Source organism: Spinacia oleracea, chromosome 3 (assembly GCF_020520425.1).
Source record: "Spinacia oleracea cultivar Varoflay chromosome 3, BTI_SOV_V1, whole genome shotgun sequence".
NCBI lineage: Eukaryota > Viridiplantae > Streptophyta > Magnoliopsida > Caryophyllales > Amaranthaceae > Spinacia > Spinacia oleracea.
In genome coordinates, this window is record NC_079489.1 from 126,005,903 (window position 1) to 126,077,991 (window position 72,089).

Here is a 72,089-nt window from a genome sequence, read left to right on the forward strand (position 1 = left end):
TCTAAAACTTTAAAACATTAAACAGGGTCATCAAAGCCATTCTCCAATATGCTTGATTCCCATAGCTGCAGTGTGCGAGTTGTGCTTCGCCTGCGGCAGAGGTTTAGTCAATGGATCTGATATGTTATCATCAGTTCCAATTTTGCTTATCTCGACTTCTTTTCTTTCAACGAACTCTCGTAGAAGGTGAAATCTACGAAGTACATGCTTGACTCTCTGGTGGTGTCTAGGCTCCTTCGCCTGTGCAATAGCTCCGTTATTATCACAATACAGGGCTATTGGTCCTTTAATGGAGGGGACTACACCAAGTTCACCTATGAACTTCCTTAGCCATATAGCTTCCTTTGCTGCTTCATGTGCAACAATGTACTCCGCTTCAGTTGTAGAATCCGCAATGGTGCTTTGCTTAGCACTTTTCCAGCTTACTGCTCCTCCGTTGAGGCAGAAGACAAACCCAGACTGTGATCTGAAATCATCTTTGTCGGTTTGGAAACTTGCGTCCGTATAGCCTTTAACAATTAATTCATCATCTCCACCATAGACCAGGAAGTCATCTTTGTGCCTTTTCAGGTACTTCAGAATATTCTTGGCAGCAGTCCAATGCGCCTCTCCTGGGTCTGACTGGTATCTGCTCGTAGCACTGAGTGCATACGCAACATCCGGGCGTGTACATATCATAGCATACATTATTGAACCAATCAATGATGCATATGGAATCCCATTCATTCGTCTACGCTCATCAAGTGTTTTTGGGCACTGATTCTTGCTTAGAGTCATTCCATGAGACATGGGTAGGTAGCCTCGCTTGGAGTCCGCCATCTTGAACCTATCAAGAACCTTATTGATATAAGTGCTTTGACTAAGTCCAATCATCCTTTTAGATCTATCTCTGTAAATCTTGATGCCCAATATGTACTGTGCTTCTCCTAGATCTTTCATCGAAAAACATTTCCCAAGCCAAATCTTGACAGAGTTCAACATAGGAATGTCATTTCCGATAAGTAATATGTCGTCGACATATAATACTAGGAAAGCAATTTTGCTCCCACTGACCTTCTTGTATACACAAGATTCGTCTGCGTTCTTGATGAAACCAAAGTCACGGACTGCTTCATCAAAACGTATATTCCAGCTCCTGGATGCCTGCTTCAATCCGTAGATTGACTTCTTTAGCTTGCATACCTTTTTAGCATTCTTTGGATCCTCAAAACCTTCAGGCTGTGTCATAAACACAGTTTCTGTTAAAACGCCGTTTAAGAAAGCAGTTTTGACATCCATATGCCATATTTCATAATCGTAATATGCAGCGATTGCTAACATTATCCGAATAGACTTTAGCATTGCAACTGGTGAAAAAGTTTCATCGTAATCCACACCGTGGACTTGTCTGTAACCTTTTGCAACCAATCTAGCTTTGAAAACTTCAAGTTTCCCATCCTTGTCCTTTTTCAGTTTGAAAACCCATTTGCTTCCAATGGCTTGGTAGCCATCTGGCAAATCGACCAAATCCCATACTTGGTTTTCAGACATGGAGTCTAATTCAGATTGCATGGCTTCTTGCCATTGCTTGGAGCTAGGGCTCGTCATAGCTTGTTTGTAAGTCGCAGGTTCATCACTTTCAAGTAATAGAACGTCATAGCTCTCGTTCGTCAAAATACCTAAGTACCTTTCCGGTTGAGATCTATATCTTTGCGATCTACGCGGGGTAACATTTCTAGATTGACCATGATTCTCACCAGATTCTTCTAAAGATCTCTGAGTTTCATCCTGAATGTCATCTTGAGCATTCTCTAGAGTTTGTTGTTCGACTCGAATTTCTTCGAGGTCTACTTTTCTCCCACTTGTCATTTTGGAAATGTGATCTTTCTCCAAAAAGACACCATCTCGAGCAACAAACACCTTGTTCTCAGATGTATTGTAGAAGTTATACCCCTTTGTTTCCTTTGGATAGCCCACAAGGATACATTTGTCAGATTTTGGATGAAGTTTGTCTGAAATTAATCGTTTGACGTATACTTCACATCCCCAAATCTTTAGAAAAGACACATTTGGAGGTTTTCCAAACCATAACTCATATGGAGTCTTTTCGACAGCTTTAGACGGAGCTCTATTTATAGTGAGTGCAGCTGTATTTAGTGCATGTCCCCAAAATTCTAATGGAAGTTTGGCCTGACCCATCATTGACCTGACCATGTCTAGCAAGGTTCTGTTCCTCCGTTCTGACACACCGTTCCATTGTGGTGTTCCTGGAGGAGTCAATTCTGATAGAATTCCACATTCTTTCGGATGGTCATCAAATTCATAGCTCAGATATTCACCGCCTCTATCGGACCGCAGTGCCTTAATCTTCTTGCCTAATTGATTCTCTACTTCACTCTGAAATTCCTTGAATTTGTCAAAGGATTCAAACTTATGCTTCATTATGTAGACATAACCATATCTACTGAAGTCATCAGTGAAAGTGATAAAGTAGCTGAAACCACCTCTAGCATTTGTACTCATTGGTCCACATACATCTGTATGGATTAAACCCAATAGTTCATTTGCTCTTTCTCCAACTTTAGAGAAAGGTTGCTTTGTCATTTTGCCAAGTAAACATGATTCGCATTTACCATAATCCTCTAAGTCAAATGGTTCTAGAATTCCTTCCTTTTGAAGTCTTTCTAAGCGTTTCAAGTTTATATGGCCTAATCGACAATGCCACAGATAGGTGAGATCTGAATCATCCTTTTTGGCCTTTTTGGTATTTATGTTATATACTTGTTTGTCGTGATCTAATAAATAAAGTCCATTGACTAATCTAGCAGATCCATAAAACATCTCTTTAAAATAAAACGAACAACTATTGTCTTTTATTAAAAAGGAAAATCCCTTAGCATCTAAGCAAGAAACTGAAATGATGTTTTTAGTAAGACTTGGAACATGGAAACATTCTTCCAGTTCCAAAACTAGCCCGGAGGGCAACGACAAATAGTAAGTTCCTACAGCTAATGCAGCAATCCGTGCTCCATTTCCCACTCGTAGGTCGACTTCACCCTTGCTTAACTTTCTACTTCTTCTTAGTCCCTGTGGATTGGAACATAAGTGTGAGCCACAACCTGTATCTAATACCCAAGAAGTTGAATTAGCAAGTATACAGTCTATAACGAAAATACCTGAAGATGGAACGACTGTTCCGTTCTTCTGGTCTTCCTTTAGCTTTGGACATTCTCTTTTGTAATGGCCTATTCCATCACAATAAAGACAGCTTGATGTGGACTTGTCCTGCTTTGATTTAGCATTGCCCTTGGACTTTCCACTTTTCTTGAACGGTCTCCTTCTAGCCTTGAGTAAATCTTTGGCTTCACAGTCCAGTATTATTTCAGCCTTTCTGACAAGGTGAACAAATTCTGCAACTGTTTCTTCTCTTGGTTCACTTAGGTATAGTTGCTTGAAGCGACCAAACCCACTGTGTAGTGAATTGAGCAAGATAGAGACTGCCATTCTTTCACTTATTGGTGTTCCTAGTAGACTTAGGCGATCAAAGTATGAACGCATAAGATCCACATGGAACCTTAGTGGGACGCCTACCCTCTGTTTAGTGCGAAGGAGCTGAACATGTGTTTCTTGGACCTCCATCCTATAACACCTGTTGGGAGAACTAACCTTTAGACCAGACATTGATTCAATCAACTCATGGACGTTCAGGTCCCTGTCCTCCGTGCTTCCACGACAGATACCCCTCAGATTCTTGATGAGCGTAAAAGGTTCATAGGCTACAAACCTTCTAGCCCAATCATCAGGGATATTGTTCAGCATGAGACTCATAACCTTTTTGAGATCCGCATCCCAGGCATAAAATCTTTCAGGGGTCATGTCTCTGGCATAGTAGCTTGGCATGGGATGTGACAGTACATACTCAAGTCCATTGAGTTTGACTATTTCAACTAGCTTAGCTTCCCATTCAAGAAAATTTGCCAGGTTCAGCTTGACCATAAGCTCAGAACCTATGATGATGTTTTGATTGTTGTTTGCCATATTAAAAACTACAATTGAAAAGAATAAACAAATAAATAACCATTCACAGTTTCTCTTAATAAACTTAAATTCTAGCATGCATGCATAATTCAATGTTTATTAAGCATTTTATTCAAGTTATGTGTTCCGGCAGGTGTGAATAAAATGATTCCAAGATCCTAAAATCATATGAAGAACTAAGCACAGTTTGTCGACTTAATCCTAAAACATCTTAGGTAAGCAAAAGCCTTTTGCTAATAGTCTAGAAACTATTCTTGGTTGATAGGTACGTCTAAGAACTTATTAGGTAAACCTATCGATTTTGCCACGACATAAAAGGACTCCTTACTTATATCGTTGAGTTTCACCAAAACTAACATGTACTCACAATTATTTGTGTACCTTGCCCCTTTAGGACCAATAAGTAACACCTCGCTGAGCGAAAACTATTACTAGATTGATGTAAAGGATATCCAAGCAAGTGTATATTTTGGCATGGCACCTTTTAACTCAATTTTTAAGTTTGGAACTTAAGGCTCTTACTATGTTGGTTAGATTTTAAGTGGACTAAAATCCTTAATCATGCAACATAATCAAGCTTTTGATCTCATGCATTTTAAGACATATTTAAAAGAAATAAATAACTTAAAACATGCATAAGATAAATGTGATCTAGTATGGCCCGACTTCATCTTGAAGCTTTAACTTCAAAGTCCGTCTTGAAAATCTCCGTGGGAGGCACCATTTTCTTCAAATAGGATAAGCTATAATTAAAACTAATTACAACTATTTGATGGTACGCAGACCATATTTGAATTGAAAAACAACTTTGGTACTTTAGACCAATTACATTCAAATTAATGGTACGCAGACCATATTTTCAATCCTATTTGGGCCATACTAGTCACTTCATAACCTGCAAAACAGTACATATACAATATATACCATTCACCCATTCATTATCATGAATGGCCCACATAGCTGGTTAGTAAAACACATTATGCATCACGTAAACATTTGCAGCAATTAATCAAGGGCACCAATAATCTACCAATTATTCAGTCCTTATTAATTCTAATCGAGTTGTTTTAACCTTAAGGATTTGTAGACCTAATCAAGAGTTTATGACTAAAAGGGCTCCCACTTAAACCAATAAATTCATATGCTTTACTAATTTTAAACATAAAAATGTATTTCTAGTCTAACCGGAAACATACAAATTTAATTAAAATTTAAAGCTCATATAAATTTATAATCGAATCCAAAAGGTTTAATTTAATTTCAGTCCTATTTAAATTAATTCATGATTTCAATTTTAGTAAAATAATTAGAATAAATAAAATTTATTATAATTACAATATTCAAAATTAAAATCCAAGAAAATAATTTAAATTATTAATTTTAAAATTAATTAAAATTACGTAAACTGAAAATTTCAAATTAAAATTTCAAAACGATCTAATCGCAACGCAAACACCCTACACAACGTACGCCCATGGGCCACACGCACACAGCCATCGCTGGCCATGTGCGCGTAGCCCATGTGCTGCGTCGCATCGCTGCTGCTGCTATCCTTCGCAAGGCTCCACGCGAGCTGGTGCTTGCTGCGCGCGCCAGCATTCGATGCACGTGAGCCATCGCTCGCTGCGCTCGCTCGCTAGCGCTCGCTATGCGCGCTCGCCAGCGCTTGCTGCATGCGAGCCAGCGCTCGCTGTGCGCGCTCGCCAGCGCTCGCTGCGCGAGGCATCGACGCTGGGCGGAGCACTCGTGGCACGCGAGCTTGCGCTCGCTGCGCGCGAGGCTCCGCGCGCTTGCGCGAGGCAGTGCGCGTTGTGGCGCAGCTCGCTTGCTGCCCACACGCGACTGTTGTGCCTTGCATTCGCCCTCGCCCATTCGTCCATTGCTCATAGCCCACGACACAAGGCAGGGCTGCTGCCTTGTGCTCGCGCACCATGGCCTTGCTCATTGCATTCGTGCCGCATGGGCGACGAGCTCCCTTGCTCGTCGTCACATGCCCGCACTATACAACACCCCTTAAGGGTAACACGTAGCGTCCATTGCTTTGTGCGTGCAAGTTATATGAATGAATCGCATAAAATTTAAAAAATTTATATTTAAAATTAATGACAAATTAATAAATAATATTAATTTCATAATTTTATGGCGAAAAATCGAAAATTTATTATTCAATTGATTTCCGATTAACATGGATTCAAGTCTAGGTCATAAAAATTTAAAATTTATCATAAATTTACAATTTTTATGGTGGTTTTTAATCATAGGTATCTAATTAAATTATAATTAATTATGAAAATCAAATTAATTCTAAATTATTCCAATTTTCAACAAATTAATCATAATTACAAATTAGATTGCATAATTAACAAGGCTAGGCATTCAAACTTGTTAAACATATACAGTAGGTCAATCAAAAATTCAAGATTTATCAACAAGAATCGCAAATATTTAATTTAACATCTTAAATTTACGAAATTTTGCATTCGAAAAACTAAAACCTCCGAAAAGTCATAGTTAGGCTTCGAATTTGAGAATTCTGGATTCGGCAGAAAATTACTATTTTTGTCAAAATTTTAGAATGCCTTTTACATGCGGAATTGACACAAAAATCACTCGATTTGGATGAGTAACGAAGAAACTGCCGAAAAACTGCGTACGTATAATTAAATAAACGCAATTTGCAATTAATTAACAATTACGAAAATTAATCACCCCTTTTAATTCTTGCAAATTTGTAATATTTAACCATGTTCATGCAATTTAGATTATGAAAATAATAAGGGGCTCGTGATACCACTGTTAGGTTATGATACATATGACAATTCATAAATCATGCGGAAACAACCATTAAGCCAGGAATACATATTATTTACACATAATCATTTAGCATAGTTTAGATGCATACTCTTTGTTGCGTGCCTTCCCTAGCTGCGCCCGAACCGAACAAGAACAAGTCTTTAGGACTCCAAGTGTCGTCCCTTCGTAGATAGTCCACAGCACGTCCGGATCCGCCTTAAGATTGACCAACTAGAATCGCCCTTAAGGTACTATTATTTTCGGCACTTTTGGGCAAATGTGTGACTGAATTTTTCTCTCAAAAACTCACTTTGAATACTTGAATAATCTATGTAAATATGTGACCCTAGGCACCTATTTATAGAGTTATGGAAAAGGTTTTGGAATCCTATTAGGATACTAATTTATTTAATTATAATCCTACTAGGACTCTAATTAAATAATCATTATCTAATAGTTTTAGGATTTAATCATATTTCGAATCCCGATTGCTTTAGGATTCCCGCACAAGCATTGCACGAGCACCGTACACCCGCGCAAGCCTTGCGGCCCACGCTAGGCGCACAGCACTCGGCCCACTGTTGTGCTCTCGCGCGCGCGCCCCAGGCCTTGGCTGGGCCTGGCCTTGCGCTGGGCCTAGTCGAGGCTTGGCATGCGATGGTGCGTGTTGGCTCGCTGGGCGATGGCCTGGCTTCGTGCTGGGCCTTCGTCTAGCGGGCCTCGTCCGATGCTAATTCGTACGATACGCTTCCGATTAAATTCCCGATTCCGGAATTCATTTCCGATACGAACAATATTTAATATTTCCGATTCCGGAATCAATTTCCGTTTCGAACAAATATTTAATATTTCCGTTTCCGGAATTATTTTCCGATTCCGATAATATTTCCGATTCTGACAATATTTCCGTTTCCGGCAATATTTCCGATTCCGGTAATATTTTCCGATACGTACCATGTTTCCGTTTCCGGCAACATCTACGACTTGGATAATATTTATATTTCCGATACGATCCATATTTCCGTTTCCGGTAATATCATCGTTTCCGGAGTATTCATTTCTTGCCTGTGACGATCTCAGCTCCCACTGAAACCAAGATCCGTCGATTCCGAATATCCATAGATGGAGTATTTAATGCCATTAAATACTTGATCCGTTTACGTACTATTTGTGTGACCCTACGGGTTCAGTCAAGAGTAAGCTGTGGATTAATATCATTAATTCCACTTGAACTGAAGCGGCCTCTAGCTAGGCATTCAGCTCACTTGATCTCACTGAATTATTAACTTGTTAATTAATACTGAACCGCATTTATTAGACTTATCATTGAATGCATACTTGGACCAAGGGCATTATTTCCTTCAGCATTTGCCTAAGCAAAAGTTGAATCTTGTTGTTAGGCAAACCACAAACAAACACGGGAAATTAGGCGTCGTGATTAAAAGGTGGTTACATAGGTTCTAAACCATATGTGATGCATGGGAAACTGAATCAATGATTAGTTTCCAAGTTCTCAGTTGAAAGATGTATCTCCCACATCTATGTGAACTGGTTGGAGCATTTCAAAAGGGAAGCATCATTTGAAATTCTACATAATTGAAATGAATTCATTGTTGCCTAAGAAGCAATAAAAGGGAATTGTTTTTAGTGGGAGTTCTTCAATGAACTCAGGTTGATCACAAGTCTGCTACCTGGATGATTTTCTATTTTAGATATGATTATCATCCTAAACAGCAACGAAAGACTAGATCATTCTAGAAACATATTCAAAGATCTTTTCATCTTACATCGAAAGGCTTTCGACAGAAAAGATTCTAAGGATAGCAAAGTATGATAAACTAAACCTCTGCATTGAATGATACACAACATTCATATGAAGATATGGAATCAAGTTTGAGTTCCATGAATGTTTTAAGTATTGGGTGAAAGGCCTATATCTGTAGAACATTAAATGCTTGATTTTGGGTTAGAGGCCCACAAATTGGTAAGCATTTGGTTTAAACATTTATCATTTATGAAATTATATTTCATATTCATTTAATTTTGGTTTAGTATTAAATGATAAGTCCATGTGATTCAAATCATTCAAATGGGATGTCAAGATGGATTCTTCGACAAAGAAACACCCATAAGTGAACTTGAATATTGAAGTCACAAAGGATCTCTAATCCAGGTTATTGAAAGGTGGACGACCAATGACTAATGAAGATTAGATTGCAAGTAGATTTCTTAGTTCTGTTTCTTGAACTAGAGTGACTGGATGTCAGAATCTTTTGCATAGATACTTATTGGATCTTGTATCGGATTGGCCATGAGAACAATTTAAGAGATTAAAGTCATGTCATAGGTAGTTATCATTAATGGTGATTAGAAACCGTTCCTCAGAACATGAGCGATTATGTCTGCTCGTTTGAGAATTAGTTCTCTTTTATGCTAGCTAAACATCGCACCGTAAAAGGAGGCTATAAAAGCAGTTATTGGGCGTACTATGAATCAAAGTGAGTGTTAATAGATTGGAAGAATGGATTGTCCTCCTATCTTTGATAGGATATGGTGTTGTTGTGTAACAAGGCCTCTCGGAGAGTTAGATACTGTAAAATGCATGGCCGTGCTCAGAATGGTTAAGGCTTAACCTTCTGCAAAAGTTTAACAGTTGAGCTCTGTAATCCGAGAAACACTTCTGGACCTAATAAGGATGGCTTGGATCTTACCTTATGTTCAGTAAGTAACACTAAGTGACAAAGGAATGTGAATGCACACTTGTCTGAATGACAAGTGGGAGACTGAAGGAAATATGTCCTTCACCCAAGGTGCATTAAGTCTAATACCAAGGTTCAGATTAATTGCGAACAATTTATTCAGTGAGATCAAGTGATCGGAACAGCTAGCTGGAGCAATGCTTCCGATCAGTGAGTTCTAATGAATATTAAGCTCACAACTTACTCTTGACTGAACCTACAAGGTCACACCAATGACACGTAACAGATCACCGGATTAAATGAATCGGAAATTCATTTAATAGCTTTTCGGGAATTAGTATTGGAAAACGTATTATACGATACGACCTTGCATCGGAACCGTATATCGTATCGCGAATATTCGTAAGCTAGGCGAAACCAATAAATCGTATCGTACGACGGTGATTCGTCGTATACGAAACGATAAATAATATCCGGAATGATATTAAGTCGCGAATACGAAGAGCGGCCCACGAGACGAGTGTACGAGGCACTCAAGGCCCATGGGCGCTCGGCACGCAAGCAAAGCAAACACGGCAGCGCTGGCCCATGGCCGAGCAACTGCGCATGTGTGCGCGCGGCCCACGGCCCAGCACGCTGCGTGCTCGTGTGTGTTGTGTGGGCTTGCTGGCCGGTCGTGGCCCTTGTGGCTTGGCCGGTTAGCATGGTTATTCTAATAACCTTCTAACCCATGTTTTCCATAATACAATTTAGTCATACTCAAACCCTAGAGACTCAAAGAACCCTAATTCTCTCTGTGCCTCCAAAGTGAGTTCTTCCCAAAAGCAAACACTCTTGATCGATTGTCTAAGCTACGATTTTCAAGACGGATCTGATCGTGTCGGTGAACCAAGTAGAGGAACGACAAGTGGAGTTCTAAGTTCGTGTTCGTTGACAGATTATTGAGGAAAACACGCTTCAAATGTAAGTATGTTTAATCTGTGCTTTATGCATGCTTCCTGGCTTTGGGGATTGTTTCCGCACATGTTATTATGTTTAACTGTATTCCCCTACAGCTTTCACCCCTTTCACAATCACTAGAGGAAAAAACATCATAAGTTGCCCTTAAAATAGGCTTATAAGTTTCCCTTCATAAGTGCCACCTATGGGGGGGTCACTTTTGTAAAATTATCAAAAGTTGCCCTTAACAAGGGAAACATATAAGCTTATAAGTTGCCCTTGTTTGCAACAAGGGCAACATATTCACATAAGTTTCCCTTGTTGCAAACAAGGGTAACTTATAAGCTTCACATAAGTTGCTCTTGTTTGCAACAAGGGCAACTTATAAGCTTCACATAAGTTGCTCTTGTTGCAAACAAGGGCAACTTTTGATATTTTTTTTTAAAAAAAAAAATCTGCAATATAATTTCTGATTTAGCAATATAATATTCTACATTATAATTTATAGAATACTGTTTCACCAAACATCAGCTTGACATTCCTCAAAAATGATATAAATTTCAAATTTCCAATAATATTACCGAATTAATTCAAATGTAATTAATTAAATCGATAAACAACAAAATAATGTAAGAGTCACGGATAACTACAATCTTGCTCTATTTATTACACTAAGGGTAGTTCACAATCGTTGAAGTAGCCCACTTGTCTCGAACTTCATCCAACTCCTCTTTGGTAAACGTCCCCTCCCTTGGAGTTTTGAAAACCTTTAAAAGAACGACGTACATGCAAATCAATAAATTAAATTAAGTTTCATATGCGAAAGCAAAAATTATATTGGTCGCGGAAATAACTTTCTGAGTGTACTAAGATTCATTTCAAGTTCTTTATGCACATCTAAAGCTCATTTGGCTCGATATAGATCATATTTGGCCAAAAATGGCATTTTCGATCCCAAATATCAACAAATGAACCTAAGGACACTTTCTAAATCTATTTCATGATTCATATGATTAGTTATAAGTTTCTAAGACTCATTTCAAGTTCGTTATTCACGCCTATGGGTCATTTGGGTCGACATAGGTCATTTATGGCCAAAAATGGCATTTTTAATCCCAACTACCAACAAACGAACCTATTTTCACATTCTAACCCTTTTTCATTATTCATATGATTAGTCATATGTTTATGAAACTCATTTCAAGTTCTTTATGCAAGCCCAAGGGTCATTTGGGTCGATATAGGCCATTTATGGCCAAAAATGGCATTTTCGATCCCATCTACCAACAAACGAACTTATATTAAAATTCTAAACCTTTTTAATGATTCATATGATTATTTATATGTTTATGAAACTCATTTCAAGTTCGTTATGCACACCTAAGGGTCATTTGGGTCGATATAGGTCATTTATGGCCAAAAATGGCATTTTCGATCCCAACTACCAACAAACGAACCTATTTCCATATTCTAAACGTTTTTCTTGATTCATATGATTAGTTATATGATTATAAGACTCATTTCATGTTCTTTATTAACGCCTATTGGTCATTTGGTCGATATAGGTCATTTATGGCCAAAAATGGCATTTTCGATCCCAACTACCAACAGACGAACCTATTTCCATATTCTAAATATTTTTCATGATTCATATGATTAGTTATATGTTTATGAAACTCATTTCAAGTTCGTTATGCACGCATATGGTTCATTTGGGTCGATATAGGTCATTTATGGCCAAAAATGGCATTCACTAGAGGAAAAAACTTGATAAGTTGCCCTTAAAAGTGGCTTATAAGTTGCCCTTCATAAGTGCCACCAATGGGGGGGTCACTTTTGCAAAATTATCAAAAGTTTCCCTTAACAAGGGCAACTTATAAGCTTCACATAAGTTGCCCTTGTTGCAAACAAGGGCACCTTATAAGCTGCACATAAGTTGCTCTTGTTGCAAACAAGGGCAACTATTGAGTTTTTTTTTTTTAAAAAAAAAAAAATTCTGCAATATAATTCCTAATATTCTGCAATATAATTTCTGATTTTGCAATATAAAATTCTGCATTATAATTTATAGAATACTGTTTCATCAAACATCAGCTTGACATTCTCAAAAATGATATAAATTTCAAATTTCCAATAATATTACCGAATTAATTCAAAAGTAATTAATTAAATCGATAAATAACAAAATAATGTAAGAGTCACGAATAACTACATGCCTGCTCTATTTATTACACTGAGGGTAGTTCACAATCGTTGAAGTAAATAGCCCACTTGTCTCGAACTTCATCCAACTCCTCTTTGGTAAAGAGCCCCTCCCTTGGAGTTTTGAAAACCTTTAAAAGAACACCGTACATGCAAACCAATAAATTAAATTAAGTTTCATATGCGAAAACAAAAATTATATTGGTCGCGAAAACAATTATATTGGCCAAAAATGACATTTTTGAACCCAACTACCAACAAAAGAACCTCTTTCCACATTCTAACCCTTTTTCATGATTTATATGATTAGTCAGATTAAGATTCATTTCAAGTTCGTTATGCACGCCTATTGGTCATTTGGGTCGATATAGGTCATTTATGGCCAAAAATGGCATTTTCGATCCCAACTACGAACAAACGAACTTATATCCACATTCTAAACCTTTTTCATGATTTAGATGATTAGTTATATGATTATAAGACTCATTTCAAGTTCGTTATGCACGCCTATGGTTCATTTGGGTCGATTATAGGTCATTTATGGCCAAAAATGGCATTTTCGATCCCAACTACCAACAAACGAACTTATATTCAAATTATAAACCTTTTTGATGATTCATATGATTAGTTATATGTTTATGAAACTCATTTCAAGTTCGTTATGCACGCCTAAGAGTCATTTGGGTCAATATAGGTCATTTATGGCAAAAAATGGCATTTTCGATACCAACTACCAACAAACGAACCTACTTCCATATTCTAAACGTTTTTCATGATTCATATGATTAGTTATATGATTATAAGACTCATTTCAAGTTCGTTATGCGCGCCTATGGTTCAGTTGGGTCGATATAGGTCATTTATGGTCAAAAATGGCATTTATGGTCAAAAATAGCATTTATGGTCACAACAACAGCAGTACAGAGCAACAACAGAGCCAACTTTCTAATGAATAAAAGTAACAACAGAAGCAGTAAAGAAGCAGTAAAGAAGCAGAGCCAACTTTCTAATGAATAAAAGTAAAGTGCAAAAGCATCAGTTTAAAAATTTAAAAACTACCACAAGCTTATTTAATAACAACCACAACAATATTACCCGTTACATGATGTTATATTTCTCCTGGGGCAGGTGGCATGTGGCAGGTGGATAATACTAAAAATTCCTAAACGCTTACTGGTATTTATAAAAATGACAACAACATTTCTATTATCATTTATATCCAAACTTTGATAATAAGACTCCAATATTTTTCAATTTAATTTCATAATCATAAAATTAGCCATTTATCATCTTCTGGACTACTAAGAACTCCTATTACTTCGGTAACATCAAATAGAAAAGTCCTTAGCTCAAATGTGATTATTAGTATTTTTATTTTATTTTTACTTTTCCAAATCTCTATTTTATCTTAATAAATTCTTATTGTTTTATTTGTAAATGCTGACTTATTATCATTTTTGAAAATTCTACAATCTCGTTTAAGCCTAAGAGTCATGTACAACAATGTACGAAAAATATAATGTAAGTTAGATCTTACCCAAGGTGTGACAAAGAACACTTCAGTTCTTTTCGTTCCATGTCAAACTCTCTCCCGGCATAAAATTGTTTATCTCTTCACATTGCAACAAGATCAATAAGGCTGATTCGGCTAGTTTTTAACTGCTGATGTTACTTGATGGAGTTTCCTATTCCACAAACAGATAGTAATGATACATTTGAGTTGCCAAATCCAAGGATACATGATACCTAATGCAATCAAGACCTGTTTAAGTTTTCATTGCTCACTTAAAAACATGAATCATAAATCCTTGAACAGTAGACTGGAAATGTGGAGTTGTCTTAGTGTCCTAATCAAAAGAACTGAACAAATCTTCCCAACACAATGCCATTAAAGAAGGATCAAGTAATCAGAGCATTAGCATGCAGCCACAAATAAAATAGTCATTAGGCCTTCCTGAGTTGTGCAAGGTATTCCTTGTCAGCATTTGCAAGTCGATTATGGAACTGAGACCAGGCTTTCGTGCGTCTCCCACGGACCTGATAGTAACATCAAAGATGAGTAGAAGACAAAATGGAGAAGATATCAGTTCTGAACTTATGTGGAAATAGAAATATACTACTTTAACATAATATCAACGGTAAAAAGGTTCGTCAACTACATTCCACATGCTAGAAAACATGACTCCATGATCAATGTGAGCAAAAGTAAACAGCCGATAAGAAATGTTCACATGAGCAATCATTACAATCATTACAGTAGGGAAGAGAGAGTAATAATTTCAAATACTACCAAAACACACCTTTTAAGCTTTTGGTAGCAATGCATACTTCCTCTGCAAGACATTCAGAAGCAACTTAGGATCTGCATACATTCAGAAAATGAAGCCATTGAGTCGTGATCTATAAATGAAGCTCTATTAACTACAATTTCCAGCCATTTGCTTAGTTTAAATAATTTAATACAGTTTAACATCACTAATTCATGTCAATCAAACATTAAAAAGAAACAAGAAGGTAAAGTCTCTTCAGAGTATAAACCCCGCATTATACCGCCAGAAGACTGAATGAATGTTAGCTTCGTAATGAAAAGCATGTTACCAAATAGTTATTTTAACCTTGAACAATCAAGATCATCAACCCTTGTGGAATGTCACATGTTCTGAATCATTAACCCTGAGTTTCTATAATTTTCTCAACTTCAACACACAAACCTGGTCACAACTATTACAAATGGTTGAGACCCCTCAAAAAATCATGAAAAGAATCACCTTATCTCTTTCAGGAAGTTCTTTGACAAAGAAAAATCATGCCACTTGATTTTTCTGTCAAGATTAAGTAATTTCAGCTGAGTTATGTGTCTTGCTGGAAGTTCATACATTTTATGAGTACCTAATGTTCTCTTGACACTAGCAGTAGTATGGTCTTACATGGTGAAATAGGGATGTAGTAAGGCTAAAATAGTACCAGTATATCCAAGTTTCAATTGCGTAACAAATCCTTGAAGGGTGATAATCGATTACTCAGAACATTACCTATGCATGAGATAAACAACTAATGCATGACCAAATCAAGAATATACAACAGGCACACTAGGGCCAATCTGAAAAGATATGTGGATTAGCTAAGAGGGAGCTAAATGAGGTTATAAATATCGAAAGGAATTCCTGAAAAATCTGGAATATCTCCTAAAACTTACCTTTAATTCAAGGCCCGTACTTCCTATGGCAACTACAATTTCAATCTTTATGCCATCAATGTCAATTGGAAGTTTTGAGTTTGGCCGTCGAACCCCCATAAATTTTCCTTCTTGATCATACAAGATAATTGATTGTAGATGACGAGCAAGCATTCATATGTACAAGAAAATAATATGAAACAACTCTACCAATAAATGTAGGGATTTGGCATAGGTTAGTATTTTATATACCATGAAAAAAAATTATTCCTGAACATAGTTATTCTTTGTAAATTGTAAGAAGTACAACAAGCACAAAGGAGCCAGAAGCTAAAAAACTACATTTTCAAATATCCAATTCACCTCGTACTTGTTGAACAACAAGCAGAAATGGTTTAAAGAACTTTATAATGAAATAGTCAAAAGTACTCACATTCCCTTGACATTCTGAGAACCATCATTCCCGGCCAACAGGCAGAAAACTTCCATGAAGTTTTTTTTATCACCATTCAGCTTCAAACGACCCACAGCTAAAATTTAGTCCTTGAGGAACATTAACGTAACCTCTGAAACTTCTAGTGGCAATGAGAGTTGCTCTGGCCATTATCAGTATCATAGCTAGGTGAACTCCAATTAGGGAAAACCAGCCAGCATATAAATATGGTCCTTTTAAGAATACCTACAGAAACCATATTCACAAACCTTATAAAAACAAGATCTGAAATAACTGATCATGACCAATCTTGATGGGTAGTCATGTTATAGAAATTGCTCCTTTTTTTGGACAGGGAATTCAGATTTTGTTTTTTTATAACAACCATGAAATCATATCTTGCTTGCATATTGAATAGGACAAATTTGTTCAAATATAAAGCAATTCAGCTCATTTAATTTGGCAAGACTGGTACCCCCAATGTGATTGTCTCTGAGGTATCTGGTTCCAAAATCATCAACAAATTCCAAAATCAAATCCAAAACCCTTAACAAATTCCAAAATCAAACAATCCAAACCTAAAATACATCACCAGGGAACACAATCCCAATTCGAACAGTAAAAAAAGTTCAAAAAATCAAAAGAAAAACCTAAAAAATCAAAAGCTAATAGAAATTAACAATAATTACATACAAAAAACACAAGAATCGAACTTGAATAACATTTGACTGATAATTTATTGAATAATTAAGCATAAACTCAAAACAATAAAATCAATAAATTTAGGGTTATTTAACCTGTGAGAGAAGCAGCTAGCGACAGAGGAAGGGAAGTGGAAGCAGCGGCGGAATTCAGGGTGCCGGCGTTGAGAGCAGCACAGAGAGAGAAGAAAATCAGGAGGAGGAGAGCATCGAAGGAAGACCGACATCAAATAAAAAGAGGAGGAAGGATAAGATCAGCAACAAAGAATGAGGAAGAGAGAGAAGAGCATTGGCGGTGATGGGGGCGGCTGTGCAGACTGGACAATCGTTGGCGGCGGCTGTGCGGACTGGAGACGAGAGAGAGCGCAAAGACAAGTGATATGGAGAGTGAAGCGAGCAGCGAGAAGAGAGGGGAGAAATATCTAGTTTCAGTACAAAAGATTTACTTTTTATTTTTTTGTTTTATTTTTTGTCAATTAAAAGATGCTCTTGTTAGATAAGGGCAGCTTTTAAACTTTTTTTTTTTAACCATTATAAGTTGCTCTTGTTGTATAAGGGCAACTTTTGATGAGCAATATAAGGTTTTTTCCTCTAGTGTTTTTCGATCCCAACTACCAACAAACGAACTTATATCCACATTCTAAACCTTTTTCATGATTTATTTGATTAGTTATATGTTTATGAAACTCATTTCAAGTTCGTTATGCACGCCTAAGGGTCATTTGGGTCGATATAGGTCATTTATGGCCAAAAATGGCATTTTCGATCCCAATTACCAACAAACGAACCTATTTCCATATTCTAAACGTTTTTCATGATTCATATGACTAGTTATATCATTATAAGACTCATTTCAAGTTCATTATGCATGCCTATGGGTCATTTGGGTCGATATAGGTCATTTATGGCCAAAAATGGCATTTTCGATCCCAACTACCAACAAACGAACCTATTTCCATATTATAAACGTTTTTCATCATTTATATGATTAGTTATATGTTTATGAAACTCATTTCAAGTTCTTTATGCACATCTAAGGCTCATTTGGCTCGATATAGGTCATATTTGGCCAAAAATGGCATGTTCGATTCCAAATATCAACAAATGAACCTAAGGACACTTTCTAAATCTTTTTTATGTTTGATATGATAAGTTAGAGGTTACTAAGATTCATTTCAAGTTCTTTATGCACATCTAAGGCTCATTTGGCCCGATATAGGTCATATTTAGCCAAAAATGGCATTTTCGATCCCAAATATCAACAACTGAACCTAATGACACTTCCTAAACCTTTTTTATGTTTCATATGCTTAGTTAGAGGTTACTAAGATTCATTTCAAGTTCTTTATGCACATCTAAGTCTTATTTGGCTCGATATAGGTACATATGTCCTATAACGCCCAAAACGAGCCTTAGATGTGCATAAATTGACCAAAGTAGATGAGAATGAGGATTGGCAACCTAATACTAAGTGTATTAAACATGAAAAGGGTTTAGAATTCCTATTTTGGTTCATTAGAGTTGGGAGCGAAAACGGCTATTTTTAGTCAAAATATGACATATACGATCCAACTAGCCTTAAATGTGAATAAATTAACCAACGTGGATGAGAATAAGGATTGACAACCTAATACTAAGTGTATTAAACATGGAAAGGGTTTAGAATTCCTATTTTGGTTCATTATTTGAGAGGTGGGAGCGAAAAAGGCTATTTTAGTCAGAATACTAAGTTTTTACTGGTTTGGGTGAAAATCTATTTCTAATACAGTGAAATTGTAACTATTCAGAAACAGAACCTGTTGGAGCTAATGAGTATGTGCAACTAGCTTGATAATTCATTTATTAGCATAATACTCCGTAATAAGAAAACAAAAATAGCTAGTTAAGGTACAATAGTTCAAGCTTTATAAATAAAGCAGATTAATTAGATTAAGGAAATATATGCATGGTAAATATTACTGGGAGTTTATTGTAGTTTGTTCTGCATTTTTTGCCTGATCACAAGTCCTTAAAATAATAAAGTAGATATACACGTCAACATATTTCGTGCTTAAGTATGCAATGGATATCTTACCCCGAGCTTTGCCAAGTAAACTCCTCTTGCTAGAGCACCAGATGTGGTAGTCTCCTCATCTAGGTAGTGTGTATAGGGTAGTTGTTGAGGAGAAAAGGTGCTCGCATTCCTTCACTTTAATCCACTAAGACAGATGGAACAACAAATGAATACAACGGGAATGAAAGTACACTAAGTAGTGAGAAAAAACAACTGCACATAACAGAACAAAACAGATCTACATAGAACAGAATTGATCTGCATAGAACGGATCTCACAGAACTAATCTACATAGAACAGAACTGGCCTGATATGAACAGAACAGAACTGCACAAAACAACAACTACACAAAACATAGCAGATCTGCACAGAATAGAACAATAGCCTATTCAGACTTTTTCAGCAGTTCATTCAGCAACTGCGTATACAACAACACCTTATACATCAACAGCTCATTCAGCTTATACAGAAGCAGCGGGTTATGCAATATAGGTTCAGGTATTCACAACAACAAAGAGGCAGAAATAGCAGAATGCAGGGCAGTGTACAGGAGAGGAACAGAGCAGTGTACAACAGAGGGAAGAGTAGTGTGCAAGTGTGTAGTAGTATTTGAATGCATTTTACAAATTAAAAGAACTAACAAAAATTCAAAAGTACACATCTGCTTACAGGCTGGCAAAATTTATGCAAAGATACAGTCACACGCAAACATCTTTGTTTAAATTAGGCTTTTTCAAGAGAAACATAAAAAAATTACTTACATGCTGAAAAAATTTGGTAAAGATACAGTCACACACAAGCATCATTTCTTAAATTAGGCTTTTGCAAGAGATACATAAAAAAATTACTTCTTGTTGCCATACCAGTGATGGCAAAATCTATTTAAGGATGCATGAAAGAATTTATTCCCAATACTTGACCTTGCGATCAAACAATTCATGGCCGCATAAACCATAAGACAGAAAGGGGGCAGAGAAGAGAGCATTCGAGAGGTCGATTTACTTACACATATCAAACTTATTTCAGGCAGCTCAGATTTAGGAATATGGTTTTGGGCTAGATAAGGTTATGTGGGTAATGTCTGCTTACACATATTATCCATCGTTTACTCACCAGTTGGCTAATTTGTTGATCTTTAACAACTTTGCAGGTTCAGCTATTGTGCAGATCTTCAAAGCAAGATAGATCTCTCTAATCTCAGAAAATAATTTGCTGTAAAAAAAAACTCAGAAAATTCAATACAAAAGGATTACATTCGATGACTAATTAATCCAACCTCGATATGTGGATAACATAAAATCAATACTTCTTATACAAAGATGCAACAACATCCATAACAAATCCACCATCATACTTAGTACAATTCAATTCGGTAAATAGATTCAAATAAACAAAACTTCACTAGAGGTAAATGGTTCAAATAAAATCCTGTTTAGAAAATCTGTATATTCGTTAGGATAATTAGAATGGCTATCAAACCACAAAAACCCTAACCCTATAAACTAACCATAGGCTACTTTGATTGAACTTAAGTATGGTTTAATCTTAGTTGGGCTGAGCTGCCTAAGCTCGAGATTTTTCCTAGTTCGTAATCATCTATTATTTCCAAAATTCCTAGATTTGGCAATAGGTATACTACATAGTACATCACAATATGAACTACTTTTCATTTATTCTACATTCTACAGCCATTTAATTTGGGCAGGACACAGAAACCCCATGTCTTGACAACAACCGTTTGTATTTTTCTTGTTGAGATGACATAACATGATAACATCAGGACCATCAGGCGTTAATCCCACCACAACCACTTAGCTATTGAAGATTGTTATCTAGGCAATCTAACAACATTCCAAACCAGTTATAACAGTTCTCCATCAAACTTGAAGCACACACTAGTGTTAGGTTATGATACATGTGACAAAACATAAATCATGCGGAAAACCTTAATGCCAGGAAACATATTATTTACACATAATCATTTAGCATAATTCAGATGCATACACTTTGTAGCGTGCCCTCCCTAGCTGCGCCCGAACCGAACAAGAACAAGTCTTTAGGACTCCAAGTATCGTCCCTCCGTAGATAGTCCACAGCACGTCCGGATCCACCTTAAGCTTGACCAACTAGAATCGCCCTTAAGGTTCTAAGAATTTTCGGCTAATAGGCTACAAGTGTTTGGCTGATTTTGTTCCAAAATTTTACCTTTGAATACTTCAATTCTCGATTTAAATATGTGACCCTAGGCACCTATTTATAGAGTTTATGGAAAGGAATTATAATCCTATTAGAATACAAATCTATTTAATTATAATCCTACTAGGACTCTAATTAAACAAACTTTATCTATTAGGATTAGATTTAATCATATTACGAATCCCGATAGCCTTAGGATTCTAAATAACACACACGAGTGGCAATGCACTGCACGCAGGCCTTACGGCCCACGCACAGCGCACGGCCCAGCTCGCCGCTGCCTTTGATGCGCGCGCGCCCAAGGCCTTGGCTGGGCCAGGCCTTTGCGCTGGGCCTGGTCTTGGTTTTGGCGTGTGTTTGCGCTTTGGCTTGCTGGGCGGTGGCCCGGCTTCGTGATGGGCCTTCGTCTGGCAGGCCTCGTCCGATGCTAATTCGTACGATACGCTTCCGATTAAATTCCCGATTCCGGAATTCATTTCCGATACGAACAATATTTAATATTTCCGATTCCGGAATTAATTTCCGTTTCGAACAAATATTTAATATTTCCATTTCCGGAATTATTTTCCGATTTCGATAATATTTCCGATTCTGACAATATTTCCGTTTCCGAAAATATTTCCGATCCCGGCAATATTTCCATTTCCAATAATATTTTCCGATACGTACCATGTTTCCGTTTCCGGCAACATCTACGGCTTGGATAATATTTATATTTCCGATACGATCCATATTTCCTTTTCCGGCAATATCATCGTTTCCGGAGTATTCACTTGCTTGCCTTTGACGATCTCAGCTCCCACTGAAACCAAGATCCGTCGATTCCGAATATCCATATTTAGAGTATTTAATGCCATTAAATAATTGATCCGTTTACGTACTATTTGTGTGACCCTACGGGTTCAGTCAAGAGTAAGCTGTGGATTAATATCATTAATTCCACTTGAACTGAAGCGGCCTCTAGCTAGGCATTCAGCTCACTTGATCTCACTGAATTATTAACTTGTTAATTAATACTGAACCGCATTTATTAGACTTAACATTAAATGCATACTTGGACCAAGGGCGTTATTTCCTTCAACTAGCAGATCTCTGTGGTAATTGTGTTCTCTTGAATCAAACAGCAAAGAATTCGGTGAGAAATGTCAAAATGAGAGCTAGTACCTCATGATTCAAGCTTAAAAGTCTGGCATCCCAGCCAAGTCTAAAATTTCGAGCACGCACTCTAGCAGCATGTACAACCTTAACACGAGCATAATTGACTATCACGTAAGTAAAATACTAAATGAAAGTAGTACACATCTTGTAAGATACTATTAGAGGTGAATATTTGAATAAGTTGTGCAATCAAAACGTACATTTTACGTCCCTTGTTCTGAAATATTACACAAAGACTAATGTTAATGGTCAAAACAAAACGGACGACTTCAAGCCATCACAAAACATAATATTATAACCATCCTTTATCTTTGGCATACTCTAGGAATAACCTGCAAAAGATTACAACTTCAAGCTATCACTAAACAGAATATTTACTCTACAGACTACAACAGCCGGAGCCTCAAAGCATTAGTATAGACGTCAAAGCTTTAAAAAGTTACCATCTAGAAAAATTATGTGATCATGTGATGAGTAGATTCTTGCAGCTATGTCCTCTCAAGTGCAAGAAGAAAGACATTAATCATATCTATTCAGAACAAGATTTTGTACAAGTTTAATTATCAAAACTTTAGATGCAAAATTCAGCTACATAAGGAAATTAATTACAATCACATAATTGAGAAAGTATCAGCAAACCGGTCACTGGATACTTCTTATATTTTTTTCACAGGTGAACCAGTCACTTAATTGAGCAATGTAGAAGGAACTAAGGCACTTAGCAAGGCAATATTCAGGGGGAGCTTGGGCAAGACTGATAAAAAAAAGGCATCGAAATTATCTAATAAAAAACCCAAAAGCGACTAATTATCTATAGAAAACCAACTACTTCGCATAATAAATCAAGCTTGTAGTAATATACATCATGTGAAAAATACAGAAAATAATTAAGGACAGGCAATAGATGCAAGAAATCATACCTTTGCTTCCAGTAAGCCAAACTGATTCACTCTGGCACCAATCTCTGAAGTCCATCGCCTCTGTGTATTGAAATGCAGAAAGTTCACGAAATGCTAACAACGCACAAAAGGATGTCAAACATGAGCTCAGTTTGGAATGTTTCATACTCACCCAAGTGCTTTGTACTCCCATCTCGTTTCCCTTTCCCAGAAACCTGTGCAGCAACAGGTGAAGACGAAATGTGCTCCACAGCCCTGCCACCAACAGACTTTTGTCGGTTAATAGAAGTTCCAGGAGTTCCTTTGACAGGAGTGCTTTTAGTAGTCCTCATCAGCAAGACACACGGCGACGAGGTAAACTAGAGCTTAAGCACCAAAAAGCTCGACCTATTTCCCACCCTTCAAAGCCGAGAAATACGACCACCCAAAACATCAAACCTTGGCTAGAGGGAATAGTAGAGCCATCCAAAAAATTTGAAACTCCCTGAAATATGGGTTTTACAGATTTAGAACCAAAATGAGTAGAATTTGAAGCTTCTGCATCAAACATCTCATGTAATTTCTTATCTTCACAACCATACAATTGCATAACATATTTCATTAGCATAGAAATAACAAACTATTTCAATAGCACTTAAAAGATAAGTGTCAATATTTTCTACAATTAGCAACCAAAAATTAAGCTTCAAAACACTTCAAATCGACAGCAAAGCAGTTCAAATTCTGACGAACTGTAGAGATATTAATCAGATTCTCGTACTAACTGAAATTAAACTAAAATTAAGCATCCTAATTACATAATCTACATAAATTTCTGCGATTTTGAACGAAATTTAAATGAAAGTTAACAAATTTGACGGGAAAAGAAGAAATACCTGCGAAATCAGAAAATGGAGCTTGCGAAAGGAAGAGTGGGAAGAGGGGAGAGAATCAGCTCCCTAAACGACGCTTAAGGTGGTCGGCGAAACCTTAGAGACGGTGAAGAGAGGAAGAGAAAGGGAAGAAGAAGAAGAGCAAGAGAGACGGTGAAGAGAGGAAGAGAAAGGTGAAGGGGATCAAAATGTTTTTTTTAGGGCAAAAGTTGCGCTTCACGTTTTGGATGGAATTTTTTAAAAAAATTTTTAATTTTTATTTTCTTAAAGGTTGCCCTTGTTTGATAAGAGCAACCTTTGATGAGCCACTTATGAGGATTTTTCCTCTAGTAATCATCAAGGCAACATTAGTTAACCAACAAACATACTTCAACACAATTCAAGGGGAATTCAACATGCATATAATAGCATCAAGTAAATGACACATAATTTTTTTATACCAATATAACAACATCATCAATAAGGCAACATTTTATCAACCACCAAGGCAACATTTTATCAACAATTAAGGCAACATTTTATCAAGCAACAAGGCAACATTTATCAATCAACAAGGCAACATTTTTCATTCAACAAGGCAAAATAGAGGACATGCATACACTTCAAGCCCTATAACATCATCATCAAAACAACAACACCGTTGGCCAACAACAGATCACGGTTGTTGGCATCTCCTTATGTCTCCACAGCTAGCCAGCATTACAAGATTTTAAAAAAAAAGAGTTTATAGAAGACACACTTATCTCTAAGAATCATCAACTGCCTTAGGTGATTTTTCTTTTAGATCATCTTCCTTCAACTTTGGGGACGAAGCTGAACATTGCCCATCAGACAACTCAGGAACACCATCTGTGTTCTCACACTCACCCACATAGTATAGGTCGAATGAATCAGATTGATTGGGTTCCTTCCAAGCAAGAGGGGACATAAAAGGTGATTAATATTATTTTAGATCATGGAAATGAACAAGAAATTAAAAAAACTCCAAACATTACAGATAATTTCAAATCAGACATGTAAATGAACAGCATAGCAAAAAAAATTCACAACTAAATAAGGATCATCTCAATTCAGACATGCAAATGAACAACATATCAAAAAAAGTTTCACAATTTTCAGATCATCTCACATCAGACATGCAACTGAATAAGATATCAAAATTACTCATAATTTTCAGATAAACTCAAATCAGACATGCAAATGAACATGAAATCCAAATACCTCCAAACACTTAAACTCATCTCAAATCAGACATGCAATTGAACAAGAAATCCAAATAAACTTCATAACATAAAGATCATCAATAATCATACATGCAAATGAAATCAAATAAATTCAGAACTTAAAAAAATTCATGGGATCCTCTTCTTCCAAAACTCCTAAATTCCAACAAATTCATAAATTCATGGGATCAATGACATGCAAATCGAAAAAATCATAAATTCACAAAAAAATTCATTGGATCGATGACATGCAAATCGAAAACATCAAAAATTCACAAAAAATATTCAAACAAATTCATAAATTCACAATAATATCACACGATCAACATATTTCAGACATGCAAGTTGAAAAAATCCGAAAAATAAATTATTTCTTGTTAAATCGCATTAGGGTCGAATAAATCAAAAAAAACAGAGTAAACCCTAATTTCCTTAGAAATCAGAAATGGAATGAAAAGTCACAAAAAATTCCAAATAATATAATTCAAAGTAAATCCCAAAAAACAGAGTAAACCCTAATTTACTTAGAAATCACAAAAAACTGGAAAATATACCTCATCGGATTCGTCTCCTCCAAAGAATCTCAGATCTGCTGGTGTGGGCATCCGATCGTCATATTTCGACTCCACCTCTTCACCAGGCTCCGATTCCTTTTTCTCCAACCAAGCTTTGAGATAATTTTGAGTACTCATATTCTCTTTCTGGGCCAACCTCAAATTATTCAAATACTCGCCAGAATACGAGTGCTCGTTGTTAGGACAATTGCATTTCGACCCCCAATCACAGCTTGGGTCAGGAATGCATTGCCCAGAAGTACCCATCAAATAACTCGACAGAGATTTGGAAGAAGAGGATCCCATGAAAAAAATGAAGAAACCCTAAAAAACTCCGATTTATTTCCCAAGAAAATTTTCGAGAGAAAATCGAAAACCGACTACGATTTGGGACGAATTAGGGGACAAAAAAGAGGGGATCTGATCGGAATGAAGTTCCGTTTAAAATTTGAGAACAAATTTGAGCGAAAAAACCAAAGATCTGAGAGATATCAACAAAAACAACGAAGAACAAAGGCGGGGAAGTTTAGGGTTTCTTGAGAAACAGAGGGTTTTTTGAGGAGAGAGAGAGAGAGAGAGAGAGAGAGAGAGAGAGAGAGAGAGAGAGAGAGAGGAATCCGAAGAGAATGAGGGAGAGATAGGGGTGAAAATGATTAGGGGTGTACAAAAATATCCGATCCGAAATATACGATCCGAAAATCCGTTATCCGATCCGAAATTTCGGATATCCGATCCGAATTTAAGATTTCGGATATTTCGGATCGGATATCCGAAAAAAATTTGGATTTTCGGATTGGACACGGATCAAGATTTTTCCTTATCGGATATCCGAAATATCCGAAATATTGAAAAAAAGTATTAAAAAAAAACTGTCAATTTTTTTGGGCTGTGGGCTTCGATTCTGTACTCCTCCATTTGTTTCTTTCTCTCACTCAACTTAATAATTAATGGTTGCATACCTATGCACCTAAAGATAGGTGCATATGAGCTAAAACGACACCTATTATATATAATATACCTATTTTTCTCTCTCCTACAACCTCTCATCATTTTTCTCTCTCATCAAACCCCATTTTCTCTCTCCATATTTTGCGCCATGGCGAATAACCGGCGGCGCCAATCACCACCTCCACTGGAAGCTGACCTCCTCCTCATCCGTAATCTATCTCTTTCTCTCTTCTTTCCTTCTCCGAAACTGCAATTAATTGCAATTTCTTTGAGTTTTGCTAAAATCTAGGATGACGATGCTTTCGCCGGAGTTTCGATCTCCTCCGTTCCGGTTAGGGCATCTGTTTTGATTCAAATTATGTCTGCGTACGTCTGTTTTTTACATATGTGATTGACAAGATCATACAGAAGACACATCATACGAATATGATTGATGTTCAAACTCATAATCGGACTCGTGATAAGACTTGTTGTGAGTGTTTTCTAATTCAATATATAGAAATGATTTTCTGGATCTAGACATGAGTAGGTAAAATGCTTTGAATATTGATCATGCTGCTGGAAATCTAGCCACGATTAAAGTAATTGCATGATTAGATTTGGTAACAATGTTATTAGTAACTACTACTATTTTTAATTTATAGTTTACATGTTTTAGGATTTTTTTTAGAGGTTAATTTTTGTGAATGAGTTTGAAATTATGGAGTAGATTCATAAGTTTAGTGCGTAGTTTATATCGAGCCGAGAATTAATACTATGAGTGTGGTGAGATTTTTGATGCAATTGATTCGATACTTTTGTGTGATGTTCATTTTATCAAGTCTAATGTTCAATTTATCCAAAATCATGTTCAATTAAATTTAACTTATAAAACCAATATATGTTCAATAATTTTGTGTGACGTTCAGTTTCTCAAGTTTCATGTTCAACTTATAAAGAATTATGTACAACTAAATTTAGCCTATAAAACTATGATATCTTCAACACTTTGTGTGATGTTCAGTTTCTCAAGTCTTATGTTCAACTTATACAGAATCATGTTCAACTAAAAGACAAGCAACAATAGTATTAAACAGACGGCCATTATTCTTTACTAAAAGATCAAAAGTGGCGCTGCCTAAATATTGTCATGTTCAGTTTATAATTCACAATGTTCAACTTATAAAAGATGATGTTCAAGTTATAAAAGATGATGTTCAAGTTATAAAAGATGATGTTCAATTTATAAAAGATGATGTTCACAAATAAGAACACTTTTGTTTGATGTTCAATTTCTCAAGTCTCATGTTCAACTTATAAATAATCATGTTCAACTCAATTCAACTTATACAACTATGATATATTCATAAATAAGAACACTTTTGTGTGATGTTCAGTTTCTCAAGTCTTTATGTTCAACTTATGCAAAATAATGTTCAACTAAAAACATTGTGATTTCCTGCAGGAAGGAAAAGGTTAATAAGAATGCGGCAACAAAAGATAAAAGCTGATTTAGAAATCGAAGATATGATATTAAGAGAGGCTGCAAGAATTGAAGAAGAATTGAAGGCATAAGCAACAAAAAAATAATATGCAAAGAGAAAAGAGACCGTTGTAGCGAAAAAAGTGGAAGCCGAAAGGAAAGAAACAGAAAAATTAGAAGCATATATAGGAAGAGAAAAGAGGCAGCAACATCTAACGTAGAGGAAGTAGATAGAAAGTAAATGACATGTTCAATTTCTGAACATGAATGTGTATTAAATTACTTTAAATGTCCATTTGTGTATTCTTTATGTGTGCTTGAATTGCCGCTTACTCAAATAATGATATATTTTTTATGGAAAACAAGCGTGATAAAAAAAATTTAAAAAAATTAAAATTTAAAAAGTTAAAAGAAGTTAGAAACAAAAAAAAAAAAAAAAGACAGAATAATCTCTATTATATAAGGGAACAACTGAGGGTATTTTGGTAACTCAACTTTTCGTGTCCCCAAGCGAAAAGACGAAAATACCCCTCATTAGTTGTTTATCGGGGCTTGCTGAGCCTTCATTTCTAGGGCGAGGTTTCGTTTATCCCATCTCTCTCCTCTCACCTGCCTCTCTCCCCCTCTCACTTTTCTCGGTAATTTTGTTGAGGAGATCTGAGCCTCTCTCCCCGTCTCACTTTTCTCTCTCCTCTCACCTTCTTTTCTAGGTCTTCCTAGGTTACAATTCCTCGCCGTCGTCCCTCTTTAATGGCGACTATGAGGTCAATCGGAGGGAAATGCAGAGCTCTATTGGCGGCAGCAAATTCCTTCACCACCGCATCAACGACCGCAACTGGTGCTGCAAAAAGATCGAAGCCTCCTTTCTGCAAAAATAATAGAGGTATTTTGGTCTCTCTCGCTGCTCTCTCACCTTCAGCGACTTGGAACTACATCAAGCTTCACAATCTTCAGGTATTTTGATTAGATCTTTGGTTAAACTTATTTTTAGGGTTTTAGGTCATTTGCACTTGACGCATTTTGGTTAATTTGGTTAATTCTTCCTCTGATATGCACTTCAACATCACCAGGGAAGAAATGTACTACATTTACGGAAATTAGGGATCAATTCGCCAAATACGTGAAAAATACTCATAAGATCACCACCTGAAGAATAAGATCGAGCTCCTTAGCACACCGATGATGTCCTCAAGGTACCTTTCTCTCTCCTAGGGTTTTTATTTTTGTTTGGATTTTGTTGTTATTTTATGGAATTGTTTGCTTATCACTCCTAGAGTTTTTAATTTTGAATTTGATTTGAGGTTAATTTGTTTGATTTCAATGTAGATATGGTGGAACTTTCAATTTTTCCCAAAAAGTCGTAATTTTGAGGTTTCAAGTTCTTCTGGATTTTTCTTTTGAAAATTATGAACTTGGGTGTTCTAAATTTTTGGGGATTTGGATTTTTTTAGGGTTCAATTTAAGTTCTTTTATTTGAAATTGAAGGGTACTTAATTAATTTGTAATTTGCGCTTTGTGCATAATGAATGAAGGGTTACTGGGATAGGTGATTTTTTGCCATGATTTCTATGCTCCTGCTCTGTTTTCTGGTGCATCAGTGTAGGTTTTTGTTGATTTTTGTGTGTGTTCCCTTATTTTAGTCGAATTCCGATGGACTGAATCTCTTTTTATTTTGTAATTTAATTTTTTTGTTGATATAAGTGAACCTGATTCTTCCTTTCACGGGATAATTAAGTTGAGATTTCAATTGATAATTTGTTTTAAGTAAATTGGTGCATTGTGTTTTTGTAGTTACGACTTTCGACAAAGGTTTTTCTATTTGTTTAAAATATTTGATGTAATTTGCAACGCCAAGATTTGGTGCTAAATGAGATCATGTACCTAAAACTATTAGCTTTTGTTGCTATTTCTAGATAAATTCAAAATTTAAGAGTAACTGTTCTCATCAATTTTGCGGTTGAGGTTTCCGGATTGCGACGAGAAACTATTTTGACGAGTGAGTTGTTATTTTTGGTATAGAGGCATAGAGATCACCTACTTAGGTTTGTTGATAACATGGGTTTTGCTCTTCTGTTTTGATTAATTTTGGGAGTGTATGATTTGCTTAATGCTTCACATATTTCTCTCCGACTCCATAACTATATTGTTGTCATAAGTATAATTGTGCTTATGATGTGGTGACTTGGGTGACAGATCCATTAATTTATTTATTTTTGTAAAAGAAATTGGTTCACAAAAGTTTTCGCTTGACTAAAGCTTTCGCTTTGGCGGTCTGAGTTTTGTTGGTGATCCTCTTCACTATTTCATTTGGTAAAGAAAACACAATCCCTTCCCTATCAGAAGTGCATTGCTTATTCTTCTTCCCACTATTTACATAACTACACTACAATTAATAATTTAGCATTTATTAAAAGTATCTAATACATCATTGTGAGTCTTAGCAGGTTTAACACTTTCAAAAGAATCTGGAACTGAAACAAAGCCAGATCGGTGTAGCAGCCTCAATGACTGCAAATTAGAGGGTTGTCCACGTGTGAACGGAATCTGCCAGTGTCATTAAACCGGGGTGGCAGAAGAAGCTTATTCAAAGATACCAGCTCAACTAAATGACAATGCCAGACTTCAATGTTATGGAGACTGTAAATGCAAACAAACCGAAGTTGAAGTAGCCTATCAAACCCTAGATTTCCCGCCTCCAGTTGTTGTCTTCGCATCTTCTCCTTCCCGCTGCTCTTCTCCATCTCCGCGATCCCCTTTTCCCTCAATTGTCTGGATCTGACTTCGGAGACTCCTTATACAAGTATGAATTTATGCATCTTTTTTTGTTAATCTGATTTCAAAATCTCTATTATATAAAGGAACATCTGAGGGTAAATAAGTAAATACACTTTTCGTGTCCCCCTAGGAATAGACGATAATACCCTCACTAACCCATCTTTCCTTCCAAACCCTAGAGCTTCACTACCGGCACAATCTCTCCCTCCTCTCAACTCACGCCTTTTCTCTCTCCTCTCAACTCCATGGTAATTCAAACCTCCCTGTCTTCTTCCCCGATCACCATCGAAACCTTAGAAATTCAAACTCTGAAATGAAGAACCCTAACGAATTTCGAAGATCTGGATTCCTCATCGTGGAAAAACGATGTAGGCGCACAAAGTACGGATTGCAAATTAGGGTTCCAAATCAAGAGGACGCGATCAAGACAAAAGTTTGCAAGTAGAAAAATCTATCTACATTTCTCCACCTTCTCTCCGATCTTGGGCCACCCTCCCTCCAGGCCGCCACCCCTACGCCAACCCCCATCTTTCACACCTAAATTCCATGAAATTTCCCCCAATTATCTGAGCTTCTATACCAGTCTTTGATTTCTAGGGTTTCTCGCTCGATCTACTCATCTTCCTTCGCATCATTTTCTCTCATCACTTATGTCGCCTTAAACTTCAATTCCAAAAAATCGGAGGTAATTTTCGTGATTTTTGGTAATTATTTCCCAATATTCTGATATTTTTTTCTGGGTTAATAATGTTAATACCTCCGAGATATGAGTTTAGTGAGACACCCCCCTACCCTGCCTCTCAAATACCAAGCGATGAAGAAATCCTTGCTCTACCCTGCGGTTTTTTAACCTCTGTCACCCCCCTACCCTGCCTCTCAAATAATCCACCATTATTTCGGCATCATTTCGCATCTTCATTCACTTTGATGAATGTATTTCTTATACAATGGGAATTTTGCACCAGATCTGATTTTCGAAGCCAAATATGGAAGCCCAGCTTTATATAATTCTATGTTCATTTTCCGGTGAGTCAGGTTATGTGTTTCGTTGATTTTTGCTGGTAATTTGATATTTAGGTTAAAAATGACTAAAAATTCACTATTTTGTTGTAGAAATATGACAGAGATATTGTATTGATCGATATTAAGGTTCCCGGGTTGCCGTATGCTGTTGCTAAGTGTGTTGCATCATCTCTGTTGGTACATTGTCAATTACCGCGAAGCTTATGGTAATTTGTTAAATTTTGTTTATGGATTTTAAAATTATTGAGATTTTTGTTTGTTTGATTGATTGGCTTTTGTTTGTTCATAGGTCACATAGCAACAAGTGTGCTGCATCATCGTCGGTACACTGTCAATTACCGCGAAGCTTATGGTAATTTGTTAAATATTTTTTCTGGATTTTGAAAGTAATAATAATAACAATTCTCTTGATTTCAGTCATAAGATTATGTTGGATTGTAAGGGTCCTGATCCTGATATGGGTTTGTTACCAAAGATTTGGACTTTAGGATATGTAGCTAAGCCATTGATACATGTTTAAATCTACAGTTTGGTCCAAATTATCCTAATTGAAACAAAAACAAAATCAACCTGCCATGGAAGAACTGCAGATCTAGGGTTCCAGTGAATCAACTCTGCAACTTCAACTTCCTCTCTCCTAAAATCGCACTCTCTCTCCTCAACAATGGCACGAACGAAGAACACCGCTAAGAGTTCCACCGGATGAAAAGCCCCACCGTTTCCCTTTCTTTGAGATTATGTAAGTGTATTTTTCATAATCAATTTCACACTCAATTTGCAGATCTAGGGGTTCAGTTCCTTCGCATATACCGTAGGTCACGTTGTACTTTTGAAATTACTCATTTGATGCACGAAAAATTTGCATTTTAGTTATCTCTTGATAATTTTAGTTTGGATTTGTGGTACCTTAGTGTGTGGCATGCTTAGTTAAGAATTAAATTAGTTAAGGATTTCTCTTATTTAGTTATGTTTTTTTGTGTTTAGTTTTCACTATGAATTAGTGAATGCATTGTTACATTTAGTTATTATTTTTCTTTGTTTAGTTAAGCTTTGTGCCTGTCAATGTTCCATGGCTTCTTGCTCTTCATTACCTTGCCCTTGACTTCTTTTTTGCTTGATCTTTTGATTATCTGCTGGTAGAGAGACTGAGAAAAGTTACTGAGAGAATGCTAGGCCTTTTTTCGGCACATGATAGAGATATTATCTATAGTATTGTTTGGGATTTGCCTCATCAAAAACCCACAAAGATTCTATGGCTTTGCATAGTTGGATTCACAACCTATTTTTTTATGTGTTTTACTTATGACCTGTTTGAGCTTGATGAGACTATACAATTGAGAATAGAAAATGGCACAAAGCAAATGCCTTGAAAAAATAGTTTCCAATCATCTCTAATTTTCAAATATTGGCGTGAGTTCCTACAAGGAGGAAAGTGTTAATTATGTTCCAATCAACTCAACAAAATTAAACAATAAACAAAAGCAACATGGGTATTAATGTGGATATAGAAATATTAACGTACCCCTGCAGACTGGAACATGTTTTGTACAATAAGTCTTTCCCTCTTAGGATCCACAAGTGATTCCCTGAAAGCATGATTTCCTAAACATGACTTAAAAGACATGGTAGGCAAAGTACGAGAGAGTCAGGATTCAGACGTAGACTTGGGTAAAAGTGGGGTCAGAGCAAGTGGTTTACTGCCATTTTCAGAATACTTGCTTCTTTTAACATCTCATTTAAATTGACATCTATTTCCAAGCTTTGCATGCCTTCATTGACATCCTGGCATAACTTCTCCGAGGTAGAATAATTTATTTCTGGTTTCTAAAATTAATGGTTTGCTGGTTTTATGTAACCTGCTCTTTGTATGCAGCTTTTGGGATGCATGAAATCTACATAAACCCCTTTTGGGTTTGCTCTTTTCTGAATTGTATATGTTGGGTCGGATAATTTCAACACGGCATTGTTGTAAATTCTGCATTTACCCTTCCTCTTCAGGTTCCTGTGACAAACTTAGGTGACAGTGGTTTGGATACTCTCTCTAACTCAACGGTAAAGCATTTAAAGTCTTTTGAGTTTAGTACAAAGTTTCTGGATGTGACGAGTCTTATAGAGGAAGTATTATTTTGCAATTTGTAGGATCAGATTTGCCCTATTCACCAGTTATGCAGTACTCTGGAAAAGAAACTTGATAGTGTCATTGATGTTGAAACCTTTGTGAATCATGGATTATTAATTATGCTGCCTCTGATAGCAATTACAACTTGGTTGTCACGTTGAACATAAGATTCCTTATTGCGTATTATTCATTTTCATTTCTTTGCTTTCTATTCTCGAGTTTAATTTGTTCCTGTTGTTGTATGTTCAGCTGCCACACATGCTTTTCACAAGCAGCCAACAGCTCAACATATGCAGACTCGAGTAAAGCAGTTGCAGCTCAACAACTTTCTCAAATCCTCATACAAACAGCTGGGAAGTCAGCAGCTGAAAGGAAAGAGCCTAGAAGTTTCTGTAATGCAGTCGAAGATTGTTAGAAAGCTTTTCCTACTAATCAGAAGATTCATCTAGAGGCTGTTAGATCAAAATAACTGAAGTTTACAAGGGGATTTCACGAATTCACGCCGAGTACTATTTTGAACGGAATATGTTTTTTTGTTTTTCTTATACATTTTCGCATGTATAACGTGCATATAAGTTAAGTTTTTTGTGTAACAGATTAGGATTTTAAGGATTGTCAAATCCTAATTAGGACATATATTAAGTTTTGATATGGCAATAGATTTCCGTTATTACATGTTATGTTTTCTTGGGTTATATCAGCACGAAGTATTGCGTTATACATTTTTTAGTGATACAACAAATGTTTATTACAAATATGTTTCTTATATTCGCACGCATTCTCAATTGATTAGTGATACAAAAAGTCTTGCCTATTTATTTGTAGCGATTAGTTGCAATAACTCAATTTTACGATTTTTATATAATCCCGCACGCATCGCGTGCATATAAGACTAGTGCACTAAAAAGGAAGGTTGAAGCTGCTAAAAGAGCCATTATAGCTCATATGCATGCAGAGTTGCATGCATACCTATGCAGCCAAAAATTTGGGTCACTCAACTCTCCTCTACTCTCACTAGTAATAAACCCTAATATTCACTCAGCCACCCACCACCTACCATCCATGGCAACCAGAGGCAGTGGCAACCACCCACCACGACGCCACCTACCAGCCACTCTCACTGTCCCTCGCACTTTCCCTGGCTGTCCCTCGCACTTTCCCTGGATGTCCCTCGTACTCTCGATGTCCCTCGCACTCACGCAGCCTCACCCGCTCGGCGAAACACCGTCACTAATTCATCATCCCACTCTCACCGACCGACGACAACGATGCTGTCCCTCGTATTTTCGTTTTATTTTGGGTTTGTAAAATTGTTGATATGTTATTAATTCCTTTTTATGGTCTTTGGGTGTTGCAATTTGTATTGGTTTTGATTTTCTTACTTTTATGAACATTATTTATTGAATGGAGTATAATCTTGATGTTGATGCTCATATTTGTTTTGATTTTGATGCTCGGTACTCGGTTTTTGATTTTGATGCTCGTATATAGTTTTATGAACATTGTATTTGGTTTTGATTTCAATGCTACTATATTATTTGTTTGGATCGGCAAGGGGCACAATAAAAAACAATAACACCAGATGCTTCATAGGCGATTATTTTGATTATTAAATTTCGGATCGGATTCGGATTTTCGGATATCCGGTCCGAAATATCCGATCCGAAAAATTCGGATATCCGAAATTATCGGATCGGATTCGGATCAGAATTTCCCGATCCGAAAATTTCGGATATCCGACATTTCGGATCGGATCGGATCCGATATCCGAAACTGCACACCCCTAAAAATGATGGGTTTATAGGGGGTGGGGAATTGGGATATAGGGAAGGGGAAATGTATTTAATAATAGGGGTTGGGAAAATAAATTAATTAAATATAAGGGGTTGGGAAATTTAGGTGGGAATATGGGTAGAATCTTTAGGTATTTTGGTAATTAGATAGAAATGTGAGGGTATTTTAAGAAAAAATGTATGGCCAAAAATAGAAAAGATTCTAAATGGGTAGAACAAATAGGAACGCCTAAAATAGAAACGGGTAGAACAAATAGGGTCGGAGGGAGTAGTTCTTATTTATAACTAGCGTACAATAAATAATGTACACTGAAGTAAAGTAAACTCAAAATGTTTAAATGTTACTCTTATATACAAAGTATATAAAAGTTATCGTTTTTTTGGTGATAAAGTTTTTCATTTAAATAAAAATTATTTCTTTAAAATCACTAATAATGTATAAAATTTAATTATTTAACCCTTTAAAATAGTTATCTATCATTTAAGAATAAGAAGTATTCGACATGCCAAACCCTAGAAAAGCATATCCCTCTCTCTCATGGTAAGAGGCGCACGATAAGGGTCTTCTGCTATCCCGCACCATCTCCATTGATGGGGAGAAGGAAGAAGGTGGCGACGGTTTCTACGTCAGGAAATAATGGAGATGTTTCTCTTGTGGTTGGAATTCATGAATCTCCTGCTCAAGTGTCAAGCTTGGAACCCACGCAACAACTTACGTATGCTATGGTGGAGGAACTTCTAGCTGAACCTACTTCCATGGCTGACCCGAAATTGGTTCATCCAAGTGCAGGGCCAGTTTCGATTAGGCTTCAAGAGGTAATTAGAGAACATCATAATTCACTCTTTTCTGCTTCAAAATCGCGCCATGTGGTTTCTCGATCTGGAATGTTAGATGCAATTGCAGAAAAACCTAGCTCTGTCAGTGTTGAATCTATGTGTATTGTTAGTAGGAAATTGCATATGGGGGTGGATTCTGGGGTACCTGTAGATGGTAAACCTCAAAGTTCTTGGGCCAATAAGGTCAGGGGTAGTGTACTTGCTACCAAAGGGAAAGCACTAAGCTATGTTGCTCCTGTTTGTGTTGGTAATAAAGTGATAGCACAGTTGCAACAAACTGAAATTGATAAATGTAATGCTCAGTGGGCAAATGCTGTAGTAATGTTTGTGTTGGGAGAAACACCAACAATTGCTTTTGTACTCAGGTTTATAGCTAAGGGCTTGAGAATTTCATAATTACCACCTTATAAAGTTCAGTTTCCAAACTTACTACCTTAATAAAAAAAAATCAAAATTACCACCTTAAAATTAATCTAAACTTTCAAAATACCACCACTTGACAATAAAAATTATCTTCTATATATTAAAAGACGTCTTTAAGAAAGTTTACGTTACATGTGGCGCTCTGCTCATGAGTCGTTCACTCCATGTAATCTTCATATACATAAATTTTTTTGTCAAAGATGATTTGCGTAAAGTTTAAACCTATATCTTTAAATTTAAACAACAAAACCTTTGCGTAAAGTTATTACATGTTTCATGTTATTATTACCAAAAAAAAAATGTATAACCCCGAACATCAACCCGGCCCAAAAACTAATTTGTAATTTGAACTCCGTACCCCAAATTTTTGGCTGCATACCTATGCATGCAGAGCTGGGTGTATATGAGGTTTTTTTAGGCATCGTGAAACAGTTAAAATTGAACACGATGATAAAAAAAAATGAACATGAAAAAAATATCCTTCTTCATACTTGTCTTTTAATAATTTAGACTAATTAAGTAATATTAATTAATATATCAGAAACTCTAGTACGTCCACACATGTTTAATCACTACGCTACATTTCGGTAGAAAATTATCATTCCAAAAATAAACAAATAAAAAATATGAACATTGATGAATCTTTTTCTTCTTTTATGTTCCTCTTTCCTCTATGTTTCTCTCTCTTATCTGCAACTTTTCTCCATCTTAATAGTTCTTATTTGCCTTCCTTGTCGATACATTTTCTACCACCAATTGCAAACGGATTGAGTTCACCAACTTCTCCTCCATTTCTTCTTCGACTCAGTCTTTTTTCCTCGTTAAATTCTGAAATTGAACATAAAACTTTTTTTAATTAAAAATGAACTTAACAAGATATCAAACATAGTATGAACATTAAATTTCTAAACCTGAACATTGAATTTAAAAATTTGACATAACTAAGAATAATAAGTGATTTTTTTTAGAAACTAAAAAAAAAACCTATTACTGATTTAAACACATTAACTCCAGAATTGAGTATTAAATATTTTAACAGTAATTCAAATTTACAAACCCATAAATCGAACATACATATATCCTTATTTATGAACATGAGACTTTAGAAACTAAACATCACACAAAATTATTGAACATATAGTAATTTTATAAGTTGAATTTAGTTGAACATGATTCTGTATAAGTTGAACATAAGACTTGAGAAATTGTACATCACACAAAAGTGTTCTTATTTATGAACATATCATAGTTTAGTAAGTTGAATTTAGTTGAACATGATTCTTTATAAGTTGAACATGAGACTTTAAAAACTGAACATCACACAAAAGTGTTTTTATGAACATCATATTTTAGTAGTTGAACATGATGAACTATAAACTGAACATGACAATATTTAGACATCACTACTTTTGATCTTTCAGTAAAGTGAACATGAATGTGTACATAATTCTTTATAAATTGAATATGATATGTAAGAACCTGAAAATCGCACGAAAGTATTGAACATATATTAGTTTTTTTTTTAAAAGAATATTAGTTTTCCGCATTCCAATCAACTAACCAAAAGCTCGCAACAATGAAACAATTCCAAAAGATTAAAAAGAAAATATATTAACTGCTCTCTTTTATACAAGGAGGTGGCAAATATATGAACATTATTCTGTATAAGTTGAACATAAGAATTGAGAAACTGAACATGACACAAAAGTGTTCTTATTTATGAACATATCATAGTTTTATAAGTTGAATATGGTTCTTTATATGTTGAACATAATACTTGAGAAACTGAACATCACAAAGGTATTGAACATATATTAGTTTAATAAGTTAAATTTAGTTGAACGTGATTTTGTATAAGTTGAACATAAGACTTGAGAAACTGAACATCACACAAAATTATTGAACATATCAGAGTTTTATAAGTTGAATTTAGTTGAACGTGATTCTTTATAGGTTGAACAAGAGAGTTGAAAATATATGTTCAACGATATTATCAGCGTAAAATAGATGAAGTTAATACTAATCACTATTCTTAATGAAATTAATCCATATCACAACCAAAATTAATGAAATTAACCTTTCAATTTCGTTGAACATGATTTTGTGTAAATTGAACATAATTCTATATAGGTTGAACACGAGAGTTGAGAAACTGAACATCACACAAAAGTATTGAACATATATTAATTTTATAAGTTCAATTTAGTTGACATGATATTGTGTAAAATTGAACATGATTCTTTATAAGTTGAACACGAGAGTTGAAAAACTGAACATCACACAAAAATATTATTATTTGTGAACATCATCTTTTATAAGTTGAACATGATACATTATAAACCGAACCTAACGATTTCAGAATTAATATTCAGCCGTAACTACCGCAAGTACAACCACCAAGAACAAACCACAATACCAACAACAACAACAATATCAAATTAACAAATGTAGTTCATTCTAATCACACTTATAATTCTTAATCAAATAATATGTCAACAAATCATAATTATTAATGAATAAATTGCAATTTCTCTTATCAAATTTAAATTCATAAGTTGACGCTTAAATCAGTGAACTATTTGCAATTTCTCTGTTGTAATCACACTTACTGACTTGAAATTCTATAAGCACACAAAATTGAATACATGACCATGCTTCTCAATCAAATTCACACAAAAACTAGGGTTTACAACTAATTATTTCGAAAAAATTTGTCCAAAATTAATAAAGTCAAATTTATTAAATTATACAAATGAAGGATATAGAACTGACCAGAGCAAGAGGTGGAAGGATTCGGAGCGCTGATGTTCATCGGTCGAGAATGTAGAGCGTCAATGCACGAAGGATCAAAGCGGCAGCGTCGCGGGGGAGGGGAGAGAGAGAGCTATGTCGACTTCAGTGATGACGTCTTTGGCGCGGTGTCGCTTGATCTAGCTCGGATGAGTAGTTGCCCGCCGTTGAGGATGCGGCGGTTGTTCGATCGATGCGGCGGTTGTTAGATCGAGGGAGGCGGTTGTTAGATCGAAGGGAGGAAGTGAAGGTTGCTAGACCGAAGGGAGGCGGAGGAGTGGCGGTTGTTAGATCGAAGGGAGGCGACGACAGAAGGTGGAGGGGAGGAGGTCGGATTGGTTGGGAGGAAGGAGAAGGAGTGACATCAATGGAGGAAAGAGAGTGAGGTTTTGATGAGAGAGAAAATGGTGAGTGGTTAGAGAAGAGAGAAAAATGGGTATAAAATAGGCGCGTGATTTATTTTTTTTAGAAATGCGGTCGTTCTATCTAGTATGCACGTATAGATGCGTGGATAGGTATCCATATATCTATACTAATATATTAAAAGGCGTTTATAAGATCGTATATGTTCCACGTAGATCCCTCCTTATTATGCCCCATCACCACTACTAAGTATAATGACATGTAGTTGACAACCAAAAAACATGTATCAAGGATTGAACATTAGACCTCTTGAATCAAAAGTTACCATTCTTACCATCTTAGCTAGCCTCAATGATGTTATATTTTTCTATTTAAATAATAAATACAACCTTTTCAAAATGAATAATAATGAATTAAAAGGAAAAAAAATAAAAGGGAATTAATTACTTAACTTATAAATGTACAATTCTTCTCTTCTCAACTTAAACTTGAAAAATAAAAATAAAAACTTAGGGTAATGGAGTGTAATTATGAGTGCGGAAGAGGGAAACATTGACAAGAGTATAATAATCAACTAATCATGAAGAAGAGAACTCGACTTTGTTTTGATTTTCGGATATGGGAAGGAAGTTTGTTGAACGACCACTGATCTTGTATGGAAATCAGATAATAGCACCACATACGCACATATTTAAAATAAATAAATTCCAGTAAAAATAAAACCCGGAGCAACGCCCGGGCCACAAACTGGTTAATGATTAAACTCCGTACCACCTTGTGGCTTGTGACTAGTTCGCGCAAAAAGAGCAAAATTGACACAAACGGCCCAAACAGTGGGTGTTGCGGAGGCCCATCATAATTTACCAAACACTAAAGAATAATTCACCTAGTTAAGCTAACGTGTTCTTAATTAATTTGCCTGTCATTAACCAGCATCACCGCCATGTAACGGCCAACCTTCAAACCCCATCTCCAGTTCCCAACGGTCGAAATTGCAAAATTTGAACACCCTTCGCACTAAAAAGGAAAGCGAAAAGGAAGACACCCCATTAACTCACTCGTTTATTTCTTCATTTCACAAATTCGAACATTTAATTTTTTTGAAAAGCAGCAGCAACATTTTTGTACTTAAAATTTAGACAAGCCGTAATTTTTTTGTCATGGAAACCTGCAAATTCGACGAATTTCCCCAAATTGAAGAGGAAACCCTAATTCCGGGGATTTCATCTTCTGGGGTTTTGGATTTGGACAAGAAAGATCCACCTGAGGTTGACTCACCAAATTTTTCGGTAGAAAGAACCCTTATTGAGGAACATAAAGATTCCCAAATGAATGACTTTCAAGACTTTTCTGGGGATTTTATGGTTTGCGATTCGAGTTCGAGGCTAGTTCCAAGTGGGTTCTCAAGATCGTGTTGTACAGGTTAGGGTTTTTACCTTTTCCCAACTTATTTATTTCCTTTTAGCTCTTTGATTTCAATTTAAAGTGGGTGTAATTGAAAAGGAAGGTAGGGTGCTAGTAATTTAATATGAATTGGTAAAAATCTGCTGGATATGATGGTCAAGGTATGCTGGATGATATTGTTCAACTTTAGTACAAGATTAGCATACCCATATTTAGGTTGATGATTTTCATACTATGTGTTTTATGAATTTGTTTACAAAAGCTTATATGTGAATAATGTGATTCAAGTACCTTGATTTCCTTATAGTAGGATTCTAAGACAAGTTAATAAGGCTGGTTTGGTTGAAGGAAAAATTTTAGAACTGAACTTTATTTTATGTAGGAAATACAGTTGCAACGAAAATCAACTTAAAATCTTCATCATTTATTAATTTCAATTCCTTTATCATTTCCACCCTTGGGAAAATTAATTTCAACCCAACATTTTTGTTCTTATTCAACATCAAATCAAAGGAAAGATTGAAATTAGTTGATTTCCCAAAAAAGCTCAGCACAAAACCAAAAATTGATTTCCCAATTATTGGAAACTATTAGCTAAAGTTCTATGGTTATAGGATCCTTTTATCAGGGTCTTATGGGTAGTGCTGCTGAGGCTATCCCTATGGTTGATAAGAGTATCGTTGCTAGAGTTCCTACTCGATTTAAGGGCTTAGAGGTTTTCCTCATGATGACTCTTTGTTTTCTGTTGCCAGAAGACATTGTCACATTTGTTAATGCTGGCTGTGAGGATTCAACTCAAGCAGAATCAGGTGTAGAATTTTCGGCAGATGATAAGTATCAAGGCGGGGATTTTCTAAGAACCAATGAATGCATAATTGAGGGTGGGGATTACCCTTTCGTATATCAGTCGGCACGATTTGGAAACTTTAGTTACCAGTTCAACAATCTTCCTCCTGGGAATTACTTTGTTGACCTTCACTTTGCTGAGATCATGTATACCTATGGACCGAAAGGAATTAGAGTATTCAATGTCGTGATTCAGGATGATAAGGCAAGTATTCGGCCCAAAATCTTTCTGTTGTGAATTTTTTATGCTGAAGAATTGCAAGTATACTCATAATGGGGCTCTAAATCTCATAAAACTGGCAGGTTCTATCTGATTTTGATATTTTTGCTGTGGTTGGAGCAAACAAGCCACTACGGCTAGTTGACTGTAGAGTCCCTGTAAAGGAGGATGGTATGATTCTGATTAGGTTTGAAGGGGTTCATGGGTGTCCAGTGGTAAGTGGAATTTGCATTCGCAAAGCACCGGAAATGGAAGGTAATTTCCACCTAGAATCTAAAGGTTATTCTAAATCTGAATTTTACAAAGATAACTGATAGGTCTGAATCTAACTTCTATAAATTCATTTGCAACTTGGCCACAGATTTTCAGGTGACAAATGAAGCACTTAGGTGTCAGAATTGTGCTGCTGAAATAGAAGTTCCTCTAGCTCAGGTAAAGAGTGAAAGCAATGCAGTTTTGGATATAAGATGTTAACAGTATCTTGCTACTTCTGGTTCATGTAATGACACTTGCTCTCAGGAAAAAGGCATGCGACTGAAATCAACAGCTAAGTATGAAAAGAAAATAGAAGAATTGAGTCAGCAGTGCCAGCGCAAAACAGACGAATGCTATCAAGCCTGGATGTCTTTGACAGCAGCAAATGAGCAGTTGGAGAAGGTTAGAATGGAGCTTGACAACAGGTTATTCCAGTCTTACTCTCTAGGTAGGTCGAGAAAGCTTGCTAAACAGTAAGCACTTCGTTAAGCCCTTAATTTTGGAACGGCCCATCTATGTTTCTGTTCTTTCCATCTGATGCGCCTATTTCATATGTACAAATTTACACGTCTATATTTATGTTCCTCCATGATCATATGAAATATATTCTCCCTGATAATTTTTTCTTTTCTATAGACCAGACTGTGGAGAAGCAAGCTGAAAATTTGAAAGCTGTATCTAGTAAGTATGAGCATGATAAGAAGGTCTGGATGACGGCAATATCTGGTTTAGAAGAAAAAATTAAGGTATTCCATATATTTATTTGGCGCACAGCTTTCCATTTTCCGAGCTACATCTGCAATAGCTTTATCATGGAATTAACTGGTTGCAAACTTACACAGAACATGAAAGAAGAACATGCGCAGCTTGCCCATAATGCGCATGAGTGTGCTGATTCAATTCCAGACTTATCCAATATGGTTTTAGCGGTTCAGATGTTAGGTAGGTTCGGATTGAAGTCACATATTAGTTTTCCTTTTCATGGATGCTAAGGATTGTGCTCCTGCATGCTTTTTTATCCCCAGTTGCTCAGTGTGAGGAATTCAAGCAGAAGTATGTTGAAGAACAAAGGAAGAGAAAGAAGCTTTTTAATGAAGTTCAAGAGGCCAAAGGCATGTTCTTATTACATTGTAGTTTGAAACTCATGCACTATTGAACCTCCTGATATTGATTGCCATATCATTTGTTAATTTCACAGTTAAAATTTAACTTGAAGATTCTGATAATTGCTCTTGATAGCAGGGAACATCAGGGTCTTCTGCCGCTGCCGGCCTCTCAGTAAGAAGGAGCAGTCAATTGGATATGCAACTGTAGTTGATTTTGATGGAGCCAAAGATGGGGAGCTTGCAATTTTGAATGGCGGATCAAATAAGAAGATTTTCAAATTTGACAGAGTGTACACACCAAAGGATGACCAAGGTACAGTGCAGATGCTCTGGCTTTGTGCTATATTACTGACTTCTTATTAATCTCGTTCTTGCTGTATGTCTAAAAGTTTGACTATGTTGTGTTCTCGCTATCCAGTTGATGTATTTGTGGATGCTTCTCCAATGGCAACATCAGTTTTGGATGGATATAATGTCTGCATATTTGCTTATGGTCAAACCGGAACTGGAAAGACCTTTACGATGGAGGGTCCAGAGCAAAACCGTGGTGTGAACTATAGAACTCTTGAGAAGTTATTTCAAATTGCTCAGGAGAGAAGTGATACCTTCACCTACGACTTATCGGTCAGTGTACTTGAAGTTTATAATGAGCAGATCAGGGATCTCTTGGATACCTCACCAACATCTAAAAAGTAAATATTTGTTCTGTTTCCTGTTGCTGTGCATTTCACTTTTACCTTTTGAAACATAAATGCAGAATACTTACAGCAATTAAGTTCCGATTTTGCTCAAGTTTATTGCACCATAAGAACAGCTTATTGATACGTGCTCTTCTTCCCTGGTGGTATTAGATTAGAGATAAAGCAGGCCTCTGAAGGATTGCACCATGTTCCTGGAGTTGTTGAAGCAAAAGTGGAGAATACAAAGCAAGTGTGGGAAGTACTGCGGGCTGGGAGTAATGCAAGGGCTGTAGGGTCTAATAATGTGAATGAGCATAGCAGCCGTTCTCACTGGTTAGTCAGATTTAGTAATATGTTTATACCTTTCATCGTCAGCTATTGAATATGTAGCAGCCTGCATCGTCTTCGTACAGATTTCAGGATTTTTAAATATGCTGCTTTTATGTACCTAAAGATATAAAAGTAAACGGTACTTGTATGCAGCATGCTTTCAATAATGGTAAAATCAAAGAATTTGATGAACGGAGAATGCACAAAAAGCAAGCTTTGGCTAGTAGATTTAGCTGGCAGCGAGAGGCTTGCAAAGACAGATGTGCAGGGAGAGAGATTGAAAGAAGCCCAGAATATCAATAGATCGTTATCAGCTTTAGGAGATGTGATATCTGCTTTGGCAAATAAAAGCAGCCACATCCCCTACAGGTCAGTATGGTCAACAGTTTTTTATGCTTGAGTGTTACACAGAAAGAGCTCGTTTTCTGACCTTTGTTCACACCATGGTTTCAGGAATTCCAAACTTACACATCTACTGCAGGATTCATTAGGTAGAAATCATATTTCTTTAATTTTAATGTCCGAAAATAGATGTTTTTCTTGTTTACATTTTCTGAATGCTCACAGTCTGCTTCTAATTATGTATCTTTTCAGGAGGTGATTCTAAGACATTAATGTTTGTACAAATTAGTCCATCGGAGCATGACTTGGGTGAGACTTTGAGCTCACTGAATTTTGCCAGTCGAGTCCGTGGGGTTGAATTGGCCCCACCTAGAAGACAGATTGATACAAGTGAGCTTCAGAAGACAAAGATGCTGGTATCCTCTTGTTTCTATAGTGCTTTTTTAAATTGTTTAGTTTCTGAAGAAAAACTTTTAACATGTCGCCTCAAACATAATACACCAGCTTGATAAAGCAAGGCAAGAATCCAAATCCAAAGAGGAATCCATAAGAAAGCTAGAAGACAGCCTCCAAAATATTGAAAATAAAGCTAGGAGTAAAGACCAGACTTATAAGAACCAGCAGGAAAAGATTAGGGACCTTGAAGAACAACTTGGGTTGAAGGCAGCTTCACATAGCCAGTCGGAGAAACAACTTCAACAACTTCAAGACAGATTGAAGGGGAGGGAAGAAGCTTGCTCTAGTCTGCAATTTAAGGTTTGGCATTCTTCAGATACTTTCTTCCAAGTTCTAATCATCAGTTCATCACCTCTAATTTGGCGGTTAATACTGTAAAACTATCATTTGGTTGTCGTGTAGGTAAAAGAGCTAGAGGACAAGTTCAGAGAACAACAACAGAATGATTCTGCAGCCATACAGCAGGTACCTCTGAGAGTGAGATAGTGTGTTATTTTACTATTTTTCTCTTTGATAGTATGATAGTAACCGTGGAATCTTGTTAAAACAGGTGAGGAATCTTGAGAAGAAGCTTAAAGAGCAATTGCAAGAATCTGAAATTCATTGTCTAGCTCTTCAACAAAAGGTCTGGTTATAGTTGAATTACACATACTGTATGCTTTTTTTATCACTTGGCTCCAAATCCATGGATTCTGATAATTATCCTCTCCCCAATCTGGCTTGCAGATCAAAGAGCTGGAGCTTAAAATAGAGCAGGAAAGCAACAAGGAGTCTACTTCGCTTCATGAAAAGGTATTGTATCTTCCAATTCAGACCTGTTCAATCAGGCATCCAAATATCATACGATTTTTATGAGATTTTAATGGATTTTAATGTTCGTTAAACTTTTTTTGTTGATTGATTTGGCAGATTAAAGAGCTTGAACAAAAGTTAAAGGATCAAGAACGACAGTTAGAGCTAAGGATACTGCAACCACTAGACTTTGTTGAAGTAGCAGGTGCCTCTCCTATTGTAGAAAGGCCGCCTTTAAGAGATGAAACAATGAGTGAGGTTGATCCGTTTATTCTGAGAAGCTCTAACTCATCAAACAGGATGAGCCATGGCTCCACATTATCAAGAAGAAGCGAAGTTCCCATTGATATGAGAAGGAAAAGAGGGTTTAGAAGTGGAGAGGCGGAAAACCAAATGCCCGCTCCAGTTCCTTTCCATGATAAGAAAATCAGGAAGTCTGATCCTCCTAGGCCATTTTCTCGTGTGACAAAGACCACAACAAGACCCGTGGGTGCGCCTGCGCCCCCTCAAAGACCCGTTCCACACAGTAGAGTTACCAGAGAAAAGGAAACCAAAGAAAAGATTACTAAGAAGAGGATATGGTCCTGATTCTTCTTAAGATTAGAACACAGTTAACAACTTATTACAGGCAACTAACTTGTGTTGTCTTTCTAGTGTTTTTAGTCTCTGTGTTAAGCTACTCAGTGAGATGCATGTATTTTTTATTTACTTTTTTTTGTGTGCAAATGAGCCACAAAGGAAAATAAATTACAAATGGGGGTGGGATATTCGAACGTGATACCTATTGTATACAAGTTTTCAGTCTTGATGATCAAGACCTCATTTAGTAAAATGCATGTAATGCAAGTGATTCTTTTTCTCTTCTACATCTTCTAATTCTAGTGCAAACTTTGTTTAGTGTCTTTAAAACTTTCTTTTTTACTTTTTTGTTCAAATTGTCCCCAAAGTTTAAATACACCAACAATAAATATATAACTAAAAGATGGATCAATCTCTACTGGGGACGTTTGAGGGACTTTCCTTAATTATCTTTTCACTCTCAAGAATTAGGCTGTTAAGCTGATGTATAATGTGGCCATGTGGGTGGTTTATCTTACAAAATAAAAATAAAAAGAAAAAGAAAAAGAAGGTAACTGAAAGGTGTGTACAGTGTATACGTGCCAAGTTTCTATCTCCGGTAAGAAAACTGTTTAGAAAATGATAAATAAAAGAGGAATTTAGTTTCTTGTTATGTACTTTTATTAAGGGTGGCCGTTTCCACCGTTTTAAAATTAGTCGTTACAAGATCACAACATGACAAAACTCTCCAACAAATGTTAGTTTGACGCCCTAATTGGACAAGACAACGTCAATTAACTCCCTAAAAACTACATTAAAGACATACTTTGTATATCTAATACAATGCCAACGATTTTATGATATAATATTAAGACGGAGAATTTATGTATATTAGGTCAACGGTTAGAATTTTTACTTTCTCATTTATAGTTTGTATTGTCCTTGTTATAGTATTTTTACATACACAAAAAAGAAAAACAAATTCTCAACCCGATATATTCATGTAGGTCCAACATATACGTTTCTTCCTTAGATAGATAAAAAGACAGTTTCACAAAATATTTGCTCTTACCTTACATGATACAACCATTTAAGATCATTAAACAATTGATATTATTGGGATTATTATATTATTGGGATTATTATATTATAATTAAAAAATCATAAAATATAGCACTGCAATTGAGGTACACTATACTAAAGCCAAAACGTGCATAAAAAATCGAATCGTTGTTTTGGTTCAAGTCATTTTTATAGGCACCATAAAAAAAAAAGTCACTTTTGTAGGAAGGATTCGTATTGTTGTAGGCTAGGTAATTTAAGTCGGTAATCAATTTACGAGATATCAACATAAATAATTTAGATGGTGGGAGAGCGGAAGATCAAAGTGGACATGGACGGACTTTGGCTTTTGGCTTGAGTTCGAAGCTGATTGAGAGGAAAGATTTCTTTTTCGGTTTTTGGCTTGCCCTTTGCTAATCACTTAAATTTTAATGGTTTCTTTCTTTTTTTTACTTTCCCTTTGACGACATTGGTTTTGCTAAATTATATAAATCACTTTTTTTTTTAATGATTTTGTAAAATTTTATAAATTTCATTCATTTATATTTTAGCCCGCGGACGTTTCTTATTGCCATGAACCCATATTTTTTTTACTCTATATTTTATTGTCTATTTCTTTAAATTATTGAAGGGCCTAATTACATAATACTCTGGCACAGTGTCCCCCAAGCGTGCTGAGAAAGAATTAACGTTTTTACCAGTGTCATCAAATTATGTGTTATTTGTTCATCTACAGTTGTGATAAATTAAATCTATATATCTCATTTATAAAATTTGACTATCTATCTTTTAGGCTTTTATCAACCCTCTAAAAGGAGCAAGTGAGAGAAATAATAAAGAAAACCATACAGAGTAAAATTTTATTTGGACCCACGTTTGTAAATTTCTAGATCTGTCACTGAAAGTGGGTGCGGATATTTTCAACGTAACGAAGACATGTGTATAGGGATGGCGATGGGTCCAAGACCCGACCCAGATCCGATCCATTTTCAGGGTTTGGGTCCAAAAAAATTAGACCATGTGGATCTGAGTCGGATCCGGGTCTTTGTTCAATGGGGCGGGTGTGGGTCTGGGTCCAAGAATTAAAGATCCAGATCCGGACCAGATCCGACCCACAGACCCATATATATAATATTTTTTAAAATTATTAAAATTTAAATATAATTCAATCTTTACGTGCTAAACATTATTAAGTTCTTATGATACTAAACTATTTAAATATTGTTTGACGTGACACATAAATAATAATATTAGAAACTTTAAATACTTATTGTTTTTTCCTAAACAAAATTAACGAATATTCCATATTTAGTGGTTTTATTAAAGCAACGTTACGTTTACATACAAAAAATGGGCCAAAAAATTACGTAATATAAGAAAAATGAGGGAATTTTTTTTTTTGGAAAACAAATACACTTAGACCCATTTAGGAGCCAGATCCGACCCTAGACCCATTAGACCCAGTGGATCTGGATCTGATTTTTTTGGACCGAGCGGATCTGGATCCACCTCTTAAAAAGCGGGTCTGGGTCTGGATCCTGTCGGATCCGATCCATATCCGACCCATTGCATGCCATCTCTACATGTGTATGTTAACAAATCTCAGAAACATACGTGCTACTTCATATGTTATTCTGACTTTCATATCAACAACTTATTGGAGTATATGATCAGAAGCAAGACAGCAGCACACAAACACAAGATCAGTCCAATACAAGAGCTGCGTTGATCACTGCATTACTGTCTCAACTACTGACATCTGAAGATCATGATGCACAGATTAATGACATGGCACTATAGTACACAGATTGGTGACATGGTTCAAGTTGTTACATGATGTAATAGTTAGTTATAACTAACTCTTTCAGTTGTGTTTGTTTGCCTAGTAAACTAACACACTAGTATATAAGCTGATGTGCTTCTACTTGTAATCTGTAACAAGAATCATTCTGATTCTCAATCAATAAAATCCCTTCTCTTCTTCTCTCAATTAGAAGTTCCAATTCAAGAACTTCTTCATGGTATCAGAGCAGGCTTCAGATCCTGCCAAGCTTTCCGCATTTCATTAAAACTGTTAAAAGAACAGCAGCAAGTTTTTTTTTGTTAAACACTTAGCAATATTTCCAGAATCTGTTAATCAAAATCAGAAAACAATCCTGACAATTCAAATCAAAGTTCAATCAAAATTCTTTGTTTGATTTCTTGAAGATTATCTCTTGAGATTATCATGGGAACAGAAGCAATGCAAGATCCTAACAGTGTGCACTTCATACATACTTCAGAAAATCCTAATGCTGCAGTTGTATCAGACAAATTTGATGGAGAGGACTATGCAGAATGGAAGAGATGCATATTGTTAGCTTTTGCAGTCAAGAACAAAGCTCGTTTCATTGATGGATCTTTGCTTAAACCAGCTCTCAATCATGCAGACTATAAAGCATGGGATAGATGCAACAGCATGGTCATGGCATACTTGTTAAGGTCTCTAAGTCCTACAATTGCCAAAAGTGTAGTGTTTCTTCCAACTGCAAGAGACATTTGGAAAGATTTGGAAGAACGTTTTTTAGTCACTTCAGGACCACAATTCTATGGATTGCAACAAAGTCTAAGTGAAGTTTCACAAGGAGATAGCAGCATCACTGATTTTTTCACCAAGATAAAGATGATTTGGGATGAACTGAATAGTGCCAAGGTTGTACCAGTTTGCATTTGTACTGGTTGTACTTGTAATGTCAGTCAGAAGTTTGTTCAAGAAAAGGAGGAAGAAAGGTTAATCCAGCTGTTGATGAAGTTACACAAGAAACACTCTCAAGTGAGAACTAATATTCTTATGATGAACCCTTTACCAAGCATTGCTACTGCTTATAGATTGCTTGTTCAAGATGAAAAGCAACAAAGAATGTCTGAAGACCAAGAAGTGAAGCCAATGGTGTTTGCAGTTACTGATGATAGAAGGAATAACAACTACAATAACAACAGGGTTTATCAGCCCAAGATAATACAGAGTCCTGGCAATAACAAATTTGCAGTTTCAAACAAAAGAACTGGAAATTCCTTCTTCTGTAATCACTGCAACATGGCAGGTCATTCAATGGAAAGATGCTGGAAATTACATGGATATCCACCTGGTCACAGAGGCAAAAGATTTGCAGGAGTGATGCAAGGTACTGAAGATGTTCCAAGTGATGAGAGTGTCACTCACATCTCTGAAGAACAATATCAGCAATTTTTAAGCCTAATCAATGAGCAAGAACAGCCTGTTCATGCAGCCAATGTGGCAGGTACATGTCTAATCACATCATTTAATACAAGATGGATTGTTGATAGTGGAGCTACAGACCATATTTGTTCTAATTTGGAGTTATTTCATACATTTTCTGAGTTGAAAGAAGGTGTTAGGACTATCACAGTTGCTGATGCTAAGAAAGTTGAAGTAAAACATATTGATGATGTTTTAATTGGGAAGAATATTGTGCTTAAGAATGTTCTACATGTGCCTAACTGTCATTTTAATCTTATCTCTACTCATAAATTGTGTAAAGATCTTTCCTGTGACATCATATTCACTCATGACAAGTGTATGATTCAGGAACATTCTCAGAAAACTTCAGTGGTTCTTGGTAAGATAGAGTCAGGATTGTATGCTGTGGTTGAAAGTGATTTGGAGAATAAAAGGTTGCAGAACAACTCAAGTTCAGAAGTTCTGGTTTCAGTTACTGAAGATATCAAGTTGTGGCACTTAAGGATAGGTCATCTACCTTTTGATAAACTCCATCTAGTGAATAAATCTTTGCCATCTGTTGGAAGAAATTGTGACAGCTTTTGTCAAATTTGTCCTAAGGCTAAACAATGTAGACAGCCTTTTCCTATTAGTCATACTAAGACTTTTCAATGTTTTGAGTTACTTCACATTGATGTATGGGGCCCCTATAAAGCAAAGACTCATGACAATTGTACATTCTTTCTTACAATTGTAGATGACTATTCCAGGAATACATGGACTTTCTTAATGAAACATAAATCTGATTCTGTTGATATTCTATCCAATTTCTTGAATTTTGCTGATACTCAATATGGCTTGAAGGTGAAATGTTTTAGAACTGATAATGCCAAGGAACTTTGTGAAGGCAGAATCTTACCTTTGTATCATAAGTTTGGGATCAAACATCAGAAGAGCTGTACAGACACTCCACAACAGAATGGAGTGGTTGAGAGGAAGCATAGACACTTACTGGAAACAGCTAGAGCTTTGTTTTTCCAATCTAGACTTCCAGTGAGATTTTGGGGTGAATTCTTGCTTACTGCTACTCATCTTATCAACAGAATGCCCCTAAGTAGCATCAATTTTGAAATACCTTATGAGAGATTAAACAAATCCCCAGTTCAGTTAGATCACTTAAGAGTTTATGGTTGTCTTGGCTATGTTTCAACAATCAAAGCCAATAGATCAAAGTTTGATCCTAGATCCATCCCTTGTGTTTTAGTTGGTTATCCACCTGATCAGAAGGCCTATAGAATGCTCAATCTAGAAACAAAACAGATTGTGGTTTCCAGGGATGTCCATTTTCATGAAAAACATCTACCATTTCACATTTCAGCCACCCAACACACAAACACAAGCCCTATTTTCCTTCCAATCCACACTCCATTTGATTTAAATACAGATTTTGACATTCCTGATGCATTTGATATACCATTAGAACCAGATTCCCCAACTACAGATACAAATTCACCAAACACAGACCTTGAACCTGAAACACACACAATTACTGAACCTGAAACACACACAATTACTGAACCTGAAACACACACATTTGTTGAACCTGAACCACCATTCAATCCTGAACCTAGACAGTCTACTAGAATACACAAACCTCCAACTTGGTTGGATGATTATGTGTGTACTGTTTCTGAACTAAGTTGGTGCAACATTGTCAGTTACAGTGAACTTCCTGTTTTTCACAAAGCTTTGGCATCACAAGCTATTAAAGCTCCTGAACCAGTTAACTTTAATGAAGCATCTCAGTCTGCAGATTGGGTTGCAGCAATGAACAAGGAAATTGATGCTCTCACTGCTAATCACACTTGGGATATGTGTATTCTTCCAAAAGGCAAGAAGGCTATTGGTTGTAAGTGGGTTTACAGAGTAAAGATGAAGAAAGATGGTTCTATTGAAAGGTTCAAAGCCAGACTTGTGGCTAAAGGGTTTACTCAGAAGTATGGAGTAGATTATGCAGAAACTTTTTCACCAGTTGTAAAAATGGCAACTGTCAGGTGTTTGATTGCTTTGGCTGTCACTAAGGGTTGGATCATCCATCAACTGGACATTAATAATGCATTTCTACATGGTGATCTAACAGAAGAAGTATACATGAAGGTTCCTGATGGAATTCCTAATCCAGAAAGCAAGGTGTGTAGGTTGAAAAAGTCCCTATATGGTTTGAAACAAGCAAGCAGACAATGGTTTGCCAAACTTACTTCTGAACTGCTTCATCTTGGTTTTGTTCAGTCAAAAAATGACTACTCTCTTTTCATTACGACACAGAAAAATGAACACACTCTGGTTGCAGTTTACGTTGATGACATATTGGTCACTGGGCCTCATCACTCAGAAATCATTGCTCTCAAGTCTCACTTGCACAAAAAGTTCAGCATCAAGGATTTGGGTGAACTAAGCTATTTTCTGGGAATTGAAATTTCTAGAGTTCAGAATGGTGTTTTTCTCACACAATCCAAGTTCACTAGGGAACTCTTTGCAGACTGTAACTTGGATGTATCCAAACTAGCTAAAACACCCCTTCCTGTCAAACTTAAGCTCACTGATTTAGTGGATGAGCCATATACTGATCCTACTCAGTACAGATGTTTAGTAGGCAAGCTTAATTTCCTCACTCACACAAGGCCAGATCTTTCTTTTGTAGTGCAAACTCTTAGTCAGTTTATGCAATCCCCTAAGGTGTCTCATTTTCATGCTTTGCATCACCTGCTTAGGTATGTGGCTCATGTTAGGTTATGATACATATGACAATTCATAAATCATGCGGAAAAACCATAAAGCCAAGAAAGCATATTATTTACACATAATCATTTAGCATAGTTTAGATGCATACACTTTGTTGCGTGCCTTCCCTAGCTGCGCCCGAACCGAACAAGAACAAGTCTTTAGGACTCCAAGTGTCGTCCCTCCGTAGATAGTCCACAGCACGTCCGGATCCGCCTTAAGCTTGACCAACTAGGATCGCCCTTAAGGTACTTAGAATTTTCGGCTAATATAGGCAATTGTATGATTGAATTTTTGCTCTCAAAAATCACTTTGAATACTTGAATTCTCTATATAAAATAATGACCCTAGGCCTTTATTTATAGAGGTATGGAAAGGGAATTGTAATCCTATTAGGATACGAATTAATTAAACTAGAATCCTAATAGAATTCTTATTTAATTAATTCATCCTTTTAGGTTTAGGAATTTAATCATATGTCGAAACCTGATAGCTTTAGGATTCGTATAGCACACCAACACACACACGCACGCACAGCAGCCCACGAGGGGCGCCATGCGTGCGCGCGCAGCCCGCGAGCTCGCAGCCCATTGCCACGAGGCCCACATGCTGCAGCAGCCTTGGCGCGCGCTGGGCCTGCCTTGCGGTGGGCCTGGCGCAGCCTTGGCTGGTGCGTTATGGCGCGCTGGCTTGCTGGGCGATGGCCCGGCTTCGTGCTGGGCCTTCGTCTGGCAGGCCTCGTCCGATGCTAATTCGTACGATACGCTTCCGATTAATTTCCCGATTCCGGAATTCATTTCCGATACGAACAATATTTAATATTTCCGATTCCGGAATTAATTTCCGTTTCGAACAAATATTTAATATTTCCGTTTCCGGAATTATTTTCCGATTCCGACAATATTTCCGATTCTGACAATATTTCCGTTTCCGGCAATATTTCCGATTCCGGCAATATTTCCATTTCCGATAATATTTTCCGATACGTACCATGTTTCCGTTTCCGGCAACATCTACGACTTGGATAATATTTATATTTCTGATACGATCCATATTTCCGTTTCCGGCAATATCATCGTTTCCGGAGTATTCATTTTTTGCCTTGTGACGATCTCAGCTCCCACTGAAACCAAGATCCGTCGATTCCGAATATCCATAGATGGAGTATTTAATGCCATTAAATACTTGATCCGTTTACGTACTATTTGTGTGACCCTACGGGTTCAGTCAAGAGTAAGCTGTGGATTAATATCATTAATTCCACTTGAACTGAAGCGGCCTCTAGCTAGGCATTCAGCTCACTTGATCTCACTGAATTATTAACTTGTTAATTAATACTGAACCGCATTTATTAGACTTAATATTATATTCATACTTGGACCAAGGGCACTATTTCCTTCAGTCTCCCACTTGTCCTTAGGGACAAGTGTGCATTTCCTAATTCCTTTGTCGCTCGATGCTTGCTCTTGAACATAAGGTAAGAGTTGTCATCCTTATTTTGTCCAGAGGTGTTCCTCGGTTTCAGAGTTCAACCTGATCAAATAAACAGATAATCATAGCCTATGATTCATCCGAGCACGGCCATGCATTTCACAGTTTCTAGCTCTTCGAGTGGCCTTGTACAACTTTTAAGCATCTCATCCCGATTTATGGGAGGACAATCCCAATCTTGCGATCTTGAGATTAGACTTCGTTTGATAGGTGATTACCTGAGCGTTTCCTTTATAGCCTCCTTTTACGGTGCGACGGTTGGTCAACGTCAAAGCAACCAGTTCTCAAACAAGTAATCTCAAATCACTCAGGTATTGAGGATTTAGTGTCTAATAATTTTAATGAAATTTACTTATGACAGATTTTCATCTCTTACAGTAAAGTTTCATAGGTCTTGTCCGATACTAGTCTTCCCAAAGTAAGTATCTATGCAAATGATTATGACATTGCCATGTCCACATAGTTCAAGAAACAGAACTACTAGTCATCTTGCATTCTAGCCGTCTAACGTTTTCTATGCGTCCAATTTTATAGAAAACTCCGACTAGGGACCATTTTCAACCTTTGACATTCAAGTTCACTTGATAGACATTTCTTAGTCACAGGACTGGTCCTGACAGTCTATCATGAATATATCGTCAAATTGAAGGGACTCATCATTTAATACTAAACCAAGATTAAATGGAATATGAAAATACATTTCATATATGATAAATGTTCAACCCCATTGTTTTACAACCATGGGCCTCAAACCCATCTTTAAAACAGTTCATGGAATTCAAAGCTATGCTTGATTTCCAGTGCTACAACGTGAGTGTTGCTTCTCACTTGTTGCATAGGTTTAGTTATCATGCTTTGCCAATCTTAATATCCTTTTCATCGAATGTTCTTCGAGATATGATGATAAGATCTTTTCGAGTTTGTTTATTATGTGATCTAGTCTTTCTTACTTAAATAGTGGTTCTACGCATTTTGCAATGAAGAACTATTAAGTCAACAGACATGTGATCTACCCAAGTTCAATGAAGAACTCTTTAACATAAACAACCCTGTTTTATTGCTTCTTAGGAAATAAGTACTTTTACTTCAACTTTATAGGTTGCTAGTGATGCTTTGTTTGGAATTACTTATCCAAGCAGTTCAAAGATATGTGGAATACTTTCCAGCTGTATCTTAGAACATAGAAATTAATATTTTAATATCCCACGCAACAACTCATGGTTTCCAATCCATGTTGCCATTTCAAAACACGATGCTCTATAGCTCGTCCTTATCAATGGTTAACTCCAAAGGGTCTTGCTTGATCCTTTGCCAGTGTTTATGCGTGTAGCATCAACATTTAGCATATCTTTATTTCCTTGAATCAAGAACTATTCCTATGTACCTTTTCAAGTACCATAAGTATTCTTGATCTCAATCTAGTTGATCTTCACTTAGATCAATAGAGATTGGTATATGTTCGTCATTCCTAAAGTCATACGATACGTTTTTGGCGATCCTCATATTATATCATACATGATAAATTCTTTTGCAGAATAATTCCCAATTGAATTCTATTCATGTAACTTTAGCTCATTCAATTTCAGCAGATACTGAATCCAGCTAAATTCTTTGACATATAATATAGGTTTAAGAATCTCATTTAGACTCTTTGATGTTTAACTTAGTAAATGCTTATACATAGTTCAAACATCCTTTACTTAGATTTATTCACATGGGTCGAATATCTCCAATGGAGTATTTCGTGTTTGATTTAGTAAATGCCATTACTTAATCCAAAACAATATTATAAGATCTTTGTAAATAGATCTTAATACCCAGTATGTACTAAGTTTCGCCATGGTCCATCATTGATGAATAATTTCAAATCTAAGTCATTAGCATTTGAATGTTATTTCACAATAGAGAGATATGTGTGATACACATAGGACCAATTAAGTTTTACGTACTCCCACTAAACTTCTTATATATCTATAAGAATCATGTATATTTTATGAAACTAAAATACTTATTAGCTTCATTAAAATATAATTCCAATTCCCAATTGCTTGCTTAAATCTGTACTTAGATTTTATAAGCTAGCTTTCTCTTTCAAGCATTTATTTGGATCCACAAATCCTATGACATACCATGTACATAGTTTATTCCAACATTTGATTGAGGAATACGTTTTGTCATCCAATTGCTATATGTACCAATATGCAATCATTGCTTGAATTATAGACTTGAGCATTACGATTATGCATGAGGTTTCAACACAATTCACACCATGAATTTGCTTGTAACCTTTAGCAACTAATCTCGCTTTGTGTGTGAACACAATTTCATGTTTGATGGTTTTTATCCTTAAAACAAACTTGCAACCAATAGGTGTGAACCTATTCTTGCAAATCAACAAAATTTCAATTTTGTCATCAAAACATTGAGTATGTTTTATGGCCTCTAACCATTTAAAACATTTGAGTCTATATATGGCCTCTAACCATTTTAGGGAATCTAGGTTTCGTCATAGCTTTCTTACAAGTCACAAACTCATTAATCTACATGATAATAGTTTGACTGCAAGTTGTAGGTTTCTTCACTATCTAATAGAAGAATCTCATAGTTTCATTGACCAGAACTCTATGTTTCTTTACTATCTAATAGAAGAATCTCATAGTTCCAGTGACTTGAGCTCTATGCCTACTTGGGTATAGAACATCAAACAATAGAATATCAACAGGCACTTTGAGAGTCCTTTGAATATTCTATTCTCTTTGAAGCACTTGTAAAGTCTTCTAAGAGATGTCTATTCTTTAAAGCCACTTCTAAAGTCCTTAAAGAATACGTGTTCGGATTTTCTAAAGAACTTCGAAAAGCCTCCGGAATGTCCGTTTATGTTTGTTGTTCGCCTCGAAGACTTTCGAGGTCTATTTTCTCCCACTTGTCATTTTGGAAACGAATCTCCAAAAGGACATTATTTCGAGAAAACAAACATTATGTTCTCAAAAATTCGTGGTAGAAACAATACCCTTGTGTCTCATTTGAATAAATCACAATGAAACATATATCTATACTTGGGCCTTAGTTTGTCGAATGACAAACACTAAGCTCCCACTGAGTTTTGCAACTCTCTAGATATATTTTATGAAAAGTTATTCTGAAATTACTTTTCAATAGCTTTGACGAATTTGGTTTAGTTTGGTGGTAGTTGAGCATTTTGTTTTAGAAATTATAGGAAAAGTCCTTATGATTCATCATTAATCGAATCAAGTACTAATTGACTTCGATTATTCCAACTAAGATATGCCATATCTTACACTACTAGAAAAAGGGGTTTTAACGACAAACTTTTTCGTCGTTATAAGTCGAAAAAGTCGTCGTTAAAATTTTTAACGACGAACAAAGTTTGTCGTGATTTTTGTCGTAATAGCTTCCGACGTTATTAGTATTAACGTCAACGTTCGTCGTAAATTTTACACGACGAAATTATTGTTCGTCGTTATTTATTAACGACAAAAAGGTTGTTCGTCGTTATTACGTATTCAATGACGTCAAACAAAGAGCAAATAGCGACCAACATAGTTGACGTAAAAAGAGAATCAAATGGACAAAATAGTTTTAATTATCGTCCAACAACGACAAAATATTTCGACGTTAATGTGACTAAAATATATAATCAACTAAGTTAGAGATGTTAAATGACACCTTAGTTTCAGGAACAAACTAATGAGACACCCCTTTCTCTAATGTGACTAGTCTTATATGCATGCGATGCGTGCGAGATTATATAAAACCGTAGTATTACGATTAATCATCACAAATATGTAGTAGGCAAGAAAAAATGTTCGCAAAGTTCATCTAAAGAAAAATTAATCGTCCCTATTTAAAAAATTCTAAATCAAAATCTACATGCGCTTACATGATTAAAAATCAAAATCTTAGTACCAAAGTAACTAAACATATTTCTCCAGCTCTTTATGATCTTTTATTATACAAACTACGGAATCCAACTTAATCTCTAGGTTGAGTATCTTGATAGCACAATCTACTTGGCTGGAAATACCTGCATTGCCAAAAGAAATCAAAGACAAAAGATAACACATTAAAGAAGCACCATCAACAATACTACTGGACTGTAAAGGCAAAAGGTGGCTAAATTTAACAATTTAAACCACATATTAAGCAAACCACTGCAAACACAAAACAAACAGGAGCACCGTAGTCCAGAAACAACCAAAAAAAGCTGTGCCCAATATGAAAACAGTAAAACAGATGCAAGCTACCAGCCTGCACTCACCAAAAAACCAGCTCCCAACACACTTGTTGCATATTAAACAGAAGCACCACCAGACTCACTATTAAGGCACTAAAAGAACTAATTTAGCCTCTGAAGACACCTCATGTAAGCTACAACCTGAATATCTATTGTATAAGTGAAGAGTTATCTTAACCTGCAATTCAGAACTCAGTTTTGGATGAACCTGAACCTAAACCTGGTTATTTGTGTCTGGCATAGATTATGTTCTATTGGTTTTCTTAATCCTTTCTAGGATTCTAAATCTATTTTTCATTGAGTACTTCACTGAGGAGCATGTCTTCAACTTCTTTTGAGGTGATTATCCTTGAAACACGCATCTGATTGTTATGAGTTTGGTTTAGGTTGTGATTAAAGTGACCTTAAAATGATTACACTATGGTAAATTGGAAAGATTAGGACTTGAAGGATGTCAGCACAGAAGAAGAGAATTTAACCTAACAGAAATTGAGATATGCAATGAGTGAGCAGAAATTAGAACGATAGGAATCCATCATGTGAAGATATGTAAACTGACAAAAAGAGTAAGGTACAAAATCTCGAAAAGCCACAGTTGGAAGGTGAATAAAGGTTTTAATATTGAATAGGTTGATTCCGATAATACTTAATAGAGTAATGAAGCCTCTTCTATTATATCACAACAGATGGGATCCTATAGTTCTCCATCAAGAAATTTATGTACTCCATTCAATAGTTGAGCCAATAATAAAGTAAAATTGTACTCACGGGATTAACTCCACATTTCCTAATAGCTGAGCCGATTTGAAGCGTTGAATCATACGCCTCTTTATAACTAAGCCATTCATAAGGACCCGCCTACAAAATTAAAACATAAATTAGGAACAATCAATTACATAACAAAAACTATAATTAAAAAATTATAATTAGAGGATCCCATCTGTAATCAACATTCCATTGGAAATCTCAAAAAATCTAAAAGTATTTGCAAACTATAAATCAAGAACTTACGAAGCTGAGAGCAGAGGAGAAAGATTGAGAATATGTGGACTGGTGCTGTTAGAGAAAAGGGTGTCTCATTAGCTTGTTCCTGGGGGAACTAATCAACTAATTCCCTGAAATATACAAAGAAAATAAGATATATACGGATTAAACAGACCATTTTTACTACTGATCTTTAACATGATAAAAGTATGATGGTACAAATTGTATAGTATTTCAGTAGACATGCGGAAAATGATAAGAACTTCATAGCTGAAGTTACTGAAGCAAACAAACTGTGATTAAACAATAGCTATGTTAATGTGAACTCCCCAACTACTACTACTACCAAAGAGATGTTTATATAACCACCTTTCTCAGCTATTAGTCACAAATTAGCATATATCTACCATCAATACATGCATTGTTTCATAGCTGAGAGACTTCCAAGTTAGCCTTGGGGGTATGAGTCTAATTGGCCCTCTTGTAAAGAAAGGGTAGAAGTGATTTTAGGGACTAAACTCAAATCTGAATTCAATTGCTTGAATGCGAGCTCTGCCGTACTGCAGCAGCTGCTCCAGAGGTCAGAATACACTCAGGAATGCCACTGGCTAGGGGCAGTACATGTCAAAGATATGGCAAGAACTCAAGTCTTGCTGTACATAGTACAGAGTATGCAGCAGCAACAGTAAATGAGTTGCATGTTTTGACTTGCTATATGGGGTTCAAGCTGTAACTTTTTTTGATGGTGGTTTCATATTCAGTGGCTGTGCAATGGTTTGTCCTTTTGTAGTGTTTCCTGAATTCATTTTTCTCAATTTTCTGATCTCTTTCCTGATTGTTTGCTTGAATTCTTTTGATGATCAAATTTCAAGTGTTCCCCGTCGTACCACCTATTTTTACTACTGTTCTATTTCTCCCTTACAATCTTACAACTTTAATCTTAAATTTCTCTCATAAAGGCAGAATTGAAGGACAAACTAGCTAGCATATATGATGTGAAAGATCCAAATTCTATCTTTGTCTTCAAGTTCCGTACTCACTTTGGAGGAGGTAAATCTATTGAATTCGGTTTGATTTATGATTCTGTTGATAACGCAAAGAAGTTTGAACTAAAGTACAGCCTGATAAGGGTAAGTATGTTGTTCCATTTGTGATATTTATATTTGTAATTCCGTTTGTGATCTTTATATTATAATTCCATTTGTGGTGGCAGTAAATGAGTTGCCTATTTTGACTTGCTGAGTGATATACTCCCCTAAACATCTTTGTGCTCCTATTTTTTCTTGGTGCAGAATGGATTGGCTACCAAGATTGAGAAGTCCAGAAAACAAATGAAAGAAAGGAAGAACATAGCTAAGAAGATCAGTGGTGTTAAGAAGGTAGGAGAATGGACTTGCATTGTTGTTTTGGCTGATGGTTGTGTTTGTCTAACAATATCAGCCAACGATATCAAATGTGGCTGATAGATACTTTTAACTCTTTATTATTAAAGTCTTGTAAATTCTTGGCTTCTAAATTTCTCTATTTTATGTTTTGTTAACTTTGTCACATTTATTTCTCTGGCAGACCAAGGCTGCTGAAGCTGGAAAGAAGAAATGAGGAACTGGTGCTTCCATACCTCCTAACCACAAATTCTATATTATGAAAAGATACACTATATGCATACCAAATCTAGAGTAATGACCTTTCCTCATGCCCTCATTCATACGATGAGCACGGGCCTCGACTTAATCTTGGTAGGCTTCCCAGTGACGAAACCATCCTTAACCAAATTAAGAATATTTTGGCCTAAACAATTCAAACAAACAAAAAACTCCAACCAGCTAACTCGATCATATAGTAAATAAAACACCATTCACATGGCATATACATCAACAAAATCATCATACATGAAATCAAGAGAATATCAACTTTCTTATTTGAATAACAACGGGGTTCATGAATCTACCACAGGATCAAAATTATTAGGATGCACGCAATTAACTGTATAATTGCATCAGAAGGCTGAATATATACCTGATGCAGACATAATCCTTCTTCCCTTCCAATTTGAATAAATTAAATAAGTAAAAATCCCAAATAGCAACGAAACAAGCATTTAATTAACTAATCCAATTTTCAACCAGCAACACTTCAAAAAATTGGTATAAATTAAGAAAAAAACCATGGAATTTACCGGAATTACATTGATGCAAGAAATTGACGGCGAGATCTGAAATCGAACTTCTATACATTGATCCAATGGGCTAAATCAACCCCTATATCCAGTTTCATAGGACAAAATCCTTGCAAGTAGAAAAGAGATGAAATCATGGTAGTTCCAATTCACTCATGCTCGCCGCTTTTCTCATCTTTGGTTTCTACCCTGACTCGAACTGAATCGAAAACTGGTTCGTCGAAATCAACTGCATCTCTGGTGAGAAAGAAATATGAATTTAAGAATCGAAAAACTTTAGGCGAGTTAAAATTAGGGTTTCGGACTTCTATGTTGGAGGTGAGTGAAACTTGAACTGATGTTCACAAATTGAAAGCGGCGCTGAAGAGTGAAGAGTGCATAAATAAGGTAGATATAACGACAGACAATTTCCTTTGAATATTTTAACTTTATTTTTTTTCTATAATAATAACGACAAGCTTCAGTTAGTCATCGCAGTAGAGTAGCGCGCTATTGCTTATAACGACGGAATGTTGATTACTTCGTTAATATGTTGTCGTTAAATCTACAATTTCTAGTAGTGTTATGGACCTAGATTGTGAAATTACAACACACAATCATTGATGATCATATTTGGTCTCAAGTAATCATCAACATGATCTAACCTAGATCTTTATGATTTCTTGCCAAGTGGATTTTATACTTCTGAATCTTTGAACTAGCCAAACAGATTCAACTTATATCACATTTGAGTAAATAAACCTATATTCACTCAAATCCATGTGAAATAATAAAGTCATAAAATCTTTCTTTAGCTTTGAACTCTATTGTCTAGGCGTTCTAACAATAGTTCATATCTTTTGTTACTTTCAACAAGTAAGACTAGTTGTCTTAAAATGATCTAGAAATCAATCAACTTTCAAAAGTCCATCAAAATAGAGCTTTTGAATGTTAACTTGTTGATATGGTCTAAGCAACAATGCCAAAGATTAGTGGAACTCAAATCAAGGGGTTGATTTGAACCTAGTAAAGTTTTTATTTTTAAAAGAGTTGTTTGTTTTAATCAAGCATATTGACTCAACCCGTAAATGACTATTTCATTCAAATAAACAAACAAACATTATTTTTGTTCTTCTGAATGTGAGTCTTTCTGTGTTTGAAACAGAAATTTAGGTATGCTGATTATGGAACAAAATATCCATTAAGTTATAGCCTTTGAAAGGACTTAAAACAAACTAGATGACCCTACAACTAATGTAGCATTGCCATGCTTCATTTCCCACTTGTAGGTCATTAGTGTAGCCTAACTTCCATTGTTTGAGTTATTACCGAAGTAAGAACCTCAAGCAGTATATGATACCAAGGAAGTTTGATTGCTAGGTCACTTTTCTTTAAACATAAACTTATAGGTAGAAACGGAATCGTAAACTCCTTTCATTTGTTCCTTGTTTTCCTATTTCTTGTACCCTTTCTTATAGTCTTAAGAATTGAATTCTTTAGTGTTGACTTTTATACTTTGTTAGACATGTCCAATGTCACCAACAAGGTTCTTTACCATTTTAATTTATGTTGAATATTTTGTTTCAACTAGATGATCTTACCAGAAGCTTCTAAAGTTCTCTAAGCATCGATCTATTCGAATGTCTAGGGACTAGACTCATTCGAGAATTAAATGGAAAAAAAGATTTTAGGTTTTTAACCATTGGTAAAGCTGAGCGTTTAAACTCAATGCTTTATGATCTCAAAACTACATTGTATTTTGAATTCACAAGCACCAATTGGTTTGCCATTCGATTTTGATATTCGAAAACAACCATAAAAGTCGCGAAAAGAAACGTACATTTTAAATTGCTCATTTTCTCTCATTTTCGTGAATCGTTCTTGGATTCACTACCAATCGAAGAAATTTACTGTTACCTTTCTAAAAGGATTTACCGCAGTGCAAGATATTGAATTATAAACAATAATTAAAACATACATTGAAGCATGCAAAGTCTAAACATTTATCATGAATAATAACTTGAAAATTAAAGTAATCATGCAATTAAAACAAATTATTAGCATTTTATTCGAATTTATTGTTCCGGCAGGTGCGAATAAAATGATTCCAAGATCCTAAAACCATTGAAGAATTAAGCACAGTTTTTCGACTCAATTCTAAAACATTTTAGGTAAGCAAAAGCCTTTTGCTAATAGTCTAGAAACTATTCTTGGTTGATAGGTACGTCTAAGAACTTATTAGGTAAACCTATCGATTTTTCCACGACATAAAAGGACTCCTTACTTATATCGTTGAGTTTCACCAAAACTAACATGTACTCACAATTATTTGTGTACCTTGCCCCTTTAGGACCAATAAGTAACACCTCGCTGAGCGAAAACTATTACTAGATTGATGTAAAGGATATCCAAGCAAGTGTATATTTTGGCATGGCACCTTTTAACTCAATTTTTAAGTTTGGAACTTAAGGCTCTTACTATGTTGGTTAGATTTTAAGTGAACTAAAATCCTTAATCATGCAACATAATCAAGCTTTTGATCTCATGCATTTTAAGACATATTTAAAAGCAATAAATAACTTAAAACATGCATAAGATAAATGTGATCTAGTATGGCCCGACTTCATCTTGAAGCTTTAACTTCAAAGTCCGTCTTGAAAATCTCCGTGGGAGGCACCATTTTCTTCAAATAGGATAAGCTATAATTAAAACTAATTACAACTATTCGATGGTACGCATACCATATTTGAATTGAAAAACAACTTTGGTACTTTAGACCAATTACATTCAAGTTAATGGTACGCAGACCATATTTTCTATCCTATTTGGGCCATACTAGTCACTTCATAACCTGCAAAACAGTACATATACAATATATACCATTCACCCATTCATTATCATGAATGGCCCACATAGCTGGTTAGTAAAACACATTATGCATCACACAAACATTTGCAGCAATTAATCAAGGGCACCAATAATCTACAAATTATTCAGTCCTTATTAATTCTAATCAAGTTGTTTTAACCTTAAGGATTTGTAGACCTAATCAAGAGTATATGACTAAAAAAGGGCTCCCACTTAAACCAATAAATTCATATGCTTTACTAATTTTAAACATAAAAATGTATTTCTAGTCTAACCGGAAACATACAAATTTAATTAAAATTTAAAGCTCATATAAATTTATAATTGAATCCAAAAGGTTTAATTTAATTTCAGTCGTATTTAAATTAATTCATGATTTTAATTTTAGTAAAATAATTAGAATAAACAAAATTTATTATAATTACAATATTCAAAATTAAAATCCAAGAAAACAATTTAAATTATTAATTATAAAATTAATTAAAATTACGTAAACTGAAAATTTCAAATTAAAATTTCAAAACGATCTAATCGCAACGCAACAATCCCACGCAACGCACGCCCATGGGCCACACGCACACAGCCATCGATGGCCATGTGCGCGCAGCCCATGTGCTGCGTCGCATCGCTGCTGCTCACCATCGCAAGGCATCACGCGAGCTGGTGCTCGCTGCGCGCGCCAGCGCTCGATGCACGCGAGCCATCGCTCGCTGCGCTCGCTCGCCAGCGCTCGATCCATGCGAGCCATCGCTCGCTGCGCGCCTGCCTTTCCCGCACGCGAGCTTGCGCTCATCGCACGAGGCAGCAGTATGCGAGCTGGCGCTCGCTGCGCGCGAGGCATCGACGCTGTGCGTAGCGCTCGTGGCACGCGAGCTTGCGCTCGCTGCGCTCGAGGCTCCGCATGCTTGCGCGAGGCAGTGCGCGCTGTGGCGCAGCACGCTTGCTGCCCACATGCGACTGCTGTGCCTTGCTTTCGCCCCTGCCCACACGCCCATTGCTCACAGCCCACCACACAAGGCAGGGCTGCTGCCTTGTGCTCGTGCACCATGCCCTTGCTCGCTGCATTCGTACCGCATGGGCGACGAGCTCCCTTGCTCGTCGTCGCATGCCCGTACTATACAACACCCCTTAAGGGTAACACGTAGCGTCCATTGCTTTGTGCGTGCAAGTTATATGAGCGAGTCGCATAAAAATTAAAATTTTATATTCAAAATTAATGACAAATTAATAAATAATATTAATTTCATAATTTTAGGGCGAAAAATCGAAAATTTATTATTTAATTGATTTCCGATTAACATGGATTCAAGTCTAGGTCATAAAAATTTAAAATTTAACATAAATTTACAATTTTTATGGTGGTTTTTAATCATAGGTATCTAATTAAATTATAACTAATTATGAAAATCAAATTAATTCTAAATTATTCCAATTTTCAACAAATTAATCATAATTACAAATTAGATTGCATAATTAACAAGGCTAGGCATTCAAACTTGTTAAACATATACAGTAGGTCAATCAAAAATTCAAGATTTATCAACAAGAATCGCAAATATTTAATTTAACATCTTAAATTTACGAAATTTTGCATTCGAAAAACTAAAACCTCTGAAAAGTCATAGTTAGGCTTCGAATTTGAGAATTCTGGGTTCGGCCGAAAAATATTAGAATGCCTTTTACATGCGGAATTGACACAAAAATCACTCGATTTGGATGAGTAACGAAGAAACTGCCGAAAAACTGCGTACGTATAATTAAATAAACGCAATTTGCAATTAATTAACAATTACGAAAATTAATCACCCCTTTTAATTCTTGCAAATTTGTAATATTTAACCATGTTCATGCAATTTAGATTATGAAAATAATAAGAGGCTCGTGATACCACTGTTAGGTTATGATACATATGACAATTCATAAATCATGCGGAAAAACCATAAAGTCAGGAAAGCATATTATTTACACATAATCATTTAGCATAGTTTAGATGCATACACTTTGTTGCGTGCCTTCTCTAGCTGCGCCCGAACCGAACAAGAACAAGTCTTTAGGACTCCAAGTGTCGTCCCTCCGTAGATAGTCCACAGCACGTCCGGATCCGCCTTAAGCTTGACCAACTAGGATCGCCCTTAAGGTACTTAGAATTTTCGGCTAATATAGACAATTGCATGACTGAATTTTTGCTCTCAAAAATCACTTTGAATACTTGAATTCTCTATATAAAATAATGACCCTAGGCCTTTATTTATAGAGGTATGGAAAGGGAATTGTAATCCTATTAGGATACGAATTAATTAAACTAGAATCCTAATAGAATTCTTATTTAATTAATTCATCCTTTTAGGTTTAGGAATTTAATCATATGTCGAACCTGATAGCTTTAGGATTCGTATAGCACACCAACACACACATGCACGCACAGCAGCCCACGAGGGGCGCCATGCGCGCGCGCGCAGCCCGCGAGCTCACAGCCCATTGCCACGAGGCCCACATGCTGCAGCAGCCTTGGCGCGCGCTGGGCCTGCCTTGCGGTGGGCCTGGCGCAGCCTTGGCTGGTGCGTTGTGGCGCGCTGGCTTGCTGGGCGATGGCCCGGCTTCGTGCTGGGCCTTCGTCTGGCAGGCCTCGTCCGATGCTAATTCGTACGATACGCTTTCGATTAATTTCCCGATTCCGGAATTCATTTCCGATACGAACAATATTTAATATTTCCGATTCCGAAATTAATTTCCGTTTCGAACAAATATTTAATATTTCCGTTTCCGGAATTATTTTCCGATTCCGACAATATTTCCGATTCTGACAATATTTCCGTTTCCGGCAATATTTCCGATTCCGGCAATATTTCCATTTCCGATAATATTTTCCGATACGTACCATGTTTCCGTTTCCGGCAACATCTACGACTTGGATAATATTTATATTTCCGATACGATCCATATTTCCGTTTCCGGCAATATCATCGTTTCCGGAGTATTCATTTCTTGCCTTGTGACGATCTCAGCTCCCACTGAAACCAAGATCCGTCGATTCCGAATATCCATAGATGGAGTATTTAATGCCATTAAATACTTGATCCGTTTACGTACTATTTGTGTGACCCTACGGGTTCAGTCAAGAGTAAGCTGTGGATTAATATCATTAATTCCACTTGAACTGAAGCGGCCTCTAGCTAGGCATTCAGCTCACTTGATCTCACTGAATTATTAACTTGTTAATTAATACTGAACCGCATTTATTAGACTTAATATTATATGCATACTTGGACCAAGGGCACTATTTCCTTCAGCTCATACAGTTGGTCAAGGGATATTCATACAATCCTCTTCTCAGTTGATTTTACAAGCCTATTGTGATTCTGATTGGGCTGCTTGTCCAGATACCAGGAGATCTGTAACTGGTTATGTCATGCTTCTTGGTACAAGCCCTATATCCTGGAAATCCAAAAAGCAAAGTACCATATCCAGATCATCTTCTGAAGCTGAGTATAGAGCTATGGCAGCTGCAGCTTCAGAAATAACTTGGTTGGTTCGATTATTGCAAGAAATGGGTATTTCTAACCTAAGTCCAGTTCAGCTTAAATGTGATAATCAGTCTGCAATCCACATTGCAAAGAATCCAGTTCATCATGAAAGAACTAAACACATTGAGCTAGATTGTCAATTCACTAGGGATAAGGTGTTAGAAGGTTTGATTGATCTCACTTTTGTTCCTACTTCTGATCAGTTAGCTGATGTGCTAACAAAAGTGTTGTCCTATCCTCAACACTCTGACTTGTTATCCAAGCTAGGTATGCTATCCCCACCTAGCTTGAGGGGGGCTATTGGAGTATATGATCAGAAGCAAGACAGCAGCACACAAACACAAGATCAGTCCAATACAAGAGCTGCGTTGATCACTGCATTACTGTCTCAACTACTGACATCTGAAGATCATGATGCACAGATTAATGACATGGCACTATAGTACAAAGATTGGTGACATGGCTCAAGTTGTTACATGATGTAATAGTTAGTTATAACTAACTCTTTCAGTTGTGTTTGTTTGCCTAGTAAACTAACACACTAGTATATAAGCTGATGTGCTTCTGCTTGTAATCTGTAACAAGAAGCATTCTGATTCTCAATCAATAAAATCCCTTCTCTTCTTCTCTCAATTAGAAGTTCCAATTCAAGAACTTCTTCACAACTTAATTGATACTATATGCAAAATTCGTTAAGGACACTTTTGTATCTATTCTTTGTAAAATTTGTTATTACTCTGTACTAAACTTATCCATGCGAGCCAGGGGCGGAACTAAGGGGGGGCTGGCGGGGGCCATGGCCCCCCCTATGATTTAGGATAAATATAAAATTTGCAGTTATAGACCACATGTTATAAGTAGCGTAGCTGGTTTGAATGTGATGGGAATTATCCAATGCTCCTGGGTTCGAAGCCTGCTAGCAGCCTTTTTTTTCATTTTTTTTCTTCTTTTTCACTTGTACTTTTTATATTTGAGGGGTTATAATAGTGCTATTACCTTACTTATACAACCGTATTACAGCTTTTTTGGAAAATATACGTACATCTTAGTTAAATTTATTGGGTAGAAGTTCATATATTCAATACCTCTTATCTAAAATTCACAAATATGTTATACTTAAATGTACAATGTGTTTAATGTATTTAGAACAATTTTTGTGTTTCTCTATATTGTGGAACTCTATGATATTTTATAAATCTGTTAATTTCTATCTCTATTCTCTTATCAGTAAAAATATTCATATCCTTAATTTATTTTCTACTGCTTTGAATAAAATTAAAGAAAATCGAAGGAATATTACTTCAACCTTTGAAATATTATGTGCAATAAATTTTTTCATTCGTATTATTTTTTAGACAAAGATAATATATTCGATCGTACGTTAACCTTTGGCCCCCCCAAACTTCAATTTCTGGTTCCGCCACTGATGCGAGCGATGGTAAATTCGACCGCATAGCTTAAAATTTGGAACTGGGAAATGTAAAGGTAGTGTTGGGAGATTTTAACTCGTCTTTCACCAATTTTTAGAGTAGCATACTGATACACCCTTTTCTCAATCTCGCAGTTTGTAACTTATAATAGGTTAAAAGTTAGTATCTTTACTTCTCCATTATAAATAACCGATAAATTAAGAAATTAAAATTCCAACCGTAGGCCTACGTTTCTTCCTTAGATAAAAAGGCAGTTGCACAATTATTTGTTTCGTACCATAAAAGATACAACCATTCAAATCATATAAAAAATTTGACGTTATTGGGATTATTATATCATGATTAAGAAATCATTAAAAAGTAGCACTGCTACTAAGGTACACTATACTAGTGTGGTACTCCAATAATTCTTGTGATGCAATATCATATATCATAAATGAGCCGCTTCCATTTAATTGGTTAGTTGTTCGATCATGGAGTATGTTTTTTCCCGCTAAGCAAAGCTTCATTCATTTATGCAACTAATCTTACCTATGTACAAATAAATTTAATGAAGGTATGTGGGACCAGGATACATACCATAGATCTAACCGAAAATACTCTCTTTCCGTCCGAAATACTCAGCAGCGTTTTGACTTTTGCACTATTCACATAACTCATTTAGCCCTATTTTATTTCTAATATATGTAAATAAATGTTAATATATATCATATTGTTGTCTTCATCTTAATATATATTTTCAACATATTAATATTTTATAAGTTTTTATAATATGTAGTTAAAGATATTGGTGGTCAAAGTTGTCACATTGGCAAGCGCGTCTAGTCAAAACGGTGTGAGTATTTCGGCACGGAGGGAGTATGATGCTGATTGCAAACGATGG

The 72,089-nt window shown here is 36.1% G+C and overlaps 2 protein-coding genes and 2 long non-coding RNA genes across 11 annotated transcripts; 3 read left to right on the plus strand and 1 right to left on the minus strand.

Moving 5' to 3' along the window:
- Positions 1 to 12,477: 12,477 nt before the first annotated feature.
- LOC110792587 (uncharacterized) lies at positions 12,478 to 17,682 on the minus strand. 2 transcript variants are annotated; one of them, XR_002534460.2, is made up of 6 exons: positions 17,056 to 17,682; positions 16,259 to 16,504; positions 14,951 to 15,012; positions 14,436 to 14,687; positions 14,188 to 14,335; positions 12,478 to 12,781 (listed from the first exon to the last, which is right to left on the minus strand). It is a non-coding gene; the product is annotated as an uncharacterized lncRNA (long non-coding RNA). The 2 variants fall into 2 exon arrangements; XR_008930991.1 differs by having other exon boundaries at positions 14,188 to 14,687.
- An 11,211-nt stretch (positions 17,683 to 28,893) lies between these two features.
- LOC130470509 (uncharacterized) lies at positions 28,894 to 35,009 on the plus strand. Of its 6 annotated transcripts, XR_008930995.1 has the most exons (9): positions 28,897 to 29,278; positions 29,395 to 29,517; positions 30,769 to 31,124; positions 32,065 to 32,125; positions 32,213 to 32,328; positions 32,412 to 32,474; positions 32,651 to 32,861; positions 34,121 to 34,174; positions 34,491 to 35,009. It is a non-coding gene; the product is annotated as an uncharacterized lncRNA (long non-coding RNA). The 6 variants fall into 6 exon arrangements; XR_008930996.1 differs by having other exon boundaries at positions 28,894 to 29,278; positions 32,651 to 34,174; positions 34,262 to 35,009; XR_008930994.1 differs by having other exon boundaries at positions 28,894 to 29,278; positions 32,651 to 34,174.
- A 6,402-nt stretch (positions 35,010 to 41,411) lies between these two features.
- Positions 41,412 to 47,744, plus strand: LOC110792588 (kinesin-like protein KIN-14R). 2 transcript variants are annotated; one of them, XM_021997415.2, is made up of 19 exons: positions 41,412 to 41,869; positions 42,604 to 42,902; positions 43,001 to 43,172; positions 43,279 to 43,349; positions 43,437 to 43,620; positions 43,809 to 43,918; positions 44,015 to 44,114; positions 44,198 to 44,284; positions 44,415 to 44,591; positions 44,697 to 44,970; positions 45,130 to 45,291; positions 45,442 to 45,657; positions 45,742 to 45,779; positions 45,883 to 46,046; positions 46,135 to 46,386; positions 46,489 to 46,551; positions 46,637 to 46,711; positions 46,813 to 46,878; positions 46,996 to 47,744. In XM_021997415.2, exons 1-19 carry the CDS (start codon positions 41,608 to 41,610, stop codon positions 47,464 to 47,466), a joined length of 3,243 nt encoding a protein of 1,080 aa, XP_021853107.1. In that variant the 5' UTR covers positions 41,412 to 41,607; the 3' UTR covers positions 47,467 to 47,744. The 2 variants fall into 2 exon arrangements, with proteins under 2 accessions (XP_021853107.1, XP_021853108.1); XM_021997416.2 differs by having other exon boundaries at positions 42,607 to 42,902.
- A 14,083-nt stretch (positions 47,745 to 61,827) lies between these two features.
- LOC130470058 (40S ribosomal protein S24-1-like) lies at positions 61,828 to 62,828 on the plus strand. Its single transcript, XM_056839617.1, has 4 exons — positions 61,828 to 61,958; positions 62,176 to 62,359; positions 62,522 to 62,608; positions 62,796 to 62,828. The coding sequence occupies exons 1-4, from the start codon at positions 61,828 to 61,830 to the stop codon at positions 62,826 to 62,828; spliced, it is 435 nt and encodes a 144-aa protein (XP_056695595.1).
- Positions 62,829 to 72,089: the final 9,261 nt, after the last annotated feature.

Bases quoted from the DNA above. Each gene is read 5' to 3' on its own strand.
- LOC110792588 (XM_021997415.2), top strand. From the start codon at position 41,608: ATGGAAACCTGCAAATTCGACGAATTTCCCCAAATTGAAGAGGAAACC. The intron at 43,919-44,014 runs GTATTCCATATA...AAACTTACACAG, and splicing joins GTTTAGAAGAAAAAATTAAG to AACATGAAAGAAGAACATGC. The intron at 44,285-44,414 runs GCATGTTCTTAT...TCTTGATAGCAG, and splicing joins TGAAGTTCAAGAGGCCAAAG to GGAACATCAGGGTCTTCTGC.
- LOC130470058 (XM_056839617.1), top strand. From the start codon at position 61,828: ATGCCACTGGCTAGGGGCAGTACATGTCAAAGATATGGCAAGAACTCA. The intron at 61,959-62,175 runs GTAACTTTTTTT...TTAATCTTAAAT, and splicing joins TGCTATATGGGGTTCAAGCT to TTCTCTCATAAAGGCAGAAT. The intron at 62,609-62,795 runs GTAGGAGAATGG...TTTCTCTGGCAG, and splicing joins AGATCAGTGGTGTTAAGAAG to ACCAAGGCTGCTGAAGCTGG.